We start from the raw sequence: 60,948 nt of genomic DNA on the forward strand, positions 1-60,948 counted from the left end.
TATAAATAAGAATGTATTACTGTGCATGGACTTTCAGTTAAGATATGTACAAGGGAGATAAATACTTGATGTGATTGAATCAACGGGCTAAGAACATGTTAGTCTCACACAGGAAATACAAACCATGCAACTGTTTTCAGCATATAAGGGTACAACTGAGAGCAGAAGTTGGCTGGAAGATGGAAATTACCTTAAGTTTTGTTGTCAGATCAAATAGGAACAGAACAAAAATACACCATACAGTTTAAAGTTATCCCTACTGCTGTGAGGAGCATGCAGCAAGGCATTCAAAATTCATTTCACTTTTTGCCAGAAGAAACTTCTGCTTTTCCAGAAGTTGTCATTTTCAGCAATGGTGTTCTTTGTCTTGGAGCATCATGGAAAAAATGTGGAAAAAAATGTTTTGTATGTGTCCACATACAAAAATGTGGAAGTGCTATTTTTAGAGGTGTCTAAGTCAGTTTTGTTTTTCTTTGAAGATTCAGCTAAACTTCCTCTGTCAACTAGAGATGCATATTTTTTATCTGTTTGTTTTTTTAAACTGAGGATTTTAAAGAGTGGCAAGAAGGAACTGTAATACGCTCCCCTTGCTCCCCTTGCGGCCAAAGGAAAGAGAGAGAGGCCCCGGCAGAGCCGTGTGGCTCCTCGCCGTGTGCTACACTGGCCATTTAGCCGAGCAGAGGGACCACTGAGACGCCTCCCAAGGTCCAATCCCATTAGGTAGAAGGGGCTAATAGTAGAGTGGCCCTCAGAGAAGCCCCCTATGATAAGGCGTGCGCTGACAGGAGCTACTTCTGGTGTGTTTTTGGCTCACTGTGTTCAACCTCTTGCTCGCCAGACAGCGTGGCAGGGCATCACCAGATCCAGAGCATGTTGTTCACGTGCTTGGAGAGCCTCCTAGCTTCACAGCTTGTTCTCCAGGCTTCTCAGGAAAACAGAATAAAACAAAACAGTTAGCTGGCTTTGCAGGATGGTTTGCTCTTTAGCTACCTAGATTGCAAAGATTGAGTCAGAAAATCTGCTTTGATTTTCCTGAACCAGAATTTATCTGGTAACTACTTCCCCGTGCTTACCCCCACACTGCCCCCTACCCCCCCAAAAAAAAATATCCCCCCCAAACCCATCCTTTTCACAATCACTTGTTCCAGGAAAAACAAGGACAGGAAAAACATCCTAAATGTGACTTTTTTGGCAGGAAAGGTTTTCAGTATTTCAGCCAGGTTTATGGAGCCAACATTTCTATTTAAAGGAACGTAAAACACTTCTAATAATGTTTCTCCTTCCCTAACTATCACTGGAGTCAGTCTAGAAGCATTCCTGTGGAGTCACACGTAGGAGATGGACAGGAAAGTCCTTGAAGTCATAATTAGGATGTAGGCTTGGGCCAAACTGTACTTTTAGGTTATGATTTTGCATTAATTTCTTGGCCTCAAAGCACAAACGCACACTTGACAGTATGGTCTGCACTACTAGGTGAAATGATTTTTTGTCTATTTTAGAGAAGTTTTCCATGTGATAACTAATCCTTTCAGGACATGGGTGAAGTACTCTGAAGAAACCTGGAATGTGTTCAGACAACGTGTTACGGGACCTACCTGAGCTTTGCACTGACCTCCCTCCGTAAGCTTACAGAGAGCAAGCCCTAGCATCTCTGGGTACTGGCCTGTCCAGTTTTCTCATCGCTCCTCTGAGCACCGAGATCATTTAAAAATCTCAGCCTATTTCCCATGAAAAGTCAGTAGGACTTCCCTTGTCAAAGTCAACTTTGCAGAGACCCAAGAAGCCTAAGTACTCATGAAAACTCTTGCCCTATTTTTAAGGAAAATCTGCTCCTGAGTTGGGGTCATTTTTTGAGACCATCACTTACACTGTGCTGTAACCTGGCTCCTCAGTGGTGCCCTGCTCCCCGCAGAGCTCTGCCTCTCAGTCCCGGCCATCAGCCCTGTGAAAACTCAAGTGTAGGGAGGCAGAAGCAATGCTAATTAAGAGCTTGAACCTCGCTACTGAAGCTTAAACATGTTCAAATTTACACACCAAGCACCACTACAGTTAAGGCAGGAACAGCTTGCAGTGTATATGTATACACACAGAATTAACACTTGTGGGACTTGCCGTATGAAGAATGATATCTTTTAGTCCCACCTGAAGTGCTGCCACAACACTGCTGAAGCAGCAACCTTTTCCCTCATCCAAAGTTACAGCAGGGGTAAAATTAGCAGGGAAGTCAGTCGTTATAATGCGGAAGAGGTTATGATTTTTTTTTCTTTCCCTCTCCAGCTTCTCCTTTCCTACAAGTTACAAATACACCCTTGGGGCCCTTTAAAACAGTTTCACAGTAGCTTCCTCTGTTCTAAAGTTTTGGGGAAAATCTGGTATTTGCACTCTGGTTTTGAACTGGTTGCTATCTTTACTTCCAATCCAAAACAGGCCTCTGGGCACACAGGACAGCAGGGGATGAAAATGTCCCCACAGCCTGCCCGCGTACCAGCGGGACACCCTGCCTTTTGGCAGGTCTGTCTTGGAGTGCCACCACCATCCTGCTGGGGAGGTGGGTGGGTGTCATCAGGTTTACAGGATCATGGCATGTTACGATGGCAACCATGACTGGTCCCTGTACCTATTTGTTTGGTAGGTTTTACTGGCACTAAGGCTGTCTGCAGCAGCAGCAGCTCCCCAGCAAACTGTTGAGGCTGGAGCAACCTGGGCTGAAGAGACTTGCACAGAGATGGAGGTGGCTCTCGCCCAGACCCAGGACAGGCTGTGTCAGCATCCTGCGCACTCCCTGCGCTCCCTCTGGTTATGGGGAAGGAGCAGTCAAGCCCCGTAATTTGGCCAAGCAGTGCAAACAGCAGCATTGCCCCCTGCTCGAGTGAGCACCCGGGAGTGAAGAGGAGGAGCCCTTCTGATAATACATTACTGCAAGGAAACAGCAAACTGGAGCTTTCTGGGGTTTTCTGCTTAAGGAAATTGTCAGCTTGTTTCCAGTGTGAACAAGCACGACTTTAAGTGGTATTTTGCAACAAAAAGATTGCATCAGTCTGTGAGTCTGATATGTCAGTGATTTTTCTTAATAGCGAGACTCCGACAAGGCACCACATACTTGGGAATTTCTCGACGGCCAGAAAGTGGTGACATGACATATCACTTTCCCATCTGTTCCATGGAGAGTATAAATTCTCTGTTATTCAGCCACAAAAAGATCACTTTGATTGTTAATAGTTAGGGTTTTTGACTATTTAAATCAAGCAAATCAACCTCTTATTTTTATTACTGAAGCAGAACATATCTGCAGATTTCTGTTGCCAGTAAAATGTTGCCACACACACGCACACAAATTGTCTCTATATGTGTAGATACACATATGTACTCCCTATGCTATATTGCAAGATAGGGTTGTTCTAAAGAGTACTCACCCAACACTATATCATGTATTCTATTAGTAGTCTTAAAGTTATGTAAAAAGTCTATTAAGCAAAATGTGTGTAAAGAGGCTCACTCTATATATTCTCTCACAAATTCTTACAACCACAATATAAGACAAAGATCAAGACCAAAGAGTGTATGTTACCTCTGGGAAAAAATGACTGCATGCCTTCCCTTTTAAGCCTAGCAAAACTAATGCCTCCACATAAAGTTCATGAATTAATTTTTATGGTGTAGGGAAAACTTGAAGAACACAGCTGTATTTTTCTGTATGATTCCATTGCTACCAGTGTAGTTAAGCCATAAGCACCCAATTTATATTTTTTCTAGAGAAAAAGATGTCTACTTTTTTTTGCTTTTGCCACAATATCCAGGGGCATACCCTCAATTGCTTCACAAGGTTTGAGTTCAAGGGAGCAGCTGTACCCCGTTGTCAGAGCCCTGGCTGCACTGGGATTTCCAGCATTGCCGCTGGGCTTGTTTCCTGCTGGGCTGATACTGAAACAGGGGGAAGCTGCTCCGACAGCTACTGGTGTGATCTGCAGGCTGCAAGGGGGGATCCCATACCCCCCCCAAGGTAGGCGTCTGAATAGTTCCTCAGACTGCCGCCCGGGGACACGGCCCGGGGAGGGAAAACAAGGGGGCAGTGTGGGTGGATGCAATCGCAGACAAAAGCAGAAATACAGGGGGGGACTCTGAGCAGCATCTCATCCAAGAGCCCAGCGTTGTCGCTGCTGCATCCCCGGTCCCTAGCGATGCCACACGTCTCCATTTGTTTTTAACGATGTGAAATGGGCTCATTTGTTTTGGGCTGTTTCCACTTACGAAATAATTCTGACGCTGAAGTCCAGGAGACTAAAAAGGCTTGAATCAAAAGGACAAAGAAGAGGAAGAAGGGAAAACATATCAACAGTGCCACATTTGCCCCAAACTGAAGGCTGAGCCTAGTGTAAGGAAACAAACCACATACCTGTATTTTGCTACTGTTTTGTCAGCACTTTCCAACCCTATTTTCTTTTGTTTTCCCTTTATTATGTCCCTTAATTTTTCAAACGGACCAGAAGGTGAGCTTGTCTCGTTCGCACCACCAGCCCTTGCTGGTCCCGGTTGCCACCTCCTCCATGTACAGGCGATGCTGGCAGCTCCCCGAGCCCGGCTATTGAAGGACAAGTCGGTAGCTCCTGGTGGACGCTTGGGGCAGTCAGGAAGGGCCTGTGGCCACAGCCGGGGTGGGGAGCAGCTGCACGTGGTGCTGACGAAGCAATAGGAAGCCCTTCACAGAAGGGGAAGCAAGGCAGAAGAATGAGGGGCTGTAGCCAGATCAATGCCTAAAGGGCATTTAATTAAGCATCATCATTACCTCCTTTCCACTGACTGTATCATGGCCAGCCTGAATTGCTAATTACTCTTTTAAATGGTGACACCACAGTTATTTTGAAGGCTAAGATCTAAAGCTTCTGGTAAATCATCCGAATCCCACCTGCACTTCTGTTCAGGATCACACAGAAGTCCTTGAGTCTTGAGCTGAGCCGAGATTGCCAAGGCCCCACTTTAACGTAGAGCAACCTCCTGCTAACAGGGAGGGAGAGACGCGGCAGGGCATTTGCCTGCCATTGGGTTAGCTTTGGTGGTTGCTGTGTTTGCACAGCTTTTGCCCAGGGCGGCAGCTGCTCTGTGGTCTTGTGGGGATTTGGACAAGGCGACTGTTTACCTTCGATGCAGACCACCCGAGGTCAGGGACCCAAAGGAGTGCCAGCACCGTGGGTACCCATTGTGTCTGAGGGTACTTCACTGCCGCTCTGGTGAACCTATTTGCTGTCACCTGTTACTAAGTTATTGGACCCACAAAGTCACCATTCAGCATTACAGTCAGTTAAGAGGGCGACATTAGAAAACCAGATGAAACAATAAAAAATAAAAAAGAGAAACCACTCTGCCCACCACTGACCACTCATTTCCTTTGAGTCTTGCAGCAGATAGTATTCTACAAAAAAATACTCACTGCACAAAATAGCCGTATGTTTCTGGAGAGTACTGAAAGATCAATGTTCGTTGCTAGGTGGTCAAAATAAATCTGGATTTGGAGAAAAGGGGAAAATGCAGGGTGGTCAGATGCAGAACAGCTTGTAGAACAACCTATTTGTAAGGTACAACAGGCAAGTGAAAGGGCCTGAAGCTTTGTCAGGTTGAAAATCTGAGGGCATTTCAGACAGGGAGGGTGTGGCGTCTGGGGTTTAATCAGACTTTGGGAAAACATGATTCTGCTTGTCAAAGTCAGAACTGAGTTTTCTACAAATGAAAGACAGAACTCAGGAATTTCCTTGTGCTAGGACATTTCCAGACCAAAGCAATTCTTTCTCAACTCTCTGTTAGACAGACTAATGAGCTAAAGCAAGATAAATCACGCTAACCTCTAATTTAATGAAAAAAACACCATAGTTACATTCTGAGCACTGTTTATGTTAACAATGAGGCAATTAATAACTTGCACCAGAAAAATGTAACCACAACCAAAACCCTTCTGTGCTGTTTTAGCCACTACTTCCTCAAAATCCAGCACTTCCTTCTCTTGTGGCATGTCTGCTCGTAGCTGTGAAAGGCAGGCCATAGATGCATCCTATTCAAGGTGTGCTCACAAAAGCTTCATTTGAAAATGGGAATCCATTCCCTCAAATGCTTTCCCCCAATTCTTAAGAGTGACTGTGGAAACGGTGACTTCTTCAGCTGATCCTGCAATGATTTCATCAGGTGGCACTAAGCTGCACTTGCTCTGCACAGCTGTGCTGGACCTACCTCAGAGCAGACAGACACAGTACTTGCTTTCAATAGACTTTTCATAGAAGAAATCCTTACCCCTGTGAGCACAGCTGCTCCTTTCAAAGGTTTGGGCTGAAATATAGCCGCCTGAAACATTCAGACTGAGCCCTGCAGTTCTTACTGGCTTGTTAAAAACCTGCTAGATGTGGCTTGCTTTGATGCTCCCAGATCTTTATCTCTAATGTTTTGCTTATTTGGTTATACTGAAGATTCACGGTTGTTATAAGGTGCAGCTCAAAGTGCATTACCCTTGTGCAGCCACGGCACTTGGCAGAAAACGTGCACATTTCTATCCAACATGCCATGCACTTTGTGCGCATGTATTTCAACAACAACGTATGAGCAAGCAGGTGGCCAAAAGCGGCAAAAGTCCACCGAGAAAAGCTGTTATTTAGCAAAAAGTCAGATGTAACACACATTCCACAGCAGGAGGCAACATAAGGGGCTCTGTGTGCAAAGCATGGATGAACTGAGACAAAATTTTAAGATTCCAGTTCCTGAGACATTTCATAACATCTCCGGCCATCTGTCCTTTGGCAAGATCTTGCGGTAAGCACAGAGAGGGCAGACAAAACTTTATGCAACAAGGGGTAGCATGCTATTCCCCCAAACTGCTCTTCAGCTCCTGCTTTATGAGGACCCTAAGGTAGTTCCAGCCTCTCAGATCATCTGTCCTGTTCAATACACATGGCAGAGGCATATTGTTCTTCTTTAGCGATAGCCTTCTTCTTTAGCGATATTATACTCTCTTCCATCCAGGAGCATTAAAAGACCAGCAGAGAAGCAGGCCATGTTAAACAGCCAGTGCTGATCCACACTAGGAAAATCAGGTTTGTGAGCTGGGAAGTCTGGCCAACAACTTTCCCCAAATTAAAGGGCAGAAAGTAAAAACCCGAGAGGCTAAAGGCAGGAATGGAATTGGGTAGCTGTTAGCATCAGTCTCCGGGCTTGTGCAAGGCCCAAAGATCTACAAAGCAGTCTCCTTGCACAGTTACCATCTTCAAATTGTTCCTTACTTAAACCAGGCTTTAAATACATTTGTAGATGATAATCAGGAGGCAGATTCAGGCTAAATATCCATGGATGACACAATCAGTGCAGGACATAGAATTAATAAATATATTACCATTCTTCAGAGCTAACACCCATCACTACCAGCTGGGATGCATTCACGCCCAACCCCCTCTCTGTGCAAAGGAACAGCCCCACGCGTACTAACCCGGGGAGCCCATGGATTTCAATTTCCCCAGCAAAGACTTTAAAACCCAGAGACGTGGCTCATGGACTTTGCCACAGAGTTTAACCAGCACCCCAAGGGACGCACAGTACCTCTGCACTTGTCTGCACCTCGTCTCCAGGAGCACATCTGGTGACAGTGCAAAGAGCAAACCTTCACCTCCAGCTTCCAGCGTGCGCTTCCTAGTGCTCACGGTGCCCACACGACTGAGCATGTATTTGTGCAACTGCCTGGCAAGCTTGAAGAGGCAGCTCCTTTGCTGGGTGCTGTATTGTTTCAGAATAATTTCTACATTTTCTCCTCTTTTGCCACAAATTACTGCTTCTTTTTCTGAAACAAAATGCAATTTTCTATTACTTCAGAAATTCCCTCAGCACAGAAAAGCCTGACTTCTGCCAAATCCTATTGCAATTTGCTGCAGCTTTGTTGCATAAAACTAGCAATAGCATTACTGAGGTTAATATGAGCAAGGTGAGGTTGGCAGAGGGAAGTTTTAAAGACCAGCTAATGTAGACTGGAAAAACAAGATGCTTGGAGAGCTTATCTGCTTTATAGATAAACCTCAAAAAGCCCTTTGCTTTTAAGGTCTCTTCTATCTTTGAGACATCAAACAGCTCAGCTCTCTATTCACTGCACTCTCTCTTTTCCCAGTGATGTCTTTTGTTCTAGCAAAAAATACTACCTGTTGCCCCAGGCAAAGTGTTGATAAAGGCTTTCTCAGCCTGTGGAAGACACTGGCCAGGACAAAAAAGTTAAGCTTTGATTATAGGGAATAATTGCTAGGGATAGATCATGACAGAAACTACCTACAGCTTTTGGAGGAACTTTGAGGAAGTTTCTCCATTAAGAGGCAGTTAGCAGGGGCTTCTCAGCTGATGTAAATTGGTAACATTTTACTGACCTCAGTGGAGCTGCTCTGATTTCCGGCAAACTGGCCTTTTTTATGATGATGTTCATATTCTGCTATCTTGCTGCTGGGAAAAAAATCAGGGAGCTGAGTCACTTAAATCAGATGCAAATCAAAAATAATTCTGTAGAAATGAGTTATGACAACACCTTTGTCACCAAAATCTTCTCATAAACTGACGCTGGTGCTTGCCTGCACTGTCTGAGCCCTAAGCTCAGCAGTTCTCCTCCAGGAAGAACGATTCCTTGCAATACCTGTTCTTGTCTCTTGTCCTGGCGAGTGGCTTGCTAAAAACAAAATATTGGCCTTTGTGTTAGGTGGCTTTAAGAACGGACCCCTTTTTTGCCTGTCAGCAACTTCTTAATGCTTCTTAAACTCATTGTCTTTCCAAAATGACTGTAAAGGTTTCTTTTGCTTTTTGAATAAGCTGAAGCAGAAGGGCACTGAGCTGCTGGTGGAGGAATTCGGGCTCATTGTAGAGGCTTCATAAGCTGTTGCAAGCGAATAAAAAAGATAAATGAAGTGCCTGCAGAATTAGAAGTATTTATCAACCTGTAAAAATACGAAGTGTAAAAGCCAGCTGGCACGGTGCTTCCCTAGACCATGTGCACCTTGTAGAAGAGCCCCTAGCATCCCATAAAGGTTTTTAGGTGGTGCTTGCTTTGAGAGCCGTGCAGCTCGGCGATAGCCCGCAGCAGCCCCCCTCTCCCTGCCTCGCGCTGCAAGGTGCTGGGTGGCTTGGCCATCCCGTGCCCCACGGGCCCTGCAGCGACCGCGCTGCCTGTCCCCGGGCAGGGAAGGATGCGAGGCGTGTGCGTGGCCAAGGGAGTTGTCAGGCAGATTTATAGACTGTATAGACTTTTTTTTTTTAGAGTTGTAGAAAACAGAAGGGCTTGTGAGCCCAGCGATCTGGCTGTCTCTTGCAGTGGGAGAGGCCGGTTTGGGAAGAGCCGCCGCACGCCTTGCCCTGCCGGCTCCCCCGAGCGGGGCCGGGCGGCCGGGCGGCCGGGTGCAGTGGTGGGCAGCAGCAGTAGGTGGCACGCTTGAGGCGGCCAGGAGGCCCCTGCTTCCCCGGGGCTGCCCGAAAAGCACCTCGCAGGAGACCGGAGCAGCCTCGGCTCTTTTCCAGAGGGGCAGGAAGGGATCCCGCAGCGGGATCCCGCCTTTCCCCGAGGCTTCGCAGCCCAAATACCGGGACGCACTCTGGCACCGGGCACCTGGCTCTGACTTTAGCATCAGCACCTACAGGATATGTTAACTCTGCATCTGCTACAGATAAGCCGAGCTGCAGTGAAATCAGATTTGATCAGATCTTGCACATTGCTGTAGGCGAGTCAGGGCCCCTCGTGTTGTTTCCCAGCTGCTGGGGCCTTATTGTGGTGTTGTGCTGTCGCCTGGTGCTGCTGGCTCACGATTTTCTTCTCTTCCCTTCTCAGCTCCCTTGCTCCCCTCTGCCACTCCTGAGACAGCCCTGCAAACCCTGCAGGACTCGTCCTCCCACCCAGCCAGGGGCTTTCTCACATCTGCGGGGGACAGGCTGCCCTCCCGCCACATCTCCTCCCTTGCTCTTTCTGGGACCTGCGGTCTTCTCCAAACAGCCGTGTCTCACCTGGGCCCTGTAAAGCGCACTACAGGCTCTGAGCTTGGACTTCACCTCTGTGAATAACCCCCAGCACAGTTTGTTGAGCTAAACTAAAACCTCAGCAGCAACAACAAACTTTCAGGTAGACTTGAAATGAAAATACTCGGGGTTTGTTTATTGGTGAGAAGAAAAGAAAAAAACCCAACATACGTTTGGGACCAGCATCTTCCAAGGGGGATGGCAGAAGGGCACTGTAATGGCTCTTTAAAAGCATGCATCAAGACAGGACTCTGCTTTGCGAGGCTCTGCTTGGAGAGAGTTGAGCTTCTGCTTTGCTCAGGCAGGGAGAAGGGCAGGTGGCTTTGGTTAGGGAAGCTTGTTATCGGGGTTTTGGTTTCATGGCAGCCCCACTCAAAACCAGAGGCGGTTTGAAACTACTCCCGCTCTGCTCCCCACCAGCAGACCGATGTGACCGACCAGGAAGCTGCAGCAGGACAGCCTCATCCCTGCTGCTTTCTGGAGGACAGGGCGGTGCGGCAGCATGGCGTGGGCTGCTGCTGGCGAGGCAGAGCAGCAGGAGGCCAGAGCAGCCCCTCGGGGGCTGGGGCGCTCCCCTGGCCCATTGGGTTCATCCCCCAGCCTGCAGCACTGCTACGGCGCTGCGCAAAGAGGCTTGCGGGGTCCAAGCACAAAGGTGTTATATTTTACCCAAATTTTAGATGAGAAAACAGCATGTTATTCCCAGCCCCCCCCCCCAACCTACGGCCACTTGCACACTTTATGTGATAAAAAGCCCCTAATGTGATAGGATGTGCCTAGATTTCCATGTTCCCTTTCTCAAGATGCAGCAATTCTTGGCACTATTTTGGCTTCCACCTGGGTGCACCCCCGTTCCTCATAAACACTAATGGCGGCTGTTCCTAGATATCCCTGCCAGCTGGGTGAAGAAGGATGCAGAAACTGGAAAAAGCAGTAAAATGACTTTGTCAGAACTGCAGTCATGAAGGCTTTATCCACCATGTAAAGATGGGCTGTCGAGTGTCATGGTACTGTTACACTGCTAAAGCTAACTGGAGTTAAAATGGAAGCAAGATCAGATGAACCGCTGAAGTCTTTTTTTCTATGATCCTATTGCTACAAAACTGAATATCAGATCTCAATCCATAATCCAAAAAAAAGCACTATTTGAAATTTAGATATTTTTGTTTCAATTTCTTTTCTAGGGTTTTATAAAACTGTTATTGTAGGCATCTGGACCACACAGTATAATTTTGCCCTTTCATGCTGGAAGAGCAATGTCTGTTTGTTTTTAATGATGACAGAGGGGAAAAAAATGATGTTTGTGCACCGGCTTGGGTATGTACCTCTGTGATATGTTAGGAAGTTAAATTTAAATACAGGCTAAAAAAGAAGGGGAAAATTCTGCATGCGTTCACAGTACATATTAGGTCTGAGTCTTCTGGTTTTCCTGAAATACTCTTCAGCTGAACACTGAGATGTTCTGATACCCAGAAAATGCAATATGACTAATAGAGATGGGAAGTGGTTTTCATGTTTATAGCTTGATTTTGTTAGTATCTTTCTACCTCAAAAGCCAAAGGAACACCTTGGAAAAAAACAAAGTTTTGAAAGTATTTCCAGCCCAGAGCCAGGAAGGCTCTGAGCCAGAGGAAGCAGAGGAAGACAAAAATAGAGCCAAAGCTTTACGAAAACAACACACCAGAAAGCTTTCTGCAGCTCTGCAAAGTCTCTGCGTGAGGAGAGAGAAATGGGGTAGGGTGATAGCAGGTTTGGCTCTTGGGAGCTTTCACACAATGTCATGGGAGAGTGAGCGGTCAGGATGTTGCATTCGCTGGGCTGGTCGTGGCCGGCCCTGGGCCAGAGTTTTTAACTCTCTCGGTGGGATGAAACGTGTGCTTGTGCCTCCGACACAGCTGTGCCCAAGTCTGGTGGCACCGCTTAAACTCATGATGAAAGTGGATTTGAAATTAGTGCCTACCTTTGCCCGCTGACACTGAGCACCCTGCTTTGTTGCTTTAGCACTGAGGATTGGAGGCAATGATTTGAACTGCCACAGAAAAAGTTGTGAGGATTTGTCTGCCCGAGCCTGAAATGGGTGATTGTGAACTGACCTAGTTAAAGCAATTCAAAACCATGCAAGTGAAGTCTCAGTTGGATTCAGAATAACCATTTGTATACAGGTTTCTTTAAAATCTGCTTTTAAGGAGACTTACAGGCCAAGTGCCTTAGTCATCTTTTCTAGGAACTGAGTCAGTGTCACAACATGTTCCTGGGGTGGAGACAGGTACTTTTTTGTTTGCTTCTTGCACTTTAAATGGAATCATTGTGAAACCACACATCAGACTCCACTGAAATATTACTATTGCCCCAATTTTCCTATTTGTCCACTCTTCCTAATTGCCCAGGTCGTCCAAGGCTCTTGGAGCCCATGGCAGAGGATGGGGTGAGCTGATGCTGAGGGCTTGTGCGTCTGACTGGTCCCCATCCTTTGGGGTGGCTCCCTATGGGACAGGCCATTGGGGTGAGTGCCCAGCCGGTCCCTTTGGAGTGACATCGGAGGGTTGCCTAGATCTCCCGAGCAGGGCTGCAGAAGACGCTTCAAGCAATGGGATTCAGTGCAGGATCTTCCTCTGCTCTTCTGCAAGCTGGCCCAAAACTGGGGGTCTAGGATCACAGGGCATGAAGGACACTTTAATCGCCACTTAAAAGATTGGAAAACAAAAGCGATTCTCAGCAAGGAAAGCCAGTCACTGTTTCCCGATGAATGCATCAAAGTTGAAACCTCACATGTGATCACTTGCCCTTTAAAACATCTTGGGGATGCAGTCGGTTCTGCATGTGGGTTAAGGACACAGATCAAATCCATGAGCCTGCCTTTCCCTCTGCTATCGGGAAATGCAGCAAGTTCACATGGTGGCTCCCAGATTCCCTGTGTTTCTACTCTGGAATATCATCACCCCAAGATCCCTCTGCTCAGATCAAATCATTTCAGTATAGATGATCTGCATCAGGAGTGGGAAGATGGAATAAGGCAGAAAGAAAGGTCACAGGAGCATTTCATCCATGACTTTTGGAGCAACCACACTGTGGTCAGCAGAGCTGTACCTATGTCACCGAATTTGACCCTCTGGATCTCTATCCTGCTGAGCTGCAAGGGGAAAAGATGAAAATGGAGAAGGTAATGCACAGGAATGAACTCTGGGTCCTGCTGCAGAATTGGAGCCACAGTGACAATCAAAAATATATTTTTTATTTTTACTTTCAGAGAAAGAAAAACAGAAAGCAGGGTGGATGGAGAGAATCTGAGCCTTAATACATCTACCTCTTGCCACTGCATCACTTCCAAGCTTAGCTCTGGCCGTCTCCTTCATACACGCTATTTTGTAACCTCTGCTCCTTAATGCACTGTGTCCAGCAACACAAAACCCCCTAAGACAAATTTCAGGGTCTAATGTGTGATGGGGAGCATTCAGGATATTTAAAGGGTATTTGTTGGTGTCAAGATGTCAGGTCAGATGCTGGCTCCAAATCCAGCTGGTTTTGCCCTACCTCAGAAAATGGATTTTGCTGGCTCTCTGGAAAATTCCCCAAAATAATAGGAATTTGACAGCACAGTGTAGCTGTAGTTGCCCCAGGCTCTCCCATCTCTTCCTCCTCGATTAATTCGGGTCCCTGGAAATCAGATCACAGCTGGAGCCCCTCTGTGTCCTGTTGCTCTTCATGGTTGTGCCTGGGTCCTGGATGGAGGCATGAGTTGAAACTGTCTCCAGAAGGCAAAGTTCATGCAAAGACATCCTTAATTCATCTCTTCCTGAGGTACTTTGGCTTACTTTTTAATGTACACATGGAGAAACTAGCATGTCTTAAGGGTGCCACTTACAAACAACTGGCTAGAAGCGAGGTGCAGGGCCAGGAGATAAAGACCAAGGTCCAAGGCAGAAGGGAAGAGTTTGGCTTGCCCCCTGCTGCCAGTCACACAGCACTGATTATCCCTTGGTTACCATGACCTAACTGAGACTGCTGATCCAGGTCCTCCTTCCTCTGCTGGGGATGACTCATGTGCAAGTCTGATCTTTAGAGTACTTTGTTTAAGTAGCTTTGGAGAATTACAGGGCAATGGGAGAATGCATGCATGTTTTGGAAAATTTCTTCTCTTTTTCTGGAGGGATGTGGAATAGCAATTGCAGGGCCTCTGAGAAGGAGCGGATGAGAGCTGATAACACAGCAAAAGATGTGTGGGAGTACAGCCACCGGCTGGGGAGAGCAAGTGCTCTGCAAAGCCAGATAGCTACACAGCTGTGATGCCAAAAGTGGGAACTGAGTCATATATTCAAATAAGCTTTGCACAAAGCAGAACCTGATGCTTTTAGATTCTGTTCTCAGTTTACACCAGGTAAAGTTAAGCATGAATTAGCTGCAGAAGACTAGCTCTGTATTCAGCTGGTGAAACCAGCAGCAGGGTTTGGCTCTGTAAGGGTACGACGGGGGCAATGCCTGCACTCCTGGCAGGGACAGATACACAAACACAAGGCACACTATGGTCGATATTGAGTGTTTATTACCTCTGCCTCTGAGCGGGGGTTCCCCAGCGATTTCCTGATCGAGGCAATAAGGGAGCAGGCGAGTCGCTGGTGCCACTGAGCATCGGTCCATGGTGAGGAACACCGGGGGGCACTATACGAGATTTTTTATGTACTATACTATGTGCAGTAAGCACACTGAGCTCATTGCTAATTTTGTTTCAAAGCCCAGGTGTAGCGCCATACTGGCACAGGCTCAGCCACGTGACTATGGGTCAGCATGACCTGTTGATGCTCCTTTTGCCACGGATCAGTCTGGCTAGCTGCCATCGCCTATCTCCTTGACATTCTTCCGCATTTTCCTGTACAGGCTCCTTGGGTCAAATCAGTGCAGCAGAAGCTGGAGCACTTAAGGAGTTAAAAAAAAAAAAAAAAAGAGCATGACCAAGGCTAAAGGACTTGCATGACATTCACTCCTTTCACCTGTTTTCTGTTTCTCTCGGCACACCATTGCCCATCCTGCTCTGTCCGAGCTGTCCTTGACATCTCTGGACCTCTCCCTCACTGTGCCTTGATCTTGTGCTCCTAATAGTTCAAGTTCATTGCTTATCTTAGCTCTTTGCATGTGTTTGGTTATCTGAAATTCATGGCAAATGTGCTCTGCCAGATGATGGAAAAGAGGAGCTAAGATACCTTTGGCTCCTCTGCTAAATCCATGCTAATCTAGGCAGCTGAGTAGGTGTATGCATGCAAAGTCCCTTTTCCCTGGAGGTGATGGGCTGGCATGGGGAATTGCGGCGTTCACTAGGACATCACCTGGTGCTGCAAAGATACCTCTTGCTGGAGAGCTGCAGATGGGAGAGGCAGGTCTTGGCTGCATTTTGCTACTAACTGGCGACTCCGAGGACAGTCCTGGCTGGATGTTGGCCTTTGCTCACCTAACTCCTGCAGACTGGAATTGCTCCTTCCTGTCAGCCTTGCTGCAGGTTGCTACAGTCCTGCACAGGAGAGGAACCAAGCCCACCACTCCACTCCTCCCATGCAGGCACGCGGCTCATTGCTGTGTGGTGAGATGCCAATTCCCCTGCGAGGTCAGGGTCACTCATGCTTCCAAAAGTGCCAGTGCTGCTTGGGCCAGCGACTCCCTGAGATGACAGATGCCCACACCCCCATGCTGCTCTCAACCAACGTGGGCAGAAACCAAGGCAGTGGAGGGTTCCTGCAACCATTAAGTCCTCACTGAGTGCTGAGGCTACCTAGGAAACTCCTTCTGAGTGCTGGTTTCTGTGAATTGTTAAGAAGAAAATTTAGGTTTGATGAAGACAACTTCATGTCTTGCATCTGTCTGCTGCTACATTTGCCTGGTGCAGCACAGGCAGGAGAATCCCTCGTTTTCATGTTAGTTCCTCTTCACTTCATGTCAGGTTCGCTTTCCAAAGAGCAGAGAGAGGGTTCTTTGATGAGAAATCCCCAAACCTGACACAAGAATCGTGGCCAAACAAGATTTCTTTCCACCCAAGTTCCTGCTGACAACTGCTTTTCTGGCATGTTGTGCCCCAGGCTCTCTGCTTGCAGATCATCCTCACTGTATCCAACAAGATCCATGTTAGCGTATCTCATTTCCTTTGACTCAGCCTTACCACACAGCATAGGGGTGAATAAAAGCCAGAGGCAAGACTGAGATGTGCCCATGTCTGCAGCGTGGCCTGAGAGCCTCCCCCACCCCGGGATGCATCCCATCCCGGCAGGGACCTTCCTGCTCCCTCACACTCTCATGCCCATGTAGCCACGACCACCAAGATGTGTGCCCAAGGAGTCTGTCCAGCATGCAGATACCAAGACATCAATATCCAGGTGTACTGGGACTCCTGGCAATGATGTGGAAGGTACAGGATGCCGGCTGCTGAGTCTTCCTCATGTCTGCTGGGGTTTTCTTAAATTGAGGACCACATGCTGATTTTGGATGCACCTTTTGTACCTTTAGGAGCTGACAGTCATTAAGATTTCTTGTCTGCCCTTCCTGTCCCACCTCTGGGAGTCATTGGGATTTACTCACTGGCCTTTGCCTCCTTATCCGGCTGTCTTCCTGCTCTGTTCTTTATCTTCCTGCCCTCATTTATAAATGGTTTGAGTCTTTGTTTTAGTCTGCACAGAGGTGCTCCCTCTTGTTTGCCTTCCTTTCCCCTATCCCCAATACATGCAGGTTTTGAGGCCTTGGCAACTTACTGTCTGGGTGTCATTGACACATCCCGTTCTCGTAGCCCTTCTCCTGCCTCTCCTCCCGGGATGCCTGTGCCCCGACGTCCCCTGCTTGTACCAGCCCTGGCCATTCAGCGGCAGCTCCCTGCAGCCAGGCTCTCTGACAAGCAGCCGGTTGGTGCTCACTTCCAGGCAGAGAGAGACCAAGGTCCAAGGCCTGGATCAGCCACAGATTTAAACGTGCATCTGGGAGGGAGCTCTGGCCACTGGGCCACACAGCAGCCTGCACACGTAGAAACGTATGAAGGCTCTCTTTCCATAAAACTGGCCTGTGTCTGAGTGCTGCCTCATATTTGCAGGGGCAGCTGCCACCTGCCGTGTGCCTGTGGGCTGCTGCATCCCGGGGGAGCACTGGCGCGGCGCAGCCCAACCGCCCTGCGAGGCAGTGCCCCGGCTTGCCGCGGGAGCAAGCAGCTGCTGCCGGCACACAGGCGCGGGAAAGCCAAAAAGCTGCTGCTGGCAGGCAGCACCTCCTGGCCCTGGCGGCTGGCCACCAGCCCCGGGCAGCCGGGGGCTTCTGCGCGGCTCCGGCAGGGGCTCCGGCAGCGCCCAAACCTGTGCCGGCCAGGCGAGGAGGAGGAGGCTGGAGCAGAACTGAGCTTGGAGGTAGGTAGCATGGCCGTGGAAGGGTGGATGGCGTGGAAATTTGTTTTATCTGCGCAGAGCTGGGAAAAACTTGCCCGAGCCCTGGCTGCCTGAACCCCTTACACCCCTGTACTAACATGCGAGCAGACTGACCGAGGGATGAGTGGCAGTATTTTATCTTCAAAGCAGCCTCGTGCTAGTTCTGTCATTTTCCTTCTGCTCCCTTTGGGTTTTTCAGACTCTATGAAACCTAATTGCTATTACAAGTCTCCTCCTCTCATAGCTGCATTTGTGGTTTTCTGGAAGCAGCTGCACCGAAACTCATTTGCCCCAAACCCCCTCAGCTGATCCCTGTGTTTTTGTGCCCATGGCTTTTGGTGACAATTAACTGGTGAAGCTGTCGGCACTTCGGTGTTTGTCACCTTCAGAAAACCCCAGTCCCCAGTGCTTGCACCTGAGATGAAAGAGGGTTTGAAACACAGGTACGCTAGGGAGGGACCAGTCATAAGGGATGTTTGCAGCTCAAGCAATACAAGTTTACACTTCAGCACAGCCGAAGCATTTACTGTTTCTCACCTAGCTAGATCAGCAGAAATGCTTCAAACAAAACATGAGACCTGTGTATAACCCTGCATATATATCCCTGCCTGCCAGGACAGCTGGACACATTTTAGGAGATCATAATTTTCTCTCAGTGCATGGAAATTCCCTCCTTGCTGAACTTTTGTCGCAGGTAAGCTCTTGCCTTTCAGCCCACCTTGCATTTTGCTGCAGCAACGCACTGGGGTGTGATTTCTGGGCAGTGTAAGCTAGCGTGAGCCCGCACAGTTACCAGAGAAGGATGTCCTGCTCTTCCCTGCCACGTGCTGCCCAGCCCTGTGCCGCGCCTGGTGCTGGCCCAACCTCTTGTACCACCGTACAGTGAGCCAGGCACTTTGCTGATTCTGCTGAAAACTTTTCATTTATCGGCAGATTAAATGCCTTTTCTTTTTACATGGGTTTCGTTCTCAGCTAGACTGGACATGCCTTTCTGCTGTGCCCCTTTTAAAGCATGTTTCAGAGCAGCACTTCCATGCCGTGCCCTTTTAAAAGCAGTAGTTATGTTAGTTGTAATTATGGCTATGTTTCGATAGACCAGCCTGTCTGAGTACTTTCCCAATTCCTTAGTTAACTTCTGAGTCTGTTCGTTGGTTGCTTGCCTGCCCAAAAAGCTCTGCGAACTTATTTCCATAAGAATTTCTTGGAGGACTGCCAGGCACTCTTGGGATCACCATTTTAATGGAGAAATGGTGACGGTTACTTTTGACATGGTTCTGTGACACCTGAAGGCCACTTATATGATCTTGGTGGCCCGCAGCATCCTTTGACCCAAGTTTGGGACCATTGATTTAAGATATTCCAAAACACAACTTTGTAGTAAAAGCTTGTCTGAATAGGAGTTAATGAATGATTCTCAGATGCAGAAGGGGCTAAATTTTTAACATGACAAGTGAAGTAATTACCCTTTTCTGTCACAGGTGTCTAGAGAGACTGGGAACAACTGTGTAATTTCTCTATGCATTTGCTTCCTCCTCTTGTACTTTGGGAGAGTAAAAAGGTGTGTTTTATACAAAGCTTAACACTGAGAAGATAAATGAATGCATGCTGGGGGCCCACTGATATTGTTGAATAGCATGCATTACTAGGAAGTACATTAAATGTTAATCTTCTGTGGTATATGTGGTAAACAGTTGTCTGATGTTGTTCTTATCAAAATAATCATTTCCATTTTAAAAGGTAAAGAAAACCCCAAAACACTGTGCTTCTTTTTTGCGATGTGATTTCAATTTGTTGTCTTGGACTGCTTTATTGTATTACAGTGGAGCTTTTCTGGTCTTGTTTTCTGTTTTCAATTTTCCAAAACTGCAGACTTAGAAAATTCAAGAAAGATGTAGTTAAAATAAATGTTTTTTTCTGTTCTATCTTTTGTCTCTTTTTACTGATAAAAGTCTAAATAATCCAAAAGATAAACCTTCTTTGTTCCAGCTTATGATACTGATCGTTGGCAAGGTCAGTTGCAAAGGTTTCCCAGCATGAACTCCCATTCCCTACACTCTGGGCTCTTCTTTAAGAAGAATTCACACCAGAAAGGTTTTTTTCAGAGTTTGGAACTCGTCTGGCTTTGCTCTTATTTGACGGAATAAAGACAAAACCAACAAAATGGCATTTTGAGTAAATTTTTTGGTTATGCACCATTTATTATTGAATATTCAATACTGTTTGAGACAAATTCAGGAAGAACTTTGTTTTTTCATCAAAGATTACCTAAAGCATTGTGGTTCATTTCTTGATTTCCAGATTTCTCAGATGTCCTTTGCTCTGTCCAAGAAATATGGACACATTACTATCAATCTTGTGTATAAAAGCTGGTCTTGGTTTTGGTCTTGGCCAGAAAGACACATTCACACCTATTATTGGTTTCAAAAGGTTAACTCAAGTTTTGACTTTTTAACTCTTCTGCTCATAAGCTTATAAGCAGGGCAGGTATGAAACCTTGATGGGTTTTGAAATTATTGGGGCATATCAGAAAAGAGTCAGATAGCAAAAAAGAATTCTGTGTTTCATAAAAGGAAATATAGATTTTACCTAATCAGTGGCAAAAGTTCATCTGTTTGGTCACACTCATCTGAAACCCACAAAAACCCCTCTTGCACTTTCAGTACACAAGGAAAACTTGAAACTGAAGTTTGGTAATGAGAAGGAAATCTGCCCTGTGCATTTGTGTCCTGGAAAGACACCCCTCCTCTTCAAACCAACTTCTTGTCGGACCTGGTATTTTTCAGAACATCTTGGGCCTTATTTCTTCTTTTAAGCAGGCTGTGCATGTCCAGCCCCAGGCAGCGGAAGAGGAGGGAGGTGCGGGCGGGAGCACGAGCTCTGCTTGGCCCTGGCTGGCCTCGGTGACCCTCCTCAGTGCGCAGGCGAACAAGGGGTCGGAAGGGCTGAGACCTGAAGTGAACTGCCTCCTGCGCAACCCAGGTCAGCCGTGCGGCAGCCCGTGGGGAAGCTGCCCTCATGGCCCAGCTCCGGCAGGAGGCTGGTCTCACCCCATCCCGACCGGGCCGGACCCTTGCAGGGCCGGGACTTGCGGGGCGTGGAGAATGTGTAACCTCGTTGTACCCAACCATGAGACCCCCTAACTTTAACCTTTACATGTCCAATCATAACTGTGTCGAAATTATGATGCAGGTATTTTTTACATGCCCAGCATGCCCCTTCGAGCCGGAGTGCACCAGCTTGGCCAGCTGTACCTTTCATTCCCGCTTCCTCGGTTGGATGTGGATAATCTTCACCCCTTGCAGCGATAATGGTGGACTGAAGGCCCGTACTGCCTGCAAGCCCTGGAGGGACTCCCCACAAGCAGCAGGGGCTTGGGTTGATCATTTGCTTGTTTTCTCAAGAGCATAACACAAGATCAGGAGCAGGTTTAAACATGGTGAACATCATGGATGCCTGCAGGTTTTCTACCCACACTGCTGTCTATAGCCTGGACGAAGTGACAACACCATGCTGGGCTTTGGATAAGACTAGCCTAGGGTATCTGCTAAGCAGTAGTGAAATCTGTCTTGCCTCTTGCTGATCTGTCCAGTCAACCCCATCTCCCCAGCAATCTCTGAGCATGCGCTCAGCGCAGTTGCACTTGTGTGCATCAGCACGGGTAGTGGATGAGTCTGGTTTTGAGAGCAGACTTCTGGATGGGTCTATGATGTTGAAAATAAGTTCTCAAGAGCCTTATGCTGCAACCAGAGCTATGCCCTGACACTCTTGACCAAAAAGATTTGAAAGCTCTTTCTGATACTGATGAGAAGCTCTTGAGTTGTAATGTATAAAATAATATAGTATAAAAGTGTGTACACGTCTGTATTCTGCCCAGCCAGATCCCTACTTTTGGAGTTGTTAGCTTCACCCTTGGGCTTCTAACTACGCTGATACAATTGCCCTGCTTTCGTTGTCAGGCTTGCCAGCTCACCAGCTCTCTTGTAGAGGGTTGAGCTAACCGTGAGGTTTTTAGCATTTTGTATCATCTTGCACATTTCCTGCAAGAGGTGGCAGAAAATGTGTTTCCTGAGATGAAGTAAGCAAAAAAAAAGAATAGCTATGAAAAACAGACCGAAAGAACCTAAAAACCAAGAAAAAGAATACAGCCATTCAGCAACTTCCTGTTTACCAGCAGCTCAGACACAGATTTAACAGCAGCGTTACCAACTTCTCCTTACATCTTCTCTCGGACAACAACAACGTGAGATGTGTGTGTCGCTCACTTAAAGCTGTTCTTCATGTTCCTGAGGAGTGCAGAGGCCTCAGAGAAGACCGGAAAGACTGGACAACTCTGTGCACACACCTCCTTTGTGATCATAGTGACTGCGGTCTAGATGGGACGGGACCGTTCTCCAGATTTTGCTGCACGAGGCTCATTCACCAAAAGCAAGGCAGCAGAGCAGCCTGCCCTGGGGAGGCTTCACTGCAGCCCCCACGGCCCCTCCAAGGGCGACCTGCTGCCTGGGTCAGAGAGCAGGTTTGACTCCAGGTCTCCTCAGTCACCAGGCAATTCTTCAGCCACACAGACCTCACCCACCTTCCCCGTTTTGAGAGCATGGTTTCATACATTACAAGCCTAGCAGTTTCCTTTTATGACCTGACAAGCCTTCAGAGCTGCTTCCCCAGCAGGCTGCTCTGGCTAGAGCGGTGTGGTGCCAGAGAGGCAGCTGTGGGCAGAGGCAGTGTGCACATCTGCCAGGGGATTTCCTCAAGGGCACCCAAGAGGGCAGCCATGTGGGGCGGCAGCTTCCTGCTTCCTCAGAGATGCCAGGCGAGCGTGGTTCGAGGCAGGCCTGGAAACAGAAGCCACATAACCACATCAGCGCGGCGGTGAATCCTCCACGGAGATGCCACTGGCACCATGCACAGGGCTGGGCAGGCGCAGCAGCCTCCTGGGAACGTGCCAGGGATCTGCGGCATGGCATGGCACCACGCATGGGTGCTCCCGTGGGGCACAGAGTGCAGGCTGGACCAAGCCAAAGCCAGACTAGGAACCAGTCTAACAATTCAACCATGCAGGTGATTTAGTGCCATCACCCTGTCCTCAGCTCTGCAGGGTTGACCAGTATTTGTGTAGCCAAAAGATTTTGCACTGTGCTACGCAGCTGGTGGTGGATGAGGTGTCACTGCAATGGGAGGAATCCTGCCCGATCCCTATCCCTTCACAACTGGAAGGTCAAAAAGCCCCTAGGAGAAAGTACTGAGCCTTGGCAGGCAGGTTGAGTCTCAGAGGTGTGGTATTTTTTTTGGTGGTCTCTGATGACTGAAAGCATGACGTGCCACAGTGCTGCCCCTCAGGAGCCCGAAGCAGAGCTGTGCCGCGGCTGGGAAGTGATGGTGCTCCATGTGCGAGATCTGCCAGGGCACAGGGAATGTTCGGGAAGCAGTGGCTGGAGGCAAGGGGCACTCAGCTCACCAAGTCCCCGCCTGAATGGAGCTGGCACTCACCCAGGTGAGGGCAATACCCTCCACCCTTCACTTCTGTCCTCTCCTCATGAGGGTGAAGGACAGTCTTGCACAACCCCTTGCTGGCATGAGAAGGAAAGGACATCCTTCTCGCTGATGACGCATGGTGCAGGGGCTGGCAAGTGTAGCAGGAAGAGGATCACCCTGCCTGGCCTCAGCAATCCTGCTCTTCTCTACCCAGCACTGGCCCCTGCTGGGGCAGGGAGCTGGGCCTGGTGGCCCTTTGCTCTGCACCAGTATGGCCATTGCCACGCTCTTCTGGTGAGTGCTGGTCAGCCAGTTCACACAACTAGCCTTGATGGTCTGGCAGTGAAAACAAAGGTTTACAACAGAGGAGGAAAGGGAAGACAGTATTTTGGGAAGTTAGTCGTTTTCACATCAGGTGAACCTGAAGAAATTCACTATAGGACATAGAGATGGGTGGCTGAAGCAATGCTGAAACTGTTAGCATCTACCCTTGATGCGAGATGTAGGAAAAATGCAAACAGTAACTGTTATTAAAGAAGATTAAGGAGGAAAAGGAGGGAATTATATTCCAGTGAGTTTAACTTCAGTTCCTGAAAAGCACTAGAAGGAGTAAGCAGCCTGCAAGAAAATCAGAAAAGGGTAAGGTAATCTTTATTCTTGACAATAAAGATTTGTCAAGAAGCAGCTATGTCATATTGATCTAATTTACATCTTCATGCCAGTATGGCAAAGCAGTGGTATCATATATCTGTGAATTAGTAAAGTTTCTGAGTGTTTCTAATACATCCATTTCCTAAGTTACTTGAATGAAACTTGTAGGTGGGTGCACAAGCAGTTAGAAAATTAATCTTCTCTGTGGTCTCTGCCAGACGGGAGAACTGCACTGAATGGGATTCTGCAGTTAGGACTGTACTGTCTCCCGGTACTAGTGAACTTGGTCATGAATTATTTGGGTGAAGGGCTGTTTATATTTTTGTTAATTTATTTGGACATGTCACCAACTTGGGAGGGGCTGCAAACGTACTGGGGGACAGGATGGTCATTCAAAGTAACCTTCACAAGTTAAATAGCCCAGAAATGATGGGTTGCAGTTCATTAAGGACAAATACCCAGTTCTGCACTTGGGCATATTCAGTGAAGACCACAAATACAGGATGAGGAAGGCAGCATTTCTACAGAAAAGGATCTGGAGGCTGGAGTTCAGCACAAAAGGAGCATGAATCAATGGTGCTACACTATTGCGAAAAAAAGCCAGCTCCCACAATGAGATGATTCTTCCAGTTGGCTTTGCTGGGCTAAGGCCTCAGCTGGAGTGCTATGTCTAGTTTTGGGCACTGTAATGCAAAAAGATTAAGGACAACTGGACATCTGCCAAAGGAAAACAAAGACTATGATTAACAATTTAGAAAACATGACCTAAAAGGAAAAAAATGATGGAACATGAGCTCTTCAGATTGAAGGGGATCATGATCTTCAAATATGTAGAAGTAGCTAGAAGAGAGTAGCAGTTGATCTACTATGGATAAGACAAGTAATAGACTTAAATCATACCAAAGGAGTTTTAGATTAAGATAAATTTTCTAGGAGTGGGGCTAGAAAAACACTGGGATGGAGCATAAGGAGAAGCTGTGGCCTATCCATGCCAGGGGAAAAGCAGAAGTCACAAGAGCAGGTTTAACAACCATGTGGCAGGGATGATGGGGGGGGGGGGGGGCGCTGACCCTGCCTTCAAGCCAGAGAATGGACTACATGATCACATGAGGTCTCAGCCAGCCCCATTTTCTATGATTTCACTATTTTATTCATTCTTGCTTGCATCCTTCACAGTTCTCCAGCCTTAGGCAAAGCAGTGCAAGATGCTAACCTGAGAGGTGCCCATGCACTGGCATACAGAAGGTGCAGGAGAGCAGAAGCTTAAAACCTAAGTGCTTCAGTGTGAGAAAAGGAGCATCGGATTAGGGATGAATAGAGAAGAGTCTCATTCTCAGAGATGTCATATGCCAGGGATGTATTTGCTGACTTATTTCTGTTCCACAATTTTCCTGTCATAACACAGGAGTGGGAAAATCCTGCTCTCTGCTCGCATTATCATGAATGAGTTACTGTGCTGGAAGCTTTGCAATGCACAGATTTCTGCTTCGGTGAAACTAAGCGATTGTGCAAGGCTGCAGCTGTCGAGGCCGTCATCCGCAAGGCTTCGATGGCAGCGGTGCAAGGCGGAGTGGGAAGCAGAGTGAGGTGATCCAAACAAAACAAAGCGCCTTCAGCTGCTTCTCCTGAATAAACTCAGTGACAGTTTTTGGAGAACTGTCTGGCTTGTAACTTTTTTCTCTGCACTGAGCATCTGCTGCAGTAGAGATAGCCAGAGAAACAACAAATAGGGTTTTCTTTTCAGACAATTTCATCTGCACACATAAATGCTTTGTTACAGTAATATAACTCCACTTAAAAGTAATACTGGAGCTAAATCAGTATTTATGCTGACAAAGCTGAAAAGAAATCAAAAAACCTCTATCTGCTATCAGAGCAAAACAGACACATCTTAGTTCTACTGGAAATTTTTTGAAGTTTTGGTGTCTGTTTATTTTTGAGGAAGAAAGGTTAGAAGAAGAGGTTATTTATAAAAAAAGTTATATTTTAAAATGACACATTTAAAAACAAAAAATGGTAACATTTTGTCTGGAACTTGCCAGAATAAAATATTGTGACTTCTTCATAATTTTTCCTTTAGTGTAATGGGGGGGATTTCCCCAAAACAGTTTGGTACATTTGGAAATATTTTAGTCAGCCCAAATGTACCCTTTTGATGGAAAAAAAACACCACCGCCCTCCAAAATCTCTCCTGCTTCTTTGTGCACAGCCCTATGAATATGAGTTATCCCCCTTAAGAAAGGGAAATAAGTAATTCTGCTGTATGGCACATTTATACATATATTTACCTCCACACGGGGCATTGGGCTGATTAAACAATTCTGATTAAAATGATGCAGTCGTACTAATCCTGCATGTTGATTGCTGCTGATAGATCCAAGCGTTGTGTTGCTAACTTAAAATAGTCAATGATTCCCCAAAATACAGCTCCTCAGGCGGGGTTTCCTCCCCTACCATGCAGGCAGCCCCGCACTGCGAGCCCTGGGTGCTCTGCCAAGGAAGGGCGCTTGCTGGCCCGCGGCAGCGGTAGGGACCCTTGGAAGAGGGGAGCTGGGGCAGAGAGAGAGGGCAGGGAGGAGGAATTTGGGGTGGGAGATGCGCCCTAGGTGCTACTGTGCCTTGAGCCAGCATTGCGCTGCCATGCTGCTGCCATGCGGAGCATGGGCTTGCATCCAACCCCCTGGCCTCTGCCTTCTCCTTCTGCAAAGCCAAAATGTGGACATTTTTCTTCCCATAAACAGTAAAGACTGCTGGAATTTTACAGCCCATTTGTAGCGGAGCCACCCAGCTCTCCTGAACATCACACACCTCCAGCTGTGGTTAACCTTGTTTTTTTTTCCCCTCCACTGAAATATTTGTCACCTCTTTACTCCTCTTCAAATATGACAGAGAAAGCCCTTAGCCACCTTTTGAGCTGTGAAGGACAGCTGATTTAAAAGGGAAAGCCCTCATTTTGACTAAGAAGCTGCTGTTTGTTAGTACACTGTCAAGTAAAGGCAGAGGAAAGTGCTATTCTTGGACAAGAGCGCTTGAATGGGCTGTGTACCACTGTTCTGAGACTGGTGAAAGCAGAGCATCGCTTCAAGGCCCGCTGGGTGCTGCAAGAGCAGGCTGATTCAGGAAATAGTCTTGTCTTGGTAAATCTCCCACAGGGTAGGGTATCTTACTCTGTTTTTATTCTAGTCTTTTCCCAGCCGCTGCTAACCCAACACCTGAGTACGTCCGCAGTGTCAGAAAGGTGCCTCGCACAAGCCTGGCCAAATGGCTAGAGTGGTATCAGGGCTTGCAAGCAATCACTCCGGAGGCCACAAGCAAGTTCTTTCTGGCAGTGCTTTCTGGCATGACCGCAGTTTCCTTTTTGCATTCAAACTCGACTTGCCTACATGATCTGTAGGAGGAAGGAGAGGTTTTGACAAAAGAAGACAATAGCATTTTTGTGGCAGCTAAGCTGGCAGTCACCCCAAGGCTCAGGATTTGCAGTGGTGGCATGAGGTAAAAAATGCCTCTGGGAGTCATGTCAGGGCTGAGCTAGTGTGCACTCGTGGTCCCCCGGTGTCAGTGAATATGCCTGTTTGTAGGAGCTGAGGATTTAAATCTCGTAAGGCTAGCCACCTCACTGTGAGATTCGTTTTGGCAAATGCCACGACCTTTCCCTTTAAAATGGGGCTATGGTGGAGCATTGGGCATCTGAATAGCTTGGAGGAGTGGAAGGAAAAGTGACATGGTGGTCACTTTTAGGAAGACATAGTCCTCAGCTATATGACATGTTGTCTGTGGTGGTTTTTCTCCACTGAAATGACTATTCTGACAGAAGATAAAACAGCAGGACCATAATGTCAAAGTGCTTAGGCTAAATACAAGAATTCTGGTGGAGGCATGGGCAGCAGGCACAACTAAAGTGGAAGTGTGAACCGTGGCACAGAAAGCCAAATGGTGTGAGATGTCCCTGCCCCTAAGGCTGACCGGGGCAGCTGTAGCTGTTGCAGCCTGCCCAGAGGTTCAGGTTTTCATTAACACCCACTGAGAAAGCCTGAGACAAACCAGAAGGCTCCTCCTACAGTGAAATTTCCCCTGTGATTTTAACCTGTGTCCAGCCTGACTTGTGACTAGATGCTTGTACATTGGGTGTTTCACTAAAATGGTGATGTCACATGGCTCTCTTCTCCTGCACCTTACAAACCTAGCTCTGGGTGTAGGGAGCACAGCACATGGCATGGAGCCTGCACCCAAACTGGCCACAGGTTGGAGCACAGGAGATACCAGAAGTCTCTGTTGTTTTTTGGTTGCCTTTGCTGTAAGATATTTCTATCTCACAGGAAAGCCCATAAAAGTATGGAGAGAAGGTGCAAATACTGATACTACTGTCCAGCTGAGCACAACTAGAGTGACTCTGCAAGGCAGCAGCAAGGGCTGCTGGAGGAGGGAGCTCTAGGGTGTATTTCAGGCGGGTTTTTAGTCAACAGATCTGAGACTTCCCTGCCCTCAAGCTCCCACCCAGCGCCTTAGGAGCATCCCGAGGTCCAGTATGGGAGTGGTGCCTGCTGTCCCATCCCCTGCTGTGAGAGCCCCTGATTAGACGCCCTCTTTGCATGCATACGAAGGTCTGTTTTAGATCAGCTGGCCTGCTCTGCTCTGGCGGGAAGGTTGCTCCACAGCCCCAGCGTCCTGCTAACAGACTTCCTTCAGCCCAAGGGCACTCACGGACAACTTATATTGCTTATATTGCAATAACGCTTATTGCATAAATATTGCTCCCATGCCAATGCTTTCTATCAGCTTAAACATCTCTCCTTTTTTCCCTGTTTCTTCGCTGCATTGCTTGTGCATAGCAAACATATCCCTTCTCCAGCTTTGCTTTACTAGGTTGAGCCAAGCTCTTCCCTGCCACTCTTCTCGGATGGGCTCTGCGCTTCCTGTTGCCCTGCCGCCTCCCTTTTTACCTCTTTCCACTTGAGTTCATCTCTTTCAAGTACAGGCGACCTTTAACTTCTGTGTTTGCTTCTTACCACCTCTTATTGGTTTACCACATTTTCTGCTTTCTTATCTTCCTCAGATGAACTTCAAAGGGCTGTTTGACAGCTCAGTAGAAAATCCCTGTTAGTTTGGGTGGCTCTTCTGTAACTCTGTATACTGTGAATACCACTCAAATGAAAAGAATTGTCAGGGAATTAGGTTATTACAGCCTGACTGATGGTGGAGAAAATCAGAAATGCACACCCACCCTCTCAAATATCCTCTTCGATGCCTTTGCGGACAAGTTTGGCATACCTACTGCTTTCATCATCCACACCGGCAAACAAACTGGTGTTTTTTTCATCGCTTACACCTTCCGGCCCAGCAGTACATTGTGCGCCCAGGTTCAGCCCCAAACTACCAGTCCCCCAGCCGCTGTAAGGAGGCATGCAGGATGCCCACGGGAGGCGGCGGACTGGGGCTTGGCACACGGGGGAGAGGCAGGTGGGATGGGGCACCAGCGCACTGAGAGCCACAGGGCTCTGCAGCGCCTCTCCGGCATGACAGGGAGGGAGGCTTGTCCCCGGGAGCTGCTGGAGGAGGAGAGCAGGGTCAAGAGGGAGCATCGCCCGCAAAAGTGCCAGCATGCGGGACACCCCCCTCACGAATGCCCTGTGCAGCAATCACATCTGCCCCTGGTTCTCCCCTGCCCCTGCCAGCATCTTCCTTAGTTTTCATCATCTGAATTATCATCCGTTCTGCCAACAGTTCCCAAATCTACCCCTTTACTGCGAGCCTCCACTTCTGATCCCCCTCTTATCTCCCTGTCCTGGACAACACCTTTCCAAAGCCTCATTTTCATCCTCAAACCCCCTCTTCACTCCCTTCCTTATGTTGCCTTTGAAAATCACATACTCCATCCACTTTAATGAATTTTCCTTCATTATTCACAAGGAGTTAAATGTCCCAAAGGACTGTTGTGCATTGGGAACATAATCCACGCCAGAAGTGGCCTTTCCAAAGGCCAGGCAGGGCCAGGGACTTGACTGTGTCTATCGCTTGTCAAAATGCAGCAAGGGTGCTCTTGAAAAAGTTACCTCAGACTCTATAATTCTGTTATTTCCCTCCAAAACAGTACCACCACCACACTTTTTCCTTCCTCTCCCTATGACCAAATTCTTACCCGTATCCACACTGCAGTCCTCTCTGGTCTGCCCAAAGTACAGCGATTAGCCTTCTTCCAGCCATGGCAGCTGCCATCTTCACTCGTATCTTGTCTTTTTTCACTTTTAGTTTGGTGCTTTGCCTTGCCTTCAAGGTCCTGCATATCTCCTTCACACCACCTTCTTGCTTGCTTGAGCTTTCTCCAACACATGTAGCATTTCCTCTTCTGTTACCCCTACTTACTCTTGCAGCTTCATGCTTCATTTTGCCCAGCCATTTAGGATTGCAGCTGGTGAAAATACATGGCAGGAATTTTTCCTGATTAAAAAAAACATGTTTTGACTAAACTGAAATCTTCTTGCAAAAATCATAAATTTAATAAAAAATAATTCAAGAAAAAAAGATTTTTTCATTTTATAAGTCTAAGTGTTTTAACATGCAGATATATCTTTAATAGAAGCTTTCATTCTGTTATAGGCTTTGTGTGAAACTATCATTTAATTTTTTTTATATGTGTTAATAACTTACCAGCCAAACCAATGCACAAAGCCTCCAATAACAAATAAAAAGTGACATCCTTAACTGGAAAAATAAAATGTTTCAATCATGAGAAGAAATAAAGACAGCTGACCTTACTGATTTTTAAAACGTAAGTGTAAATATAATGTAGTTACATTACATTGTACTGTATGCCAGGACATACTACTGACCTACTATTCATCACACAGTAGAGAATAAAATAAAACAAATTTATACTAAAATAATGTCCCAAAAGTTAATTCTTCACAAAATTAAAAGAAAAAAGGGGAACTGGTCTCTCTTAGGTAATAAAACTAACCAGGTGGTTGGAGGCAGGACGCTGCCATGGTGACTGGCAGCATTTTGAATATCTCGGAGGACTGGGCTCTTCTTTCTGACACTGCTACTGACTGCTGCCAGGTCCTTCATAAGGTTATTTCTTTTTTTCCGAGCCCATTTGCTCACTTCTTTTTTGTCTGTCTGAAGTATTTAGTTCTTCTGTTCCTTGGGGCTGCCTTTTACTGCTCATTTATGCAACAGCCAGCAGGCTGGGAAGCTACTTTTGTTTGGAGCCGCTAGCCGCTACCAGAGAACTGGTTAATAACTAATAATGGTCATACTTCAGATCTGCCACATACTTGTTTGGGGCTCCTAGGCAAATCACTTGGGTTCTCTGTGCCTCTACATATTAGGAAAATGGTGCTTACCAATCGTTGAGATTGATGGATGAAAGCGTATCATTTGACTGACTTATCATCATCACCATCATAATTTCCAGTATTACATAAAACAAAAATAATTTCAAGTAATTATATAAAAAAAAAATTCAAGCCTGTCTTTGTTTCAATATTTTGTCCCTGAACACGTGTCCTAAATGCACTAATATGTACTTTAAAAAAAAACAGAGGAGCAAAGACACTCTGAAATATATCAATTTAAATAAAGTCTGTTTGAAAAATGACTGGAAAGATGTATAGGTAGCTATTAGTCCTTAGTCTGCTCAGAAAGTTAATACATTACAAATAGGAATGGACATAACCAGTCTGCAGTATACAGGTTGATATCAGCTGAAAGAAAAGAAAAAAACCCCCAAATATGCTTCTTGGAAATTATATACCAGCTGCTGAAAAGAATTGCAAAGCTATTGAACTTAATGGATCTATACAAATTTATTAGGATCTAGCATTACATGTGGCCAGCCATACATGTTCTCTGACGGAGACACAGGAACTTTTAAATTTGTTTGTTGCTTAAATTAGGGGTTGCTTAAATTAGGGGTGGCTGTGAGGAAGGAGGGTTTAAGCAAACTTGCATTAAAAGGACCTGTTCACGTGTTATCTTTACAGTATTCAAAGAAAGTCATATTTGATTTTTGTTTCACAGAACATGTTTATAAGCCCTTTCATCTCTTTTCCTGTTTACCTCAGCTACGAAGCCCTCTATTTGTCTCAAAAACTCTTCTGTAACTGGCAGCTGCCCATTCAACATTTGCGAAACACCACATCTCAACCGTCTCCGCAAGCAATGGAATAAACCTCGTGCAAACACCCACACCCAAGAGAGGAACGGACACGGAAGAAGGAGAAGGGGACCAGGACCAGCTGGGAGAGCGACGGCATCTTGCCAAGTCGAAGGTAACATCCATCCATGTTTAATGTGCTACCTTGAAAATAACTAGCTAATTCTGGTAATTTTGGTAAGCTGCAGAGAGACCTGCAACAGTTACGTCTCTCTTGATACTGTTTGGAGAGCTGATTTTTCACTTTGACTGTTTGGGCCAACTGACGTGGAGAGGGGAGAAAATGGAAAAGGCTGTACTCTGGGAGTAAGCTGTCAAAGGAAGAGATGGCTTGAACAGCGTGAAGGCAGTTTGAATATCCGAGGTTGAGCATCTCCAGTCTCTGTGCAGCCCAGGAAAATCACTTTTGAATTATGCCAAACTCAGAGGCACCTTTTATAAATGTATATATTATATATCTATTCCATCTGTATATCAATATTCATTATATTTTGATCATTTTTGGCTTTTTGCTGTTGAATCTATAGACTGCTTTTTAGGGTCCTCTGACAAGCAACTCAGAAAAGCAAGCCTATTGCTGGGAGGCTTACAATCACAGTGTATCTGGCCATCATGCATGAAAAAAAAGATGAAAAGAGTTAGCAGTATATACTTTTCTACCCATGACATGCTGTATAAACAGTCATTATCATGTGACTCAACATCTTGATATTTAGGGGTCTATGCATCAAAACAAAATTGAAGTTAATAATAGGTATGTCCTGTGTACAGCTGAAATTTTTACACAGGATTATACTCTCAGTGTAGATTGCAGCACTGCTTTTCTCCCATTATTCATTTTTCCTAAACAAAGAACTTTGTAGGGTTGAGGGCTGTATTTGTAACAGGTTTCTCTACATTACATATTGACTGGTGGAAACAGTCCTGGTGCCGCGGGGAAAGCTGAGGCAGTTCAGTGCGGCATAAGCAACATCAGCACCAGGAGCAGTGACAAATACGGGCCCCAGCACCCCTCTCCCGCACATCTGGATCTTCCTCTCTCCCTGCACAAGGTGGATCAGCCAGGCTAGAAGGGGTGGATTCTGATTTCTTCCTTTTCAATATGAAAATGTGTCTTGAGTGAGATCATTTTCACCATTATCTCACTTTCCATTCACCTGAGCAGTCTAACTGCAGTTTTTAACTCAGGGGAGCACATGCTCTACATTTAATGAATTAATCGCTGTCATTCTTGTTATTGCTACTGTTAACAGCAATGATTACTACCAACGATTCTGTAAAAATAACACTTCTCTCTGTCTGCCGGTGTATTTTAAGTTCTTCTAAGAGCAGGCATAACATAGGTGAAATACACAAACGAACATTCAAGTTCTTTAGAAGTGAGAAGCAAAACTCCTTTGAAATTCTGTCTTTCAAAAGAGCCAATACTTCTTAAAGTACAAACACCTAACTCTGCAGATCAGATCCCCTTTTGCAGTGGCCGTGAGGTGGCAGCTGAAAAACAGGGTGGCTAAAGCACTGACTCACTTTTGGAAAACAGGTCAGAATATTTTAAAGCTGTATTCATTGTAATTCTTCAGAAATTACAAAGCGAGATCCTCTCCCTTGCAAATTGTATTGGCTTTCTCTAAACTAGAAAACTGAAGTTGGGCAAAACAGATAGGAGCTCGAAACTGCCGCTTTATGTCAGTAGACACAGCCGAGCTTTACACCAGCTAACTCAGAGACGAGCGGCAGCCTCGCTTGGCAGCATGGCGCTCAGCACTGCAAGTAGTGCCATGTAGCCCCATGAGCTCCTTACTACCACAGCTGCTGTTGGATGCCCTTCTGCACCAGCTCGTGGAAAAAATAATGTACGTGTCTCTGCACTGCTGGTGTCTGGCCCTGACCAGCTCAGCTAAAACTGTGGTTATGGTGACAGACAGTGGCTTCTGTAGTCAGGAGATGGAGACTTTTATAAGGGTCTTTGTGATACAGGTAAGAAAGTCCTGTTCTCCATGCCAAGTCCAAGGAAACCCAGATTCTTAGATCAGGCACAGGTTTTGTACCATTTTGCGCTGTTATAACTATTCGGACCACAAATTGTTCCCCCTCACTATAATGAGGAGGGGCTAACCCGCTGGCATGGTGGTGGTTTTGGGGGAACCTAGTGTCCTGGGGCTCACGCTGATGCATGCACAGGAGTGACTGCAGCGGAGCCACTGGGTAGTAGGGCTGCCCTAGCCAGCGAGCCGGAGGCCACCTTCTGTGGTCCCCCCTGCTGACCTGCTGGCCCAAGGCGGCACAGAGCAGCGGGGCCGAAGGGCACCCTGGGAGACCTGTGCCGGAAGAGCCAGCCCTTCACCTCTCACTCTTTCCTGCGCAGGTATCCGAGATGAATCCCACGAGCCAGTCCCCCGGCACAACGGAATATGACTATACATATGATGAAAACACTGCTCCGTGCGATGAAGGAAATAGTTTTCACAGGTTTAAATCCCTCTTCTTGCCTATCCTTTACTGCCTTGTGTTCATCTTCTGCCTCCTGGGAAACTCCTTGGTCCTTTGGGTTCTTGTGACCAGGAAGAGGCTGACCACGATGACTGATGTCTGCCTGCTGAACCTCGCGGTCTCTGATATGCTCTTCGTTTTGCCTCTCCCTTTCCAAGCCCGCTATGCTTCAGACCAGTGGGTTTTTGGCACTGCTATGTGCAAGATAACAGCTGGCATTTATTACACAGGTTTTTACAGTAGTATTTTCTTTATAACCCTCATGAGCATAGACAGGTATATAGCAATTGTCCATGCTGTCTACGCTGTGAGGATACGGACGGCCTCTTGTGGCATAATTATCAGTTTAATCCTGTGGTTGGTGGCTGGCTTGGCTTCTGTACCCAACATCGTGTTCAACCAGCAGCTGGAGATTGAGCAGTCTGTGCAGTGTGTCCCCACATATCCCCCAGGTGGCAATACCTGGAAGGTTGCGTCTCAGTTTGTAACCAATATCTTGGGCCTTTTGATTCCCCTCAGCATCCTTGTTTACTGCTATGCCCAGATACTGAAAAACCTGCAAAAATGCAAAAATCGGAACAAGATCAAGGCAATCAAGATGATTTTCATCATTGTCATTGTTTTCTTCCTCTTCTGGGCTCCCTTCAACATCGCGCTATTCCTAGACTCCCTGCAGAGCCTGTACCTCATCAATGACTGCAAGGTGAGCTACTGGATAGCCCTGGCCCTGCAGCTGACTGAAACGGTTTCCTTCATCCACTGCTGCTTGAACCCCATGATCTATGCATTTGCTGGGGTGATGTTCAAGGCCCATCTTAAAGGAATATTTCAGTCCTGTGTTCGTCTCTTCTCGAGTACTGCTGGAGGCGTTGTGTCTGGTCAGTCATTTTCGGCACCCACCCAGCTCTCCGGCTGCTCTGACAGCACAGGGATGCTGTAAACCACCCTGGGCTACCTTCTTCTGGAGGGAGTAGTTGCCCTAAGCACTGACACAGTCCCGTAGGCTATACCATGTGTGTGGCATCCTCCTGGGGTGACCCAGCATATGCATACTTCCTCTTGGGATGAGCTGTGAAATACTGTGCAGTCAGCCGCAGCGTTAATTTTCTATGACCACCAGCACATTCATAAGATGGCAACCCTCCAAGCTTGCTCAAGAGTAATCTTTAAATAAGTTTTAGAATTTTTTTAATATACTTAAGCAAACAGGGTGCTTCTTCTAGTACATATTTTCTCCTCTGATGAAAGTATTGCTTTTGCCTCACTCCCAAATATGCTCTGACTTGCAGGAGCTGTTTCATATGTGAATCCCTACATCCCTGGGATTGGAGTGGGACATTCCTCTGGGAGGCAGGGAAGGGGACAGATATGGTCTTACTTTGTATTGCAAAGAGGGAATCACCTTAGCCACCATCATCACTCCCTCCCTTTGCCTCAGCTCCCAAACAAAGGGGCAACTCAGCTTGAGCCTTTGTCACTTCTCTGTGGGAAGCTGCTGGGGTCTTGGCTGGGGGTCCCTGGAGCCACTGCCGCCCAGAGCAGCCTTTCACTGCAATGCCTTCAAAAACAGCAAATCAACACCTCCAGCTGTTCCCTACACTGGTTACTTGTAGCCTATATAAGCTGAATATGTCAACACCAACACAGTCTGCTAGTCTGTGTTCTCTGTGGAGGTGGTGGTCCTCCAGTTCTGTGCCCTCACCATTTGCTGTCAAATGTAAATATCACAAAATAGCATGTATCACATCAGCTCAGAGTCTCTTTCTCCATATGTTATTTTCTGCCATTTTAGAAATGTTTTCTTGAATAAAACGTATTAACTGTACCTTTGTATGTCTTGGCTGCTGAAAGTTTTTCCAGGGACCTGCAATCCTCGATTAAAATGAAGAAAGGATGCTCTTACTGATTTTCAGTCTGTGTCCTGTAAAATACATCTGATGGAATTGAGAGGTGCCCTGGAGCTTCCCAGCAAAAAAAGGGCCTGTCTCCACTTTCCTGCTAAGCAACATTTGTTCTCAAAATCCCCCCCAAAATTCGCAATAAAAAAATAACATTTATGTTGGGGTAATATTCCTGCAACCTAATTTTTAGAAGTTTAACAAGAGATTACCTGAAACTATGGGAAATACACAGCCTAGGTATCGCTAAAGGCTGTATTTTCTAGGGTAAGAAAAAATGTAAGAAAAAGTTTATCTTTCTTTCTGAAAATATAAATGCATCTATTTTTTGACTCCTAAGAATTTAAAATATGTTTCCAACCCTAGTACCAAATGGTTCTTGTCACTAACTATATAAGAAAGATAGCAAAGACTTCTTTCATTTGTAAGAGATAGTTAACATTTCTAGATTTTATTTCCCAAATGGGTAAGAAATACACTGCAACTTAATTATCATATTTTTTACTTTTCTGAAGACTTTTAGGTATTTAGAAAATGAAGCCCTCTATTGACATATTTCTGTGTTTCTTACTGTGCAGGCGCTTTAATGATTAAAAAGATACACAGGCCAGGATCTCAGGTCAGATACCTTCTCCTGTGACCCTTTTGGTGTTTGGGCAAAAATAATTCTGTTTAAAATGTGCAGTAAAATTTACTATCTTACCTGTTGATGCTCTAGGTGAAAATGGAAGGGAGAAGAAACAGAAGTTTCGTGTATATTCTTTCTTATATGGTATTTTGAGAAGAAGGGGGGATGGAAAAGTTTTCTGGCCAGCTCTCACCCCCTCACACTATCCCATTGAACTGTGTCACTGCAGTTTATATAGCACAAAACTGGCAACTGAAAGTTTTGTTACTTGGCTGCCTGGAAAAGATGCAAGGTGGCATTGATCAAAGAGGGGGTGCTGGTCCTGTCTGGACTGCATGGGATTTACAGGACCAAGGAGCTACCTTCAAGGGTATAGAGTATCTGTGGAGACTGTCCTGCCTCTAGGTTTTAGGAAGTGATTGTGTCCTAAACAGCAGCTTTTTGGCATCTTTTTTCCTGATTGAAATTGAGCAGTTGTGAAACAGCAAACAATTTGCCCTGACCAATTTGTTTTGTCAAGAACTGCACAAACCTCTCCCCCCCCCCAACAAAAAAAAACAACCAAAACCAGGCACTGCCATCATGAAATTTTGCAAGTGGAAACCTAAAATGCATCAAAGATACTCTTGCATCATTGAAACAGCAGTGTTTCCAGCAGAAGACTAGGGCTCCTCTGGGTTACAAGACAAGGGTCAAACTCTTTGGTTTCTCTTACTCTTTCGCATAGCTTCCACTGAAATCAAGCAGCGAGGGGAGCAGTAGCAGAATTTAGCCTAAATGATAGGTTAAGCTTTAAATGAAGAAGGCAAAAAGGAGGTTTTGCTGGGTTCACTGTAGAGCTTCCTCTTCCTCCTCCTTCACTGCTGCATTTAAAGTCCGAGTATTTAAGAATTCCGAAAGGTAGATCGAAACCCCCATCCTCTGCTCAGGCACAGCTCAGTACCCTTGATCTCTAGTCGATCGAGATGACAGATTCTTAGGACTTTTCCTTTCAAAAGGATCTTTCTGTGTCTAATGTGGCTGCAAAAAGGAATAATGTAAGTAGCTATTTTGCTCCTTTTATTGTATGAGCTACCAGAACAGAGACACAAAAACCCATCGGCACCAAAAATGCTCATGCAGAGCAGAGCTCTCAGAAGCCTTGTGCCTCTTCTTTAAATGTGTAATTTAATTCTTAATGTTGTCAGCCCACAGGATTTTTTGCTACTCTTGCATGTCATCAGCAAGTAAAGAATCTAGGTAGATGCACAGCAAAGTTCAAAATTTTTTGTGCTTCTATGCCCTGAAACAATTATGGATAACAGCACTGTTAGATCAAAAGCACAGTGAAGTGCTACACTAGTAGGATAATATCAAGGAACTGGTACTGCCATTTCCTCCATTATAAATTTTGTTTTATGTAGGAATTTGTCAACAACAATCTGGCCTCTTCCACAGACACAATATTCTCCTTGGAATAAAACAGGTAGCAGAAGGGCTGTTTCCTCATTTTGAAGGGTTATGACACAATGCAAAATTAGTAAAAGAATTTTCTAATCTGCTTGTAATCAAAATGCTGGAATCAGCTAGTTTTCATGTGCTGAGATGTTGGCATCTGCAAATAACACTGCAAAAGCACTGAGGAACATTCAGATTTGATGCCATGGACTTCCTGGTCTTGCGGGTGGTAATGTGAATATATATGCCAAAGATATCTGGCCCGATCTTGTTCCATTGCTTCCAGTAGAAAGTTGATTATTATTGTGAAGGAGGTGGAATGAGGAAATTACTGCTGTGAGTAGAACAATCTCCTAATTAGATGCTGCACAACTACAGCAATCAATGTTCTCCAAGAACTGAGCTGTTACACCTATGAGTGGTGTCACATTGCCAGCTAAAGTGCTAAGTACCACTTTTCATATGTGGTAACATTTCCCTAGCTAGTTCTAAAATGTGTCTGAATCTGTTTGAACTTTCTACCTCTTGATTTTCATTTAACATGTTTCATAATTCTTCACTTTCCTGTTTCATTTTTCTCTGCTGTTTTGTAGTATAAAGCCTATGACTCTATGACAGGAAAGTCTGATCTTGTTCTTATCCAAGACCATTTGGCAGAGTAAAACAAAACATCCAAATCTGTGAGCGCTCAAAAACTCTGCCCAGATTTTTTTTAATAAATAAAGTATAAGAAAACTGTTCAGCAGTGCCAAGTAGAACTAGGAAAGAAAGAGAAGCCTCATATAAGAGGTGGTGGTGATTCCTGCAGACTTTTCTGCAGCCTGAGAAGCAAGGTTCTCAGGATTTGCAATGTTCCTCAATCATATTGGCTTGCCATGAGACAGCCAACCTTAGGAAGAAGCGAGATTGAATTTTAGATGTGTCCATTTGGCCCACCACCCCAAGCTGAGATCATGAGAAACATGTTTTGACGAGGGCTCAGGAAGTCAGCTGGACCTCCTGAGAGATAAAAAGAGTGAACATGGGAAATTATTTTCCAGGAAGAAAAATATCTTAAAGCTAGGTTCTGTCTATTCAGGAACAATATTTTGAGGTTGTGCACACTCTTGCTCTCTCTCTTCAGCTTCATGAAGCCTCACTTTTTCCATAATGAAAGAATGAAGAGTTGTACCTCGTTTGAGAGCAGAGAAGAGCACTGTATTGGTCTGTGTTCATTTGGATTTGTCCCGATCCCCTAGCAGGCGTTGATTTCTGTGACCTAGCTAAGCAGCTATGGCCTCCCAACAGGAGCAGTGACAGAAGAACAAGGGAGACAACCCACAGAGTTTGTAGAAAATGTTTACTTACCTTACTTTTTCCATGTTTTGGGGAGGAAAACTGGACATTCATTTCTGACTAAATACCAAAATTTTGTTTATTCAGCTTTCTGATTGCATCTGCTCAAGCTGCTGGACTAAAATTAAAGAGAAAAGCACAGGTAAGATTCTCAGTTAAGATGCCTAAGGCGTATGAAAGAGGGGGAATCAATCCATAGAAACCACCTGCTGAAGTGATATCAGAAATGACGCAATACTTCAGGATGATACAGCTCTGGTAGAAAAATCACATTAAACTTCTTCTCATAATACTAAATTACTTACTCTAGTGTTCTCAGTGAGTCTGAGAAACCATTAGTATATGTTTCTGAAAAACTAAAGGGTTTTTGCCCTCCCACCAGATGTATTTTGCTGCCAATCAGATGCTGATGGCAGTGGCCCCTTGACAGACTCCTGCCACTGGCAGCTCCAAGCAGGTGTCAGGCCCTGGAACTACACACTCTCAACAGGTTGCAATATTTGGCAACTAGTTTATGAAATCCTGAAGACATTGCAGTTTTTTTGACAATATCAAGGTTAGCTAACAAGTCACACATGCTAGACAGTAAAGACGTAGAAAAAGTGTCCTTTACATGCTAGAAGTTACTTTTTTTCCAGTGTGATTTCTATAATGGGCAGTACAGAACCATGAAGAGAAAACAGTCACCTTCAAAATGAGAAACGTGCCTACACAGTATCACAGAGGGAGATCATTTCATACAAACCTATGAAGTCAAAAAAGCATGCTGCTGAGCTCAGGCCAATGAGCAGCTGAGTGCTATGACTAATAATAAGTCTGTTGCTGCTCCTGGACCTAGCTTTTATGTCTCTGTACTCCACAAAGTAAACACACTTCTCCACTTATTAAGAACTATGCACCAAAAATGTCCATAGCACTGGCTTTTGGGAAGTCACTCAGTTTTTCCAGTGCTTCACGGACATGAATATCAGTGGTCTGTGACAGTGAGAACACGGGAGATGTGAAGAAGCCCCTGACTGCATAGCTGGGAGAGGAGATTTTTTAACAGATAGGACAAAGCCAGATAGTCCCATCGGCTGCCTGGGAACCTAGAACAGGGTGTCTAAAAAGGGTATGGCAATAAAACATTGGTTGTCAGAAGTAAATGGAAAAACAGTGAGAGAAACTGGCTGCTGGCAATCACTGAGCTGCCTCTCAAGTTGTTTTTGAAGCAAATGAATTTGGGATCCACATTTGCTTTGGCCCAGAGAAAAGGGAAGTTTACTCAGGAGCTCGTGTATACCCTCAGTCTGACTTGCCTGGACTGTCTGGGTCATGGGGAATGGTACGTGCCCAGCATCTGTGCTAACTAAACTGCAGGGACTGATGCACAGATGTGACTGGTGTGTAGACTTATCTGACGCAGTTACTACCAGGGGCTCACAGCAGAGTTGCCACTTCCCTCAAATTGGAGAAGAGCTCCTGGAGAGCGGAGTCACATGTGACCTGCAGGTGCCGTCACTCCCTCTGAGCAGCCGAAAGGAACGCATGAAGAAAGAACGGAACCTGGGAAGGAGTGAAACCATACATGCACATTTTGATATGAAGAAAATGGGCCTTGTGGTTATTGGCAAATTACAGATTTCTAGGAAAAACATTTATTCCTAAATTTAGAAATATGCAACATGTTCTCTTAGGCAGGCACTTCAAGAAGTCAGTGGGTTCAGGTCAGACCTCAGATAGCCTGTTGTTACACCAAGGGCCTGCTAAAAACGGACCAGAGATTGCTCCGAGTCCCTCGCTAAACTCCTATGCTACCGCAGAGTGCTGGTGTGAGCAGAGACTTGGCAGTACACACAGATACTTACACACAGACACAGGCATAGAGGTGGTTATCTAAGTATTTCTATCCTTTTTTTTTTTTTTAAACCATGTTACATGTCTCTAGTGCAGCTAGTAATAAAGGTATACAAATTTCATGCTGAGTGTTTGCAGTTCTGAGGGGGAAAAAGAATATCCCCCTTCAAATCTGTTTCCTTAGACCTGTCACAGGAACAGCATCAAGCCTCAGGGGCAGTTTTTTGGAATCATTGCCTTCCTCACTGTCAAGTAAAATGCATGTTTCAAATAACCTGAATACAAGATAACACACGTATACTCATTTCTAGGTCTGGCCCTGCACCCAGAATCCAGCTGGCTGCCCCTTTGTCCCTCCAGGGGCAAGATCTTCCTGGGCTTCTCCCTGCTTGCAAACAGCATGGCAGCTCCTGCCTCTGTTTCCCTCCTGCCTTTTCTGATGTGCATCTCTGCAAGCTCAGGTGCTGTGCTTTCACCTTGTTTTTGTATCCCACCCATTTGTTCCACATTCTCTTTTAATGCCATTACAGCTGCCCTTATCACTTAAAGTGCATAAAATCCAGGTGTCACATATAATCTGTATAGTTGTTGCATGATAAAAGATCAACCTACTCATCTCTCAGTGGGAGGAGGAAAACAAGAAGTTATGACTTGGCACTGCTCTTAATTCTAAGAACTGTTTTAGCAGCTGTCCTACTCAGAAATTGCAGCTCAGTGTAATGTGCTCTTGAGCCTTCACTTTCCTTATCCCTTTTTCATTCCTCTGGAGCACTCTGCGAGTCTTCCCACTCCTATCGTCTATTTCCCCAGTTTCAGGAGCCTCTAGCATCTAATAACTGCAATTACTGTCATTATGATTATTGAGACTTTTTCTGTCCAAGAGTATTTATTTTTTTCCTTTTCCTTTTTTTTTCTGTGATAATTAGATCTAGACTAATAATGATTCTTGGATTAGACTGCTAAGATTTCAATTACACTAACAATAAATTCTTGACTTTATGCATAAGGTGTGTTTCCTTTTTGCCTGTAACAAGATTTTGAGTATAACACTTCCCCCACAGACCAGGCCAACTAGCAGCATCCAGTATCCTGAGAAAGAGGCTGGGTTGTTGCACCACAAATGTGTGAGATATGGTACCACCTTGGGGATACCCAAGACAGGTATGAGTGACGGTGCCTTACCTTGAAGGCCTGAGATTTGACAGATCTGTACTTGATAATTGGTTAAAGCCAGGTTCTGTCACATGTTTGGGGTCTGCCACTGAATTTGGTGTGGCAAGATTTGATAGTCATCAAGATTAGTGTATCATTTTTCTGGGATTGCCATCAGTGTTAAAAAGATTGAAATTACATCTACGTCCTTTACCTCTTATTAAAGATAAAGATATAAGCAAGAAGAGTTGGACCAGCCAGACCAATGAAATCAGTCATTTTTGGCTATTCTCTATAACTATTTGAAGCTCTACACTACCATTTTGGCGACAGAAATGCACCTCACCATCCTCTTTCAGATATCTGGTGTGGGTTTTGCTCATAAATAGAAATGCATTCTAACAAACCCCAAATGCATTAATGAACGATCCCAGAGCTGAGATACAAAACTTCCTGAGGTTTACAATTTTCTGCTGAAATGACTTCATAATTGCTACTAAATTCTTAAGCTTGCCTGACTTCAACTTTCATTAGGAACTTGAAAATCTCAGAGCTCTGCTGAAATTCTGGTGGCCCCTAGATGACATCCAAGCCTGCCTTATGTCTCTCTCTATGTCACTGGTTCCTTTCCTTCCTCAGCTGGAGGAGATAACCAGGTGTCCTCTCTAACCCATCCCAGTGCACACCCATGACAGCTGACCAGGCTGTCTCCTCTCCTAATGGGTCCTGTTCTTCTGCTCCTTCACTGATTCTCAGGGTAGCTAATAAATTATGTTTTCACCTATTACAGCTTTCTGATGCATTGCTTTTCCAGGTTGTGGCTGGTGTCCAGAGCTTTTGGCCCTCATTTGTCTAGGCTTTTTTCTAAGACAGAGAAAATGTTTGGATATATCTCAGGAGAGATGCCCCATTTCAGTGAAAAAACATAGGTTTGTGGGGCTCAGGCCTGCCTCTTGGCCTGTCTCTTGGATGAACTGGGTGGAGGGAGGAGGCTGGCTGGCAGTTGGAAGTGTCTGTGATGTAGGTATTCAATGTTTAATGCATTTAACACATGAACAGCTAGGAGATAAGAAATGGTCCCTAGTCAGTGTAAAAAAAGACAGTAAACATCTCCATTATCCAAAGACAACTTTATTGCCAATAGTATTGAAAATATACTGTGACCTAAAAAAGACCTTGTAAGAAGGATTATCGGTGTAAGTTGCTAATTCCCCAAAGAAACATACCAGAGATAGTTTTGGTTTTGAGATTCAGGTGAATCCAAGCGCACTTCAGGCAATGCAAAAAAAAACAAAACAAAAAAAAACAAAAAAACCCCTTTTTGCTAAGATTCACTTAAAGCTTTATATAGGACTTAATCCTAGCATATTTTACTACAACTTGGGCAGAAATGCCAGTTTTCCTTTGAATCCTCTTGCTCAGATAGCTCTTCAGTTTAAATTATTTTTATAATTTAAACTTGCTTGGCTTGCTTTCTTCTCAACACTTACACAATCTCTTCCAAGAAGAACTGCAAGCTGGTTTGCATGCTCTAAATATACCTGCATAAAATAATAATTTCAATGTAATCTGAGAGCTTCACAAGTACATACGGATTTGTCTTCATACCATACTTGCTAACACTGAAAATGTTTTGCACTGTGGCACAAACAGCTTATCCACATCTGTTCAGCTAACAGAGTTGCTGTAAAATACCTCACTTGTGGACAAAGTTGTAAAGTAGCTCTTCCATTCCTGCTATGAGAAAGCAATTAGTATTGAGTAAAAAAAAAGAGAGAATGCAGTAAATTTACCACACTGTAGTACAGAAGACACCACAGTGATCCCCAGTTGCTGGGGATGGAGAACAGCATGCATGTGGTATCACAAATTCTGTGGTGTGGTTAGCTTGCCATAGAGTGTGAGAAAGCAGGCTTTGCTGACCTACCTAAAGCACAGTGTTTTCTTATATTTTCTCTACAGAATCTACTAAGGAAATGGTGTCTCCACCCTGTAAATAAAACCTGTCAGAAGATGATTAGGATCAGATTCAGTATTTCTATAATTTGGGGTAGCATGGCCACCAGGTTGGCATCAGGCTGCTTAGCTCCTCATGCAGGGGTTTCTTAGAGGTAAAGCTGGCTTCACCAGACAAGGGCAGAGGAATGAAACACAGACAAGTCCCTTGACAGATGGAAGATAGCTGGGGCTGGCTGTGCCTTTAGTATTCAACTTCCTTGAACAGCCCTGCAGATACCCAGGAAGAAAAATCAGGGAAAACTTACATTTCCGAGCTGCCTAATCCCATGTCACAAATAATTTTGGAATCTGCAAGCCTATCATAGGGCAGGCACAAAATCCACCAAGAGATTTAGGCACATAGGCCTGAATTCATCCTACCTGACTTTGAGCATCTAGTTCTAGCATGTAAATTAAGCACCTTCCTATTCCACTTAAACTCATCTTTTCATAGGTGGCCTCTATGGTTGTGTTCCTCATGTCCCAGGGCCCAAGGTGAAGACCAAGAATAAGAAGCACAGGGTGCAGCTTCAATGGATAGGAACCTTGTCCCAGCATAATCCTATTTACTTTGGGAAAAAAAAAAACAGTTATTAAACTAGATTCCCCAAATGAATGGATGCTTGAGAGTATTACTCATAATTTTGGCACTTCAGTTTCTCCATTGCAAAATAGAGATAACTGTACTTCATCCCATAAATGTGGTGAGAAAGCAAATACAGTAATATCTGTGAAGCAATCAGATATTACCCTAACAGAACTAGAGACATGATCAGGAGAGAAGCAGCAAAATTCTGTAATCAGAGAAGGGTCTGGATAGCATATGTTAAATAAGGCCTGGACCCACTGAAAGGCAATAAAAAGAATCCTGAATAACCAGTCCCTCAGCTGGGAGGATGGCTTGTGCAGAATGAAGAAGGCATCATGGTGCATGTACACAAGAGGTTCACATGAAGAGCAACTTGTATCTGATATTTCCTAACGTAGTTCTTCCTGTGAGCAACTCGGACTATGTTAAGAATAAGTTCAGCTCCCAATTTACTTACATGTCCATTGTCAAGTCTTACTCTTCCAGGGCTCTGTTATATGCCCCAAAGTTTTTGGGGAGTACTGTGACTCTTGAGTGGTTGACAACGCAACTTTCATATTCCATTAAGAGAAACGGGGTTTTGTTTTGTTTTTATGCATCTTCCTAATTCTTCTAAACCATAGTAAGAAAACACACATGTCCCTTCAGAACACCTGCCTGGCTCTGAGGAGGTAGGGAAAGAGGAGGAGGGCCTTCACAATCTCAGTTCTGTGACATGACTTGGAGAACATGCAGTTTTCATGAGCGTAAGCAGGGTATAGTCCTCACAGTATTCTAGTAAATCTGTTCCTGCACCCATGTGGGTCATCAGTGAGACTGAGGTCTTTAGATATAAGCATGGGTGTCTTCCTCTTCAGTGAAGGATGTAGCCACTATTATCAGACTCAACTGCAAAAGCCAACCTCAGCCCCAAGGAATAGCAAATCTAAAATATTTGGTTTTTTTTTTTCAAAATAAAGAATTGTTTTTCCTCACTAAAAGCTCCAAAGATTTCATTCAGGTTATTTGAAACATTTGATGGGACTCATCTAGCTCAGTGTTATCAGCCTGTGTTAGCTGTCTAGTCTGAACTCACTGCCTAGACTCTTTCTATAGCTACAGAGGGGAACAGAAACTCCTCCAGAAGGTGACTCATTCTAGCCTAAGGTGGAGTAGTTTAAGACAGAGGCAGTTACCCTCTGCAAATACCTACCTCTGTCTATTGACTATAGAGGGAGCCCTTAACTAGCTAGTTGGCTACGGACAGCTAAAGGTGGGAGAGCTGACTTCTACTATCTACAACTTTTAGTTTGAAGGAGTCTGGAATAAAACAAAGGAAAGGAGAAACAGGCAAAGGTGAGGTGGCTGTCTCTGTTTTCCCTTTCAGCAAGTAGCCCAACCCACTCATCTAAGAAGGGAAAGAACTATATACAAGGAAGTTTTTTGTGTGAGTCAGGGATGTGACTGACAACAGGGATCTCCAAAGATTGTTATAAATCTGTGGCTTTAACACTTTTTACCTGCTGGGGTTCTCAAGAGAAAATTTTGTATCTGATTCATTCATGTCTATGTGCAAATAAGGCAACAGAGGTTTAGAGAATAACATTGTACAAAGCAAGAACAGCATAGGGTTTTCATTATCAGCATAATACTAACAAGTATTTTACAGTAAATCTGAAATAGTGGCCATTATCTTGTAAAGGACCTTGCAAAGTCTTCCTGTGTGCTCCTTGTTGTGCTCAGCTGAAGTTGCCACATGCCCATCTCTGTGAGCTTGCAGAGAGTCAGCAAAATGTCCGCTGAAGACTACTGGGGATAAAGACTCTCATGAGGACTCTCATGCATGAGGACTCAGCAACACTTTTAATGAACTTGTTTTTCAACACAAAACACCTACTTCATTCAGTTTCATCCTAAAAAGGAAGGCTGAAGCACACCAGGGGAGATGGGGAGGTAACTCCATCAGGACCCACCTTACCTCCTACTTCTATCCCACTTTGGAATCCTTGAACATGCTCTGGTGCAGGGACCAAAACCAGGATCTCTCCTTCCACGTGGGAACCTTGAATATAAAATAGACAGCAAGGCCACCACTCAATCTTTGCCCTGACCTGAGGGGCATACAAGCAAGGACCAGTCATTTCTACTGAGGTCTGCTTGGTAATTTTACCAAAATTTTCACATGCAGTGAACTGTCTCCAGCTCTTCCCTTCTCTCCATGGCAGGGAAAGGCAAGAGATTTCTTCAAGAAATTAGGAAAATGGTGTTAGGGCCCTGAGCATGTCCCCCTCAAGGGGTTTGGTGCTGGAGCTCAGGGCCAGCTCAGAGCCAGATCAGCTGGGGTCTGCCCCCTTCCTGATGGCACCATGGGGAGAGGCTCCCAGACAGCCCCACCACATCGCAGTCTGGCCCCTGCCCAGCCATGGGCCCCGCCACCACCACTTGGCAACCACCTGGGCTGGCCTCAGCCCATCCCCATCCTCACGGCAGTGCCCAATTCCTGGGTCTGGGGCTGCCTCAGCTGCCCCCGGCTGCCCTGCTCCCTTGTGGGGCGGTGGGACAGGCCCTGGCTGCAAGGCCCAGCTCTGCCACCACTGGGAGCCCCCATTGATACTGGCCCCGGGGAGCCGCCAGACCCTGCAGTGCCCTAAAAAATGGTATGAAATGTGAGATCTTACACACAAGAGACACAGCTGGGGCCCAGTGAAGCCTGGGCAGAAATTCCTCATGGTGTGGATTCAGAGTCCGGTCTACAACTGGGTTAATTCTGCTGCAGAATCATGCCCCCTTGCTCTTTGTCACTAGGCCTATAAATATGTACGTGTTGTATCCAAAACAGACCAGCATCAATAGAAGAAACAGAGTATTTTACCCCAGAATACTTCCCGCTGCAGCATGATGGTTATGGGCATATTGGAGGCATAGGATCTGATGTCCTACAGCAGAAGAAGGATTTGAAGCTAGGTTTCCTGCTCTTGGTGACTGACTTTGTTGCTGTGTGGTTAGTTAAAAGTGGAGCTGCCTTAGCTTGTTTTATGAATCCAGCTCTTCATTTTGCTCTTGTGTTCTTGAGAAGAAAACAGTTTGAAGTTCCCCAATTTTTTTGACATTTCCCAAATTTTAGTCATTTCTGTTTTGGCTAAAAGTATTCTGTAAATTTGTAAACAGCTTTGGCTGTTTACATGAAACTGCATGTTCCAGAAAATCTTTCTACTTCTTGAGAAAAACTACAAAACTTGTCAAGTTCCTGTCCATTCCCAAATAGCCTCTCTTACAGCCTCTTCTGCAACAATCTCTGCTTCCCTTCAGACAGAGGTTTTAGATCCCAGACTTAAGCAAACACACTGACATGCTCAAGGAAGGAGGAAAAAAGGCAGGGAAACCTGAGCTTTTCTGTCCCATGGCAGCCCAGACTGAATTGCTCTGCTGCATCCTCAGATACAGAGGGACAGATCAGGGTACACATCCCCTTTCAGGAAGTCTTTCCAGACAATTCCTGAATTAACCCTACAAAAGCACAAAGTAAAAGTTAGCCAATCAGTATTAACATATATATTACAGAGAGCTTCAAAATCACGTCAGAACCAAAAGTGGTTTGCTGATCAAACTGCAGTGCAAATTTATGAATGCTGACAAAGCAATATATTTTTCCTTAATCTTGGCATCCTATTCCATGTTAATACAAGGCAATTAGTAAAACATATCTGAAAAGCAATGTACATCCCATAGCCTATGTTCTCCTTGTGAGTAAGAGGGCATCAGTTCTGATCTCAGAATGAGGTGGCAAGAAGATGCAGCCATAGATTTAAGCCTGTGCAATACAACACTCCGAAGCAAACCAAACCTACCAAGCAGAGAACAGTCCAGAGGCTACTATAGTTGTCATGGCTTTTATCCACTCCTTTTGACGTCAGGCTGGGTGGCTAAGGGACAGTATGGATCCTGCCCAGTCTGAGGCCTTGGTCAGCCACAGGCAGGACCGGCTGTCATCTGTGCTTTGGCAGTGGTGAAGGACTGCCCAGACTGGGGGGTTACAGACCCCCAGGGCCCTACAGCAGGTTCTGGCACAGCTCATCAGAGAAGGGGCAGATGTGACTAGCTGCTCCACATCTTCTGCTGGCCTCCTGGGTATAAACCACCCTCGTTTTCCTGAATTTCATCCAATTCTGCTGGGTCATGTACTCGTATGTCAGAATGCTTATTCTAAGGGAAAAAAAGTCTTCCAGCTCCACAGCAAGCCAAGGACCTGGAGACTGTTGTTACTGCCAGGGTTTCAGACTGGAAGAGCTCTTTCCTGGGATGTGAGCAGTTTGGCCACTATTATTGCAGGCACTGCTTTGCTTCAGGAGACAATGTAAATGGCTACTGTAGCTACATCCAGAGATGTGGTGCAATTACCTTTCAGCCGTGCCTGGGATCTCTGGAGGAAGAGAATCCAGACAGCCGCAGCCAGAGCTCCGCACTGTTCAGGAACATTTCAAATGCATCATTTAGGCTTCTCAGCTTTCTTATAGCAGTGAAGTTCATGCCTCTAAACAATCATTTAAATATGCACAAAATGAGTTTTGTTTGCACAGCAAAAGCCAAATGAGATGCAAACTACTATTAAAATCAAAATCAGTGTTAAGAACAAAACATTTCAGCAAGTGCTCTGATATTCCCAATGCAGCACAGCAGAAGCAATATGAAATCAGCATAAGGAGCTGTTTTTCAAAATACCTGTAATCTCCAAGCCATCTTCTTTACATAGCCGTTGATTAATTACACATGGTACATGTGGCCCCACAAAAAACTTCAGGATACCATAATTTATTAATTCAACATAGCTTTCGTTCACTAATATTATAATATCATTGCAATTATAATACAGTTTTTGCTTGGTCTTACAAATACATACCATATACTGTTATATATGTATTATATATGAAAAATATTACATATCTTAAAACCAAAACAGCTTATCTTACGTCATTTGGAAGTGTCCCTTACAACTACAGGGGGGGGGGGAAGGAAGGGAGGGAGGAAGGGAGAGAGAGGGAGGAAGGGAGAGAGAAGAAGGAAGGGAGAGAGAAGAAGGAAGGGAGAGAGATTTTCACAAGTCAGAACCATGGGAGCTCAGGCAGCCTGAAAACACTGTCCACTTGTTTTCAATCTGAAGACTCACCATTAGATGCACAAAGAATTAGAACTCTTTCAGAACAACATGTGAAAAACTGTATTTTCTTTCTCAAATGAGAAGTGAACCTTGAGTCACCCATTCCACATCCGAAGAATCAACCCAATGCCTTACACCAAACCCAAGACCTCTGCTTACCTCACAGAGTCATGAAACTAGCACATAAGTATTCCAAGGACGACCTCTTCTGCGTTCTTTCCAAGGACAGGTCTGTGTAAGAGAGAAAGCAAAAATACAAATTTATTCATTCCTGAGATACTTCAAAATTTAATTCAATTATATCATCAGTCAATGGATGCTTACAAGTTTGTATAGATTTTTTTCCACATATCTTTAACATAGCATCTGCAGAGACTACTCTCCAAACAGCTAGGCCTTTTTCTCCTCCTGCAAGGGAGAGATTCAGTCCCAAAGTACTGCATTTGCTAAGTTTCCAAAACTGAATTCTAATGTCACTTGCATGTTAGCTCTGCCAGTTTCTACTGTAACTTCTTTACTTGGGCAAACAGACAGATAAAGCAAAATGAAGGAGATATTGGCAACTCCAGAAAGTCTCCAAATACCACAGAGGGAAACATGGATGTCACAGCACAGGGAGAGAAGAGGGTAAGGAACCTCCTGGTACCCCCTGACAATTACACTTGCCCACAGCCCTGGGCAACGGGCTCCAAAGGAGTCCGGCTCTCAAGAGTTTACACAACCACCTTCCACAGGTAACCACCACTCTTTTCCACAGGGCAGCAAAAGCAGGTGCCTTAGGCAGCATTTTTGATCCTGCAAGCCACACTTTTCTTTGCCAAGCATAGTAGTTCACAAAGTTTAAACTTGCAAACATCAATGTACAAAATTCTACCTGTCTCGACCGAACTAGCAGCCTGTATATTCAGTAATAAAAGATGTCCCAAACAGTGAAAAAAATTTTTTTTTCAAATTCAGGCAGCAATTCAGAAGGAGATGGAATGGTTAAAAAGAAAATGGGGGTTGTGTCTCCCTGCTACCCTCCATGTCCCTGGAGGGAAGGACCTTTCTGCCCAGGCTTGATTTCCCACACTGAAGCCTTCCAGTGGTTTGCAGTCTGTATTGCCGCAAAGTCTACCCCATCCCTTCCAGATCAACAGGAAAAGTTTATTTTCTTTCAGTCATCTCAGAGACCCCTCTTCCTAATTTGTTGCTTAGGTGCCTCTTCTGCTACAGCTCACAACTCTGCAAGTTTCTTTTATACACTCTGAAACATACGTGGTCAGGTTACATATCATTGGTTTTATTGAAACTCTGCATAGATTTTTCCAGGAAAAGACAAAACCCAGCATAACTGTAGCAAAAGCCTGCAGTATGCCTGGAATAACTGTTACAGGAATACTGCAGTGAACCACCAGCCAGCCTTAGAGGAAATTGTTAATAGCTGCAGATGAAAAAAATGCAAAATTAAAATATATAACCTTGCTATTACTTACTATAAAATTTTAAAGACTCCTCAGGGAGCAGATAAATGGTCAAATTATTCACCAGTTCTGGTTTATAATGATCATTTATACAAGCATGAATTACCACTCCAACAGCTGGAGATCACTGAAACTGGAGTGCCAAAGGCATTGGTGAGTCAACTGTTTTTTTATAAAAAAAAGTGTGATACCAGTCTGTACACTCAACTATACTTCCTGCCTTTGAAGTAAAAATATATTTTAACCACTTTCTGTTATTTTCATCTCTTTCTTTCTATTGCTTTCAATCTTGCAGTGTCACCACATCAAGAAGATAATGAACTGTGGTTCCAGCCCACCTCACACACAACAGCTTCTTAGAACTGCAAGACCATTACAAATGGCTTTGCAAAAATTATACTGCTGTTCAAGGAGGGGTCTACAGCATGCAGTACAGTTGTGGTGCAGACCGCATGAGCTGGTCTTATAACTGCAAGGAAGGTAGTTTTATCAGCACAGTGCTCTGCCAGACCTAATGAGCTCTGAAACATCTCTGTGTTAATACAGCTGGGCTTCCTCCAGGACTTTGATTTGTCTCTCTTCACAACATCAGAGGCAAGTGTGATGTTGTCTAACATGACATTGTTTTGCAGAGTATAAACATATCCTAATTTTGCTTGCAGATTCTCTTTTACTAGTAATGATGAAAGGAAGAACCAGGGATAGGTTCAGATTATGTCAAAGTCAGCCAGAAACCATGAATATGAAAAATTCCGTGGTGGGGTTATTTTCACAGTCATTTTGAAGATCTGAATTTAATTTTAAAAGTACAGATCCTGTATGTCACATATTTCATAATACTTTCTGTTGAGCTGCAGATATATCCAGAGCAGTTACATATAATTATAGACCCAAGGACACAATTTTCTTGAATTGAACCTAATGGTCTTAACCCTAAAGAGAAATGTGCTGGTTTAGATATTGAACTCCAGCTGGAGCAGAACGAGTGACGTCTGCAAAGTCTTCATCCCTCACTTTTGAACGCAACCTGGAAACTGAATATTTTCTGAAAAGAAGAACCATGCCCTTGCTTCTTGTAATAGTTTTGCAATAGATCACACAGGAAGTGCTATTTCCTATTTTCAAAGATAGGATTTAACTGTATGTTCAGTCACAAAGAAGAAGGCAGTCAGAAAAAACAAGCTTGGCAAATCAGTGAGTAACTAATTTTTCTTTCCTTTCTTTTACATGTAAATGTTTATGTATAGATATAGATTAATTAAGTGGGGAAGTATGTATGCCTAATTACAGTGGCTGGAGAGTTACCATTTAAGCATAGACCCTATATTCAAGAACAATTGGATTCTGTAGCTAGCTTAGAACCCAGGATAAGGTAAATGTTAGAGATGAGAATTAAACTGGACAAATGGTGTAGAAAATTGTCACCTTTTTTGTACTAGAAACTTCCTGGACCTTGGTTTTGAAGCTGTTCTAGGCCAATTACTTGAAAACATTCTCTAAGGACATAAACTGATTAGATATAAAATTCTTCACACTTAATCTAACCTCTGCAAATCTAATTCACTTCTAGCTCTATCAGATGAAGATGGCAGATGTCCTTTGTCACTAACCTATCACAACCTGGCCTGGTTTCTTTGTATTATTCAAGCATTTAATCTGTTAAAAGTGCTGGTTCATTGTCTTGGTGTGAAGGGTTCTCTGGGATTGGTTCCTCTTTTTTTTTTTAGTCTCAGGGCCATAACATTAGAAAGCCTGCAGTCCATATCTAAACCAGAAATATCAGTTTTATGGCCAATCATAATCTGGCTTGCAATTTCATGTTAGTGAGGGCTTTAAATGAATAAAATCCATCAGTACTATGCTGAAACTGTACCATTCTTGCACACAAGGAAAGGTGAGCTCTCCTGCTTGGATAAATGGAACTTGCCACTTTGGTATTACCAAAAAAGCTGTAGTAGTCTAAGAATATAAATCTTATTTTGCAGTATATCAGACATGCGGCAATAACAGTATTTGCTTTCATGGGAGAATTCCACTGTAATTTGCCAACAATTCACACAATCAAGGCAGCGGGTTCAAAATTCTCTGTTGTGGAGACACTTATAGCAATAACAGAAGAAGGGCAGGATGGGCCATGGCCCCATGACATATGTCAGAAATCTCCACTCCAGACCATTATCCGTCTTTATTATACTTCAGTTCATCCCTGGAACAGTTGCGAGTATAACTATTGTTTGAATTATTCTGAGTTCAACATTTTATTTGAAGCAGTTGCTTGAAGAAAAACTGAACAGCAATACTAGCACAGGACTTGGCCTACACAAGAGAAGATAAATTTAACTTCTTTCTTTCTCAGTTTCTCTTTCTTGGAGTGCTTATTTCGAGTGCTTATGCTGATATCTTACACTACATTTGTTTAGGTAAGAATACCTACTACTTCTTTCATCTTGTGATGACATAGGCTGACTCTATTTAACTGCAGAAAAGCTCAGAATTCTTGCAAGACTGTTGTTCTGCTTTTGATGGGAACAGAAACAACAGGATCCAAAGGGTTAGGGGATCCAAAAGTCTCTTTTTTCCAGCCTGAAACATATTTTTCCCTGAAAGTTCTGCAGCAATGTAAAAATGAATCAGGTGGGAGGTAGGCAATTCTGAAGAGAAGATGTTTCTAAAGCCCAGCTGTTATGAAAGAAGAAAAGGTTTCCAAAGGGTGGTTTAATTTTGGAAGGGACTGTCTTTTCCTAACCATATCCTGGAAAGGCTTGGTTTGTACCACATGAAAAAATGTGTTTGAGGGAAAATATCATCTCAGAGTCTTACATACAGCATTTAGTTTATACTTCTATCTTTTCCTTCAACTTTCTTGGTAACTCAAGAAAAGCGTGAGCAAATGTTTGTTCCCCCAAGCTGTCTTTGGTCTGTGCATAGTCTCCTCTGTAGTTTTGCCTGTCTGGAGACTCCTTCTGGAAAAGCCAAGGCAAAGGACAGAGCTGTGGGCAGGAAACATGGCACCTCTCTTGCAACACCTGCTACCAGGGTATCATTTTTCTTCGTTCAGGTTTCAGTTTTACTCTGGGCTGCATTCTGTTCATTTATCTTCATAAAGCGCCCTAGATGCCACTGACACATACTTTTAAACTGACTACAAGCCATTAGGTCATTTCTTCTTCCATGTGACAAATACTGCCATTTGTGAAAAGGAAGAGAGCAAGCGCGGGGGCTCGCTCTGTGTTACTTGTTTATACATTTGAAAAGGGAAACAGAAAGGGAAAGGAAACTTTGGGAGTCATTCAGTTTTGAGATAAGTGACTCCATTAATATGTGGACGCTCTTCTATCTTGTAGTTATTGAATGTCCTGATTTCTGTGAGGAAACTTTTTCCAGAACCCCTTCAGGGCTCAGCAGATTCATTGAGCAATGAGCTGTGACGACTACCATCCCTGAATGAGTCAGTGTAGCACATCTGGGTCCCTGAGACTGAATTACAAAAACATGGAAATGTCTGTTAGTCATACCAGCCCCGAGACAAGCCTATAGAAAAGAGGATACCCTATAGATATCAACCAATACTCAAGAGCTAACAAGGCCTCTCTCAAAGAAGCCCAAATGTCCAAATACAGAAACTAAAAAGTCATGATTCAATGTCACATCTTCACTACAAGAATCTCTGATGTTGCAGTAAGTGCAGCTTTGTTATAACTTGCAATGAAATCCAAGTACATCCATTTTGGCTTGAAGCATTAAAATTGTTAAGAAATTCAAATTTTCTCCCCTCAAAGCTGCAATCCCAAATTTTCCCTGCAAGAACTCTTTCTCATCTCTCCAACTTCACTCAGCTGTAAATAGGTTTCAAAAAGTTTCCCTGTGGTACAACAATGATTTGGACCAGAAATGAGTCTGAAAAGGGAAAGATTTGGCCAACGTTTCTAATTTAATCTATTGTTTTGTGGGAAGGACTCTGTTAGGCTCTTTAGGTATATGCACTGACGAACAGGAGCTATGAAGACTGGCAGTAGGTATCAGGATTGCCATCACAAGGGGAATGTTGGGTATATGACTAGACAGATGATAGGTGATAGATGGTACATGTCAAAATAATGCCATGGCATGTGCTGTTATAGCCATGGGCAACACTGGCAGCCTTGGAGCAATTTATTTGTCTGCCTCACAGTTACTTCACAGGTTGCAGGTATTTTGGCTCCCAGCAAGGCCCAATGCACAAATAGGACCAAAGGCCTAAGCCATGCAACACTGTACTGAATTTCTTGGAGACTCAGAACATAACCAGTTCACTGTGAAGAAATGAGAGGGGCTGTCTGTTGGACTGGTCATATATTTAGACTTTTTTGCATGATAAACATACAGGATAAATTAGAAGGGAAAAAGAGAAAATTCCCTTTCTCTTAAGTTTCTAGCTTAGGTTTGACTTAATTGCCCTCTATGGTAGAAACTGTCCAGAATTTCTGCTAGCAACCAAAACTACCCTGTGCATGCTGTACTGTGGGTGTGTGGGCAGGACAGTGAGGCACTGATGGCCTCATGCAGTCATTAAGCCAGCAAGAAAGCCCTGAAAGAGAAAATCCTTAAGACTCCCCAAAGACTGGTTTGTAATTTCAGAAGAAAAATAAGAGGTAAATAAGCCATGTCATTGCTAGTTCCCAAATCAGAATCGCCTCAAAAAAAGCCTGTATATACTTATAGCACAAGAACGTAGATAAATCTGGAGGTTCCTTTACTAACACTCCCATTTCTGAAGGTTCATGCCTAGATTATTTTAGAGCCAAACCAGATTCCTTGTCAAGGTCTGCAGCTTCAGCAGAAAACATTCTTCTCTGCATGAAAATGAAAATTGGAAAAATGGTTAAAGATAAATTAAAAAAATCAAACGCAAACAGTGGTTTCCTATGGAATTTGTTAGCAAGATCAGTTTTGTGGAGTTCTTTGTGATTAACTATGTTTACGTGCATAAGATAAGGAAGTTTTTGGAAAGCATTTTAGAAAATATCTTCCTATTTTGTGCTTGCTATAAAGGTGCAAATCTGACTTCTACCCCAACCAAATGCTCAGAGATTTCCCATCAGGTCACAGGCAGTAAACAAAACAACCACAGCACATGCTGTGTTTCTGGGCTACGTGAATGTGACTTGTACAGGGGAGGAACTGAATTTTGGTAGTGGGAAGGTGAAAGGCCTGGGCAGCAAAGGATCAAAATCAGTAGGAAACTACCTACCAGTTCTGCTACTCCTACATTTTTTTTGTTGTTGTTTGTAAATCTCAAACTAAGTTCCAAACTAAGTAACAAAGATTTTTGTTATCTTGTTATTTATATACATACATGAGTGTGTGTGGGGGGTGGGTGGGGGGGGTGTATGTATATATATAAAAGTGTGTGTGTGTGTATATATGTATATATACACACAGGGTCACAGAAAACTGTATATAACATTGTGCAATCAATAAAATTTGTTAAGATTATTTGTATGATATCTATATATGTGTGTGTATATATACATCTCCACTGAGATAAAGGCCCAGATTAAGTTAAGATTGGGTCTTTCATGTCATGAGTGGTCTGTAATTACATATCAGGAAGTAGTCCTTTCCTCAAACAGCTGAGTAGCTAGACATAAACTGAGACGCTTCAGAAATTTTACATGCTGTAGATCAGAACAGACCACTGTGGTAACTAAATGTGTCCTCTGCCAAAACACAGGCTAGGGGGCATGCCTGTATGTCATCTCAGTTACTGGCTGAGTTTCTTCAGCTACATTTAGTCTTACAGAACTCAAGTGGAGGGAGACTAATGTGGTGGTTTTGAGAATGTGGCCTCTGAACTCCTAACCACCTAGCAACAACTTCTGCAAAAGAGGTCTGCAAAAATAAGTGCATTGTACAGGGTACACATCTCCACTGAAAAAGTGTTTAGGGGGATGCAAACAGGAAAAGTGCAAGCACTACCGCATTACATCATGAGTTGTCAGAGATCCTAGAACTAGCTGGGGCAAGTGTAGTGCTTGAAGTCTCCTGAGCTGGAAGCAGTCTGCTGCCTTTGTCAAGAGAACAGCCATCAATCTGCTATGAAAATACAATGCCTGATAAAAGCAGTCATTTTGATGAAGGAAAAAGGAGCAGACATCTCCCAAACAGAAATACAGATTGCAGCAAATTGCTCTATTTGAGTGGCTACCAAATGCACCAATTTCGCTTTCCCATTAAGTGACTAAGAAGCACATTTGGTCCCTCTTACACCCGTTTTCACAAAATCCTATTCCCTGCCTCCCACAGAACCCACAGAAGTTCTTCCATTTTTTCCAGGAGTCTGTGAGAAGAAATTTCTCGTTACTTTTTGAAGACCAAATTACACAAAGTTATGCTTCTGCATCTAGCCGACAGTCCTACCAGGGGTTTGGGGTGGGGTGGGATGCTGGTTTACATCAAACTCTCAAGCCTTTACCTGCTCACACCATAACAGAAGTTGCACAAAGGTGTTCACAGCTTTGCCTCACTACTTATGTTCCACGCTGTGACTCTTTCATGCCACGGAAACTCATTTCTTCCTACAGTCCACAAACAAAAACTGGAGATGCAGAGATTTTGGGTAACTCTTGCACATTCCCATTTACAGTGTCTTCTTGTCGGAGGTGGTAACTAACAAATGATGAAGGACTACTTCAAACGGTAGACACACGTGAGGATATGTTAGTGCATATTCCTCATAGTGATGGCCAAATCCCCCTTTCACCTTTCTTCTCCCTCCAAGACACTGAGCGAAAGTAAACTTTGAAGCTACTGAATCAGGGCTGTTAAAGATCAACCAGTCCAATTAATCTAACCAACACTGAGGAGGTGTTTCAGTTGTCAGAAAGATGCCCCACAGATATCTACCAAAAAATCTGCATTTTTAGATAAGACAAAATTTGGAAATAAGCAAATAATATGACCCAAGACTAGTTTCTAGTAAAACCCTGAAAGGTATGCTCAAATTAAAACCCTGAGTGTACCAAAAATGCACTACCTCTTTTTCCTTTTCTTTCACAGAAGATTTATAGTCCACGCTGACAGAAATAGAAATCTTTTATGCTATTTTAGAAGCTGTCTGCCTATCTGTTCTTTCAATTGTGAATTTCCATGCAGGTCATCAGCTGAACAACGCGTCCAGTGTCTTTCCCAGAGGACATGACTGCGACCTATTTTCATTCCACAGATACCTAAAAGCAGCACGTTTTCATGGCCCACATCTGACCTGAACTGTGTAAAGAACACAACATTTGCCTTTTTATCCCAGATCAACACTGTCTACTCGCCTGCTCTGCAGTAGCCAGAATGGCAGATTCACTGGGTGAGTATTCTTGGTGCTGCAGCAAGATCGTTTCTACACCACCAGCAACCCCATTCCCACTGACATTAAGGCTCTCAGTACGGCATGAACAACCCAGCAGTCAGTTAGGTTTTACCCGTGCCAGAGTGCCTTTGCCAGTGCCCGGCCCTCCTTGGGTGAGGGCTGCAGTGTGGGCTGCACGACGTGAATGTGGCTGGGCTGCTGAGGAGAAGCGCAGCCACACGCTGCATGCCAGCTGCTGTGCTTTCCCCTTCCTGTCTCTCTCTGGCCCTTCTGAAAGCCACTGTTGAGCACAACGGCCCCAAACTAACCACTGCTAGCGTTAAACTCATCATTCCTCTGCTTCCAGCTGAGTCCAAAGCCTGACACGCTCTCCTGAGGAGGAAAAACGGACCATACAGAGTACATGTGGAAAATGGCATGTAGCACACTTCCAACATGCAGCAACCTGACTTCATAGCTATAGAGATGTATGTGTGTGTGCGTGTGTGTGCTCTGCAACTTTATTTTCTTCTAGACCTTAGCATCAGCAAGGTTTATATGCTCAAGAGGCAGAAGTAATCTAGATGAGGGCAGCAATGGGTTTCATTCCCTTCAATGCAAGGCTATGGAGTTTCCTGCCATTAAACATCCTTTTCTTCCTTTCTAGATGAACACATGCTGGAAAACTACACCACTGACTCAGACAGCTTTCTACTGACAACAGAATTTGACTACAGTGGTGCAACAGCATGCACGAATATTGAAGAAAAGAACTTTGCAGCGAAATTTTTGCCGCCGCTTTACTCTTTGGTGGTGATATTCGGCCTCATGGGCAACATGCTCGTTGTCCTTATCCTGGTAAAATATAAGCGATTGAAGAGCATGACTGACATCTACCTGCTCAATTTGGCAATTTCTGATTTGCTGTTTATTTTTTCCCTCCCTTTTTGGGCTTATTATGCTGCCCAGGAGTGGATTTTTGGAGACGCACTCTGCAGAATTCTCTCAGGTGTCTACCTCCTTGGCTTCTACAGCGGGATCTTTTTCATAATCCTGTTGACCATAGACAGGTATCTGGCCATAGTGCATGCAGTGTTTGCTTTAAAAGCCAGGACAGTTACCTATGGCATCCTCACCAGCACTGTCACTTGGGCTGTTGCTCTTTTTGCCTCTGTTCCAGGAGTAATATTTCACAAAAGTCAAAAGGAATATTCACATTATACATGCAGCCCTCATTATCCAATAGATGAAGCAATAAATTGGAAGTACTTCTATACTTTAATGATGAACGTCGTGGGACTTATTGTCCCCATGATCGTTATGATTTTCAGTTACTCCCAAATTCTAAAAACATTAAGGAGATGTAGGAATGAGAAAAAACAGAAGGCAGTCAGACTTATTTTTGTGATTATGATTTTTTACTTCATCTTCTGGACACCATTTAATATTGCCTCTTTTCTGTATACCTTTCAAGTATCATTATCCCTCAGTACCTGTGAAATCCATGGTCAACTAGTGAAAGCAGTCCAAGTGACAGAAGCAATTTCAATGATCCACTGTTGTATCAACCCTGTGATCTATGCATTTGTTGGAGAAAAATTTAGGAAATATCTTTATGCCTTTTTCCGAAAGCATGTTGCAGCTCACCTCTGCAAAAACTGTCCGTCTCTTTATCGTGAAAAATTAGAAAGAGTTAGTTCCACATTCACACCATCTACTGCAGAGCATGACATCTCGACTGGGTTGTAAAAAAAGCATTGAAAGGTTAGGCATCATCCTCTTTGCCTTAAGGACTGCATGACATTATTTAAGACCTATATGGCAATCACTACTAAAAACTGGATGACTCCCTATTTACTGTAGTTAATTGTTCCCTGGGATTACAGCATTTTCTGTTTTTAGACTAAGAGAATCGATGAGTTCTCCAGGAAAGGTAAATTTCATAGCTGGATCACTTCAAAATTTGAATGGGGCCCAGAATAATATGATTCTGGTGTTT

General features: G+C 44.6%; 2 protein-coding genes across 3 annotated transcripts; both read left to right on the top strand.

Annotated features, from left to right (window-relative positions):
* The first annotated feature begins 34,042 nt into the window (after positions 1 to 34,042).
* Positions 34,043 to 35,098, top strand: LOC106491187 (C-C chemokine receptor type 8-like). Its single transcript, XM_013950737.2, has one exon. It carries the CDS (start codon positions 34,043 to 34,045, stop codon positions 35,096 to 35,098), a length of 1,056 nt encoding a protein of 351 aa, XP_013806191.1.
* Positions 35,099 to 52,791: 17,693 nt separating this feature from the next.
* LOC106491188 (C-C chemokine receptor type 5-like) lies at positions 52,792 to 60,698 on the top strand. Of its 2 annotated transcripts, none has more exons than XM_067292457.1 (3): positions 52,792 to 52,822; positions 58,763 to 58,967; positions 59,617 to 60,698. In XM_067292457.1, the coding sequence occupies exons 2-3, from the start codon at positions 58,952 to 58,954 to the stop codon at positions 60,696 to 60,698; spliced, it is 1,098 nt and encodes a 365-aa protein (XP_067148558.1). In that variant the 5' UTR covers positions 52,792 to 52,822; positions 58,763 to 58,951. The 2 variants fall into 2 exon arrangements, with proteins under 2 accessions (XP_067148558.1, XP_013806192.1); XM_013950738.2 differs by having other exon boundaries at positions 52,800 to 52,822; positions 58,833 to 58,967.
* The last annotated feature ends 250 nt before the right edge of the window (positions 60,699 to 60,948 follow it).

This window comes from Apteryx mantelli, chromosome 2, assembly GCF_036417845.1.
Source record: "Apteryx mantelli isolate bAptMan1 chromosome 2, bAptMan1.hap1, whole genome shotgun sequence".
NCBI lineage: Eukaryota > Metazoa > Chordata > Aves > Apterygiformes > Apterygidae > Apteryx > Apteryx mantelli.

What these genes read in the sequence shown, in the direction of transcription:
- LOC106491187 (XM_013950737.2), top strand. Translation starts at nt 34,043, where the DNA reads ATGAATCCCACGAGCCAGTCCCCCGGCACAACGGAATATGACTATACA.